The 72,089-nt window shown below is 41.6% G+C and overlaps 4 protein-coding genes and 1 long non-coding RNA gene across 5 annotated transcripts; 4 read left to right on the plus strand and 1 right to left on the minus strand.

Moving 5' to 3' along the window:
• Positions 1 to 12,816: 12,816 nt before the first annotated feature.
• On the plus strand, positions 12,817 to 28,771 carry LOC130087052 (uncharacterized). The gene is made up of 9 exons (XM_056253243.1): positions 12,817 to 12,973; positions 13,578 to 13,850; positions 14,018 to 14,163; positions 14,319 to 14,419; positions 24,387 to 24,586; positions 25,186 to 25,458; positions 25,625 to 25,770; positions 25,916 to 26,016; positions 28,561 to 28,771. The coding sequence occupies exons 1-9, from the start codon at positions 12,835 to 12,837 to the stop codon at positions 28,769 to 28,771; spliced, it is 1,590 nt and encodes a 529-aa protein (XP_056109218.1). The 5' UTR covers positions 12,817 to 12,834.
• A 4,907-nt stretch (positions 28,772 to 33,678) lies between these two features.
• On the plus strand, positions 33,679 to 34,488 carry pmaip1 (phorbol-12-myristate-13-acetate-induced protein 1). The gene is made up of 2 exons (XM_056253244.1): positions 33,679 to 33,691; positions 33,779 to 34,488. Exons 1-2 carry the CDS (start codon positions 33,679 to 33,681, stop codon positions 33,901 to 33,903), a joined length of 138 nt encoding a protein of 45 aa, XP_056109219.1. The 3' UTR covers positions 33,904 to 34,488.
• Positions 34,489 to 37,920: 3,432 nt separating this feature from the next.
• Positions 37,921 to 43,515, minus strand: golph3b (golgi phosphoprotein 3b). Its single transcript, XM_056253365.1, has 4 exons — positions 43,112 to 43,515; positions 42,561 to 42,692; positions 42,363 to 42,477; positions 37,921 to 39,839 (listed from the first exon to the last, which is right to left on the minus strand). The coding sequence occupies exons 1-4, from the start codon at positions 43,322 to 43,324 to the stop codon at positions 39,415 to 39,417; spliced, it is 885 nt and encodes a 294-aa protein (XP_056109340.1). The 5' UTR covers positions 43,325 to 43,515; the 3' UTR covers positions 37,921 to 39,414.
• isl1b (ISL LIM homeobox 1b) lies at positions 43,512 to 50,532 on the plus strand. The gene is made up of 7 exons (XM_056253245.1): positions 43,512 to 43,541; positions 45,294 to 45,348; positions 45,481 to 45,664; positions 46,546 to 46,790; positions 47,702 to 47,979; positions 50,221 to 50,349; positions 50,446 to 50,532. The coding sequence occupies exons 1-7, from the start codon at positions 43,512 to 43,514 to the stop codon at positions 50,530 to 50,532; spliced, it is 1,008 nt and encodes a 335-aa protein (XP_056109220.1).
• Positions 50,533 to 52,457: 1,925 nt separating this feature from the next.
• LOC130087049 (uncharacterized) lies at positions 52,458 to 58,177 on the plus strand. The gene is made up of 2 exons (XR_008807322.1): positions 52,458 to 52,639; positions 57,955 to 58,177. It is a non-coding gene; the product is annotated as an uncharacterized LOC130087049 (long non-coding RNA).
• Positions 58,178 to 72,089: the final 13,912 nt, after the last annotated feature.

The following is a 72,089-nucleotide window of genomic DNA, read 5'->3' on the forward strand; positions in this document are numbered from 1 at the left end:
AGGTAGACATATATGAACTGATCGATCATGTCTCGCAACACGTCATTGACCAATGCCTGGAAAACTGCTGGGGAGTTGGACAGCCCGAACGGCATGACCAAATATTCAAAGTGCCCCCTAGGGGTGTTAAAAGCAGTTTTCCATTCATCCCCCTCCCTAATGCGAACCAAATGATAAGCGTTACGCAAATCCAATTTTGTGAAAATGGAAGCTCCCTGCAACCTCTCGAAAGCTGAAGACATCAACGGCAAAGGATAGGTATTCTTTACCGTGATGTTGTTCAACCCTCGGTAATCAATGCAAGGTCGCAGAGAACCATCCTTCTTCCCCACAAAAAAGAACCCCGCCCCCGCTGGAGAAGAGGAAGGGCGAATGAACTTGGTTGCTAGAGAATCAGAAATATATTTCTCCATAGCCTCTCTCTCAGGAATAGAGAGTGAATACAACTTGCCCTTAGGCGGAGACTTACCTGGCAGTAAATCTATAGCACAGTCATAGGGACGATGCGGAGGTAGAGAAGCAGCGCGAGACTTACTGAACACCTCCTTCAGGTCCAGGTACTCCTCGGGCACGTTAGACAGATCCCCTGCTTCCTCCTGCAACACAGACACAGGCACAGACGAACAGGCAGACACGAGACAAGACTTATGGCACTCCTTGCTCCACTCCAGCACCGATCTGTGATGCCAGTCCACTCGGGGGTTGTGTTGAATAAGCCAAGGGTGTCCAAGGACGACGGGTGCCAAAGGTGAGTCCAGAACATAAAATGAAATCGTCTCAGAGTGGTTGCCAGAAGTGATGAGGGTGATGTCTTCGGTGGAGAGGGAAATAGTGGGTAGCTCTTGTCCATTAAGTGCGTGCACTGCGATTCTGTGAGTGAGGGGTTTACATGGAATCTGAAATCTTTGAGCAAAACTGTAGTCCATAAAATTACCTTCAGCCCCGGAATCCAACAGTGCGTGACAGTCGTGCTGGTGGACTGACCATCTTAGTCTTACCGGGAGAAGTGTGGAGGTAGATGTAACAGCTGATGAGGTCTTCCTGGCGGAGATCCCACCCGATAGTAGCCTCAAGTTTACTACCGGGCTGGGCCTTTTACTGGGCAGTTGTATGCAAAGTGTCCCGATCCTCCACAATAAAGACAAAGGCCCTGGGACCTCCGCCTCTCCCTCTCCTCCCGGGAAAGCCGAGCTCGACCCACCTGCATGGGCTCGGGATCGAAGTTGGGGCTGACCACGTCCCTGCCACTGGACCGGGGACTGTCGATTCCTCCGAAGGTACGGGTGGACTGAGCTCGACGTTCAACTCTGGATAATCGAGCGTCCACCCGCAGAGCCAGGTCAATCAGTCCATTCAGGGTGGTGGGTAGGTCCAGGGCGTAGATCTCCTTCTGGACGTGGTCAGCCAACCCATGCAGGAATATGTCCCACTGCGCCTCCTCGTTCCATCCGCACTCAGCCGCCAAGGTCCGAAACTCAATAGAGTAATCTGAGACCGATCCTCCCCCTTGTCTCAGCTCTGCCAGTGTTCTGGCTGCCTCTCGCCCAGCAGCAGCCCGATCAAAGACCTTCCTCATCTCGGCGGCGAGGGTCTGGAACGAGGCACAGCATGGGTTTTGGTTTTCCCACACCGCCGTTCCCCATAACGCCGCTTTCCCAGTCAGTAGCGTCAACGTGAACGCTACCTTGGCTTGTTCCGTGTTGAAAGTGCGAGGCTGTAAAGCGAAGTGCATGGAACAGCGGGTGATGAATGCTCTGCAGTGGGAGGGGTCTCCACCATAAGCCTCTGGTACAGGTAGGCGCGGTTCTGGCTGGGATGGACTCTCTGGTGGTGTGGGGGGAACGGCTGGTGTGGGCGGCGCAGTAGGAACACGCAGGCGTTGGATCTGCTGGGTGAGCTCGGACACCTGCGTCACTAAGGCTTGTACTGCGCGACCCGTGCCGCCGATCTCTCTCTCCTGAGCGTCCATACGCCGGATACTATGATGAATGAAATCTTCAATCGTTGATTGCGGTTCACTCGCTGCTCCCATTTCCTGGTCAGATCGTTCTGTCATGTCTGCTGAAATAATACAGGAAGCAAAAGCGAGTTACTCTCTTTAATGAGGATACAGGGGAAACACACAGTACAGCCGATGGTGAAAGGTGACGCAGGGACTTCGATGGTCAGGATCCGTGAGGTGCAGTGATGAGGTGACGGTGAGACGACAACCCAAATCCACACGACGACGACGATGAAGACAACGAAGAACGGGAACATCAGGCGGGAACCGGACACAGGAACACCGAACACCAAGGACATCAAGACAACGATCTGACAATGATGAGGAAACAGCGGTAAGTATAAATAGAGTGTAGATATTGCTTGCAGCTGGTGACGTGATGATGATCAGCTGGAGCGGATCAGGAATGCCAATCACTCACGCCCACACACACGTGCATTCACAAAACAACATAAACACAAGACTAGAAGAGACCAGAGAATACGTCTACCGTGACATTTCTCAGTTGGTAGCTGCATAATTTCAACCAGATATTAAAACACAATGAGAAATTGACATTCATGAATTAATGCATTAAACTTATTTTTCCGTAAAACACACAGTGCTCTTTATGATTAGAAACATGGTGAGATGGGGAAATTAGCAACCCGGCATCATTTAAGGTAGGGATGCACTGATATGAAAATTTTGGCCGATACAGATAATAACCGATAATTCTTTATATTTGAAAGCCGATAACAGTTATATTGGCCGATAAATCTAAATCAAAATTAATTATATTAATTTTGATTAATTAATTAATTAAAATAATTTTGAGCACCTGATTACAAAAACAAAAGTCTCATGTCCCAATCACACAATTATAATGATGTTTTAATTAAAATTTGATGTAGCCTATGATGATAGACTTGCATATTGGACTTAACTGTATTTTCTTTTTCAAAGTGATTTCAATCATATTTCAAGCAATTCAAAACCATCATGGCAAACAGAGCACATCTGAACTGTCTCAGCTGAAGGAAATAATCCAGTATTTATTGACTTTAATATATCATTTTCTTATCGGGCTGATAACAATAACATTAAAAATGAACATATATCGGCCGATACCGATATGGTGGCCGATATATTGTGCATCCCAACTTCAAGGTTTTAGTTAAATTCTACAAGCTTACACAACAATTAAAATGTTAAAACTGAATTACAAGTGGTCAAATTGATCAACCACATGCTAAAAGTTACTTATGGGGGTTTTATTTACAAATGTGTACATGGAGAAGACATAATTGGCAAAAGTATTAGGATTATTATTATTAATATGGGACAATTACACATATTTACACTGCACTGATTGTTCTGTCATTTCTTAATTGCTTGCTCAGTTGGTAAATCATTTTGAAGAGTCTTTATTAAACCCTAAAGTGGTGTTATTTTTTCATATCATCAGGAAACATTCCCAACCCGGCCTGTGTCCTAGCAGCATTTGTCCACGGTTCTGCACTCTTAATCCAAAGCTGCCTATAGTGGCTTTCTCTGCGGCTTCGGTTGCGTATCCTGATTGCCTTTCTCTTTGTCTCCCTGGTGATGCCTAGTAGTGTGAACACTTTGCAGAGTGATTGCCCTGCAAATCATCTGCAGCCCATCTCCAGAGGCTCACAACGAGTTTGCCAACCCTGCCTCCTACACTCTTCCACTAGCTCCTGGTTCTTGCCCTCATTGGCCTCGTCCATGCACTCTTCCCAAGAGACAGTGAGCTCCAGCAAGATCAATTGATTGGTCAAATCTGAGACTATGATCATGTCTGGACGAAGCTGCGTGGATTTTCTTCTGGTTGGGATCTTCAGCCGTTTGCCCAGATCCACTTCCAGTTGCCAGTCAGTGGCCGTAGTGAGGAGGCCAGACTTTGCTCTCGATTGTGGATGAACCTTCTCTCCGACTCTGAGAAACTGGATGGTCATCGGTTTTTGGTGGCACTTGGCTGTGGCTATTTTCTCAGCAAATGCCTTAAGGACTTGGCCATGGCTCCAGCGATAGCGCCCATCTCCAAGGGTATTTGGGCAGCTGCTAAAGAGGTGTTCTAGGGATCCTCTTCCTGAACAAAGAGGACAATATGGGGTCTCGCTTTTGCCCCAGACGTGGAGGTTTGCTGGACCAATTTAGTCCAAGCTCTTTGTTGTCCCATTCCCACCATCCTGCTAGCTCTTAATTCCTCCACGTCTGCCCACACTTCCTCTTAAACCAGATATTGACACTCTTTACCTTGAGCATTGTCAACTCTAGTTACCGGGAAATAGCCCAAGCCTGCCCGCCCTGTTGCCATGGGCCCCACCAGCGCCTTTGTGCCTCACCCATGACTCAGCCGTGCCTCAGCCACCTCCAGTGATTTTTCTGCGCTCCATTCCCTGCCTGTTCGCACCTGTATGCCAGCTGCTGCCACCTTTGGATCCCTGGACTCTCTGTACTGCCATGCTTCCCATGTGCTTGAAACCATGAACTCTTCAGCAAGGCTGCTGATTGGGAGTTGCAGGACGTTGCTGGTACCGTACAAAGCACCACTGCTCAGACTGTGGGGTAAACCAAGCCATGTTCGCATGTAGCTGCTGATCTTTCTGTCGAGGGCCTCGGCAGTTGTTATGGGCACTTTGTTCACCAGCAGGGGCCACAAGATCCGGGGCAGGATAGAATGCTGCTAAATCTAGGCCTTAAACTACCCAGGAAGACCTGAGTTGTCCATCATGTCAAGCTCTTTGCTGTTTTTTTGGATAAAGAGAGAATCTTTGAGACTGCAGTCAAAGAGCTTACAGAGGCTCTTGACTGGCTGCTCTGCAATGGCCGGAATGGTGACTCCGTCGAGTGAAAATCTGAACCTGCACACTACCTTCCCTCTCTTGAGCACTAGTGAGCTCGATTTTGCTGGTTTAAAGTTCATCCTTGCCCAGATGATGAGCTTTCTAGCCCTTGGAGAAACCATCTGCTGCCTGGGACAGATGTGTTGGTGACAGTCAGGTCATCCATGAAGGCTCATATTGGGGGCTGTCGCACTCCAGATCTCATCAAAGGGCCTCTGCACCCTACCTCTGCCGACTTCACAATCATGTTCATGGCGAGAGCGAAGAGAATGACTGAGATGGTGCAACCTGTAATTATGCCTTTCTCAAGCCGATGCCAGTCTAATGTACCTGACCCAGTGGTGGCTCTTAGCCTGAACTTGCTGTAAAAATCCAGGATAAGGTCTGTGATTCTTCTGGGAACATGATGTCGCTGGAGGGCAAGCACAATGAGATTATGAGGTATGGATCCACAACCATTAGCAGGATCCAACCACAACGCAGAGAGATCTCCTTTTCCTTCACGAGCCTCCTGATGAGTTGTGTGATGACTCCTGTGTGTTCCAAACAGCCTCGCACTCCCGGGATTCCACCCTTCTGAACAGAGGTGTCAATATAGTTGTTCTTCAGGAGGAACTCAGTTAGTCGTCGCGAAAGGATACTGAAGAATATCTTTGCCGGTTTATGCAATTGTTTCCTGCAACGTTAATGAAAGTTCATGTCAGGTAAAAAGGAAGCAAAACATTCTGCAGATGATATTTAATGTTGTGTCAGCTGGCTTTATTTCTTATACAGTATCAAGTTTAACACACTTTTGAGTTCTATACAGGCCGTTTCACGTTTCACATTTCACGAGTTCCTTTGCCCATACAATCTTTTAGCTAATAAGGTTAAGCGTATTTGGCTTGCTATGTAGAAATTTTTTCACGCACTTGCTGCGCCTACATTGAGACTTTTCTCTGCGATTCGCAGTCTTTAAATTAATATAATTTGTGCTGTCATTAATGGAAAAATCTGTTTGCTAATAGCAGCACTTGTAAATAGTACAAGTACACCATCTGTGTGGTGGCACAACTGGTAAACAGAGTGCGCTGGTGTGGCAGCGGACCGGTTTGAATCCTGTCCGTAGTGTTCCAAGATTAAACCAATTTTTATTGTGCTACAAATACATTTAGTTAAACTAAAGTACGAATAAATTGTGCATAAATATACTATTTTTTTCACTAGGGTGGTCTGGTGTCTTGTCCAGAAGAGGGTCTTTTTCCTCCTGTTGGTGATATTAAGAGCAATCAAACCCAGCAGACAAACTGATGGACCCTCATTCTCCTCTGTGACTGTAGTGATTGATGGATCACCGCGGATGTGTATTTGTGTTCCTCATCAAAGCCTCAGACTCTTAACCACTGAAACTCAATTACAAGGGGGGATTGTTTCAAATAGTTTGAAAACAAATTATTTCAGCAAATCCGTCTAGTTATGATTTAATTGTGCAGAAATTACACTCTTAAGTTTTAGAGAAAAGACACAAAAAAATTAAGAGATGATTGCCTGACCTTTTTATGATCATAACAGTTTCTTTTTAGACTCTTGGTGTGAATAGGCACGTCTCAATCCTTCCTGTCTTGGCAACCCAAATGTCACATGACTCACACATTGACCACTAACAGTTTCCATTTTGAGTTTATTTCCAAAATCAGTTTTAAAAGCAGGCTGATGAAATGCAAATCATTGCAGCCTAAACAATCTGAAACTAGAACAATCTACAGCATTAACAAAGTGTTATAATGAATGACGTAAAGAGATCAGAGATAACGTCTCGGTTACGGATGTAACCCTCGTTCCCTGAGTAGGGAACGGAGACGTTCCGTCGGATGACGACGAATGGGGTTTCGCTTAGAAAGCCAATCGACTTCGAATACTTCAAAACGAGCCAATGGCAAAGAAATGCCATGGGTCTGCGGAATTTGCATAGCGTAGCACCGCCCCACCTCGTGGGTATTTAAGGAGCACGCTGGCAGCAAACCGGCATGTTTTCTTCGCTGAGGAGCCAAGACTGAGGTCAGGCGATCCTCGCGGCACAGCGGAAGTGGCAGACAGACGGAACGTCTCCGTTCCCTACTCAGGGAACGAGGGTTACATCCGTAACCGAGACGTTCCCTTTCGTTGTCACTCCGAGTTCCGTCGGATGACGACGAATGGGGATACCAGTCTAATCACGCCACCTTCCCAGCTGTCTTCCAGTGCCCTGCGTAAATCTGAGATCCCTGTCGTGAGACTAGCACGGACGAAGGACTCCTATTTAACACAGGAATACCAAGGTACACTGGGGAGCATATCCCAGGTCTTAGGGAAGTATGCAATTACTGCCAACCCAGAGGGGGGGACTTAGAAATACACATATGACCCGAGGGATGCATATGGGGAATCACTGGGGTATCCAGCCGCAGGTGGAATATTTCAACCCCAGGGGTGGCAAGGTGGCTTGCCAAGGGAAAGACACATGCTCAGAGAGGCTTACAGTGGGATACACATGTGGGGGTAGCTCCGGGAGGTACCATGCACACGGGAGGCACCTAGCCGACGCGCAGGCAAGAGACACTGGCGCCGACGTCAGGAGTGCTGGAGGAACTCAGGGCTTTCGGAGAAGCTCACCTGAGGAGAATATCGCACGTATCCAGTCCGTAGAGTGGAATGGCGAGCAAGCGAGGACACCTGAGCGGGTCCGGTACTAGCTGGTTGAAGCGAGTACATGAGAGGACACAGGCTCCACTCGGAGATTGTAGAATCTGGCGAATGTGTTAGGTGTCGCCCAGCCTGCAGCTCTGCAGATGTCTGTTAGCGAGGCGCCATGCGCTAGAGCCCAAGAGGATGCCACACTCCGGGTGGAGTGGGCAGTCACACCAAGGGGGCACGGTCGACCTTGCTGCTGGTATGCCAAAGCAATGGCGTCCACTATCCAGTGAGACAACCTTTGCTTGGAGAGAGCCTTTCCCTTCAGCTTCCCACCATAACAGACAAAGAGCTGGTCTGAGGTCCTGAAACACTGCGTCCTGTCTACGTAGATGCGGAGCGCACGTACTGGACAGAGCAGTGCCAAGGCTGGGTCTGCCTCCTCCCGGGGCAGCGCTTGCAGGTTCACCACCTGGTCCCGAAAGGGAGTGGTAGGAACCTTGGGCACATATCCAAGCCGGGGTCTCAGGATCACGTGAGAATAGCCCGGCCCGAATTCTAGGCACGCTTCGTCAACGGAGAATGCGTGCAGGTCCCCCACCCTCTTAACGGAGGCCAATGCAGTCAGAAGCGCCGTCTTCATAGATAGGAAGTTTAGCTCGACTGACTGCAAAGGCTCAAAGGGAGCACTGCGCAGGGCAGCTAGGACCACTGCGAGGTCCCAAGAGGGTACGAGAGGAGGACGAGGAGGATTCAGTCTCCTCGCTCCTCTCAGGAACCTGATGATCAGGTCATGTTTCCCCAAAGACTTACCTTCTATAAGGTCATGCTGTGCGGCAATAGCGGCTACATAGACCTTAAGGGTGGAGGGAGACAGCCTTCGCTCCAACCCTTCTTGAAGAAAGGAAAGCACAACACTGATCGAACAACTCCGGGGCTCTTCTCGGCGAGAAGAGCACCAGCTGACGAAGAGGTTCCACTTCAACGCGTAGAGGTGTCTCGTGGACGACGCTCTAGCGGAAGTGATGGTAGCCGCCACCGCTGGTGGCAGGGTACTCAAACCTGCCTCGTCCCGTCCAGGAGCCACACGTGGAGGTTCCAAAGATCGGGACGAGGGTGCCATAGGGTGCCCCGTCCCTGAGAAAGGAGGTCCTTCCTCAGAGGAATCGGCCAAGGAGGTGCTGTCGCGAGGAGTACAAGTTCGGAGAACCAGGTCCGGGTGGGCCAGTACGGCGCGACCAGAGTGACCTGCTCCTCGTCCTCCCTGACCTTGCGCAGGAGTTGCGCAAGAAGGCTCACTGGGGGAAACGCATATTTGCGGCCCCGCGGCCAGCTGTGCGCCAGAGCATCCGTGCCGAGCGTGCCCTCGGTCAGGGAATAATACTGGGCGCAATGGGTCGAGTCGTGAGAGGCAAACAGATCTATCTGTGCGTCCCCGAACTGGTCCCAAATCAGCTGAACCGTCTGGGGATGGAGTCGCCAATCTCCGGGGAGGGGCTGAAGCCGTGACAGCTCGTCGGCTGCACAGTTCAGGGCTCCAGGGATGTAAATGGCTCGAAGCGACCTCAGATGCTTCTGACTCCAAAAGAGGAGGTGGCGGGCGAGTTGCGACATACGGCGGGAGCGCAGACCACCTTGACGGTTGATGTACGCTACAGTGGCGGTATTGTCTGTTCGGACTAGTACGTGTTGATTCTTGAGCACGGCCCGGAAGCGGCGCAGAGCAAGACGTACAGCCTGCAACTCGAGGCAATTGATGTGCCATAAGCGGTGGGGTCCTGTCCAGGAGCCCGCGGCAGCACGTCCATTGCACATGGCACCCCAGCCCGTGGTGGAGGCATCTGTCGTTACAACAACATGCCGGGAAGCTCGTTCCAGAGGCACTCCCGCCCGTAGAAAGCTGAGGTTCCCCCACGGGGTGAAGGTCTGACGGCAGGTCGGAGTAACTGGTACTCGGAGCGTGCCGTGTTGCCATGCCCACCTCGGGACTCGGTCGCGAAGCCAAAGCTGAAGCGGTCTCATATGAAGCAATCCGAGCGGCGTTGCCGCGGCTGCAGATGCCATATGCCCCAGGAGCCTCTGAAAAAGTTTCAGTGGAACCGCACTCTTGCCCTCGAACTGTCTCAGGCAAGTCAGCAGTGACTGCGCGCGCTCGCTCGTAAGCTGCGCGGACATGGCGACCGAGTCGATCTCCATACCGAGAAAAGAGATCCTCTGCACGGGGCAAAGTTTGCTCTTCTCCCAGTTGACCCGAAGGCCCAAACGGGCTACATGGCGGAGTACCAAATCCCTGTGTTCGCAAAGCTGATCTCGAGAGTGAGCTAGAATCAGCCAGTCGTCGAGATAGTTCAGAATGCGAACCCCGTGTTCCCGGAGGGGAACAAGGGCTGCCTCGACGACCTTCGTGAAGACGCGAGGGGACAGGGCTAGCCCGAATGGGAGAACTGCGTACTGATATGCCTGTCCCTCGAAAGCAAACCGTAGGAACGGTCTGTGTCGAGGGAGAATGGAGACATGAAAGTAGGCGTCCTTCAGGTCGATCGCTGCAAACCAATCCTGGTGCCGCACACATTCGAAAACGCGTTTGGCGGTGAGCATCTTGAACGGCAGCCTGTGAAGGGAGCGGTTCAATACGCGCAGGTCCAGGATTGGCCGTAACCCACCGGTTTTCTTCGGAACAATGAAGTAGGGGCTGTAAAACCCGGACCTCATTTCGGCTGGAGGGACAGTCTCGATCGCACCCTTCGCCAGCAGGGTAGCAACCTCCGCTCTCATGATAGGGGCATTGCCACCGACCATAGTGGAGCGGACTCCCCTGAAGCGGGGAGGAGACCGCGCGAACTGAATCGCGTAGCCGAGCCTGATCGTTCGTGCGACCCAGCGGGACAGGTTGGGAAGCTCTAACCAAGCTCCCAAGGACTGAACCAGCGGGGTCATGCGAACCACAGACTTCCCGTCGGTGGGGCAGCGAGGCGGTATGACTGACCCAGACGTGGACGGCATAGCGGCCCGATGTGGGGGTGCAGTCATGAACCGCGCCCTGACAGAGGAGACCAGGGAAGGACGAACGTTCCACGGGGGTCTGCTCTGCCAGGGGTCTGGCGACAGAGGGGGATGAGAGTGGCACGGTCCGGAGACGGCGCGCACTGTCATCCGGCTCTGGGACAGAGGAGGACGAGGGGTGCACGGCCCGGGGGCGGCGCACCGTGTCGTCCAAGAACTCTGTGTGCTCAGGGATGAACGTGTTATTTCTTTCTTTAACCACATTAGGGTGCTGCCCACCCGTGGGTGAGCAGCGGGGAGTGGAGAACAAAAGATTCTCCCCCGGCCCTCCACCGGGGGAAGGAGTGGTCCTGCTACCACCTCCTGAGAAACACACGTCATCCCTGAGCAGCCCGTCTCAGGAGCGCCGCTTGGCCCGGCGTTTAGCGGGGGGCGGGGCTGGAGAGGGCTGGGGCGCCTTCTTGCGACTTCCTCCGCGACCGGGCCCGGGTGGAGGCTGCTGCTTGGGCCGGGCGGGAGGGGCGGGAGTCGCAGGAGGGCGCCCTCGGCGGCGAACAGACTGAGTACTCTGCCCGGTCGGCTGGGTGGAGGCAGCAGCGGGCCGTCGGGGCAGAATATGCTTAATAGCCTCAGTCTGTTTCTGCGCAGTCGAGAACTGTTGGGCAAAGTCCTCGACTGCACCGCCGAAAAGGCCATCTTGCGATATGGGGGTGTCGAGCAGCCGGGACCGCTCGGCATCCTTCATATCGGCAAGATTAAGCCATAGATGTCTCTCCTGGACCACGGCTGTGGACATCACCAAACCCAGGGAGCGTGCGGTCACCTTCGTCGCTCGGAGAGCAAGGTCGGTGGCGGCGCGCAGCTCATTGAAGAGCCCTGGGTCCGTCCTACCCTCGTGCATGTCCCTGAGCATCTGGGCCTGGTAGACCTGCAGAATGGCCATGGCATGCAAAGAGGTGGCTGCCTGTCCCGCAGCTCTGTAGGACTTCGCCACTAACGTAGACGAATACCTACAGGCTTTGGATGGGTGCTTTGGCTCACCACGAGACGAAGCGCTCTGAGGACACAGTTGCATCGCAACAGAGCGTTCTACCGGGGGAAGCCCAGTGTACCCACGGGCAGCGGCCTCATCGAGGGGAGGAAAGGCGGATGAGATCATCGAGCGGTCACGGGAAGACATGGGAGTCTTCCAGGACTTCGAGATCTCATCATGCACGTCCGGGAAGAAAGGTATCGGGGCCTGACGCGGACGGGGGTCCGCAGCCTGACCCAAATACCAGTCATCCAGCCGCGAGCGCTCGGGACAGGGCGGAGGGTTCCACTCTAACCCAATGCTCGCGGCGGCTCGAGACAGCATGGCCGTCATCTCTGGATCTGACTCTGGCACAACTGTAGTCACACCCGAAGGCGGCAGCTGTGATGAGTCTTCACTTCCAGCAGACTCCGACCCACCTTGTGATGCTGCAATAGACATGGCATCTTCCTCTGGAGCGCCAAAGGAAACCCGCGGGACACCCGAAGATGATCTCGCCGGAATCCCCTGAGCACTCACGGGTTGCAGCATTGGAGAGGGTGCGGCTGGGCACGGACTGATAGTCGGCACTTGGTTCCAAACCGTCACCCTCAGATCACCCTGGCCACCAGCCGAAGTACTAGCTCTATTTCTAGAGTCAGTAGATCGGGGTGTGGATGAGGGGACCCTCACTCTTGCGAGATCACCGAGTCTTGACCGTAATGCTGCGATGGTCATGTTCCCACAGAGAGAACATGAGTCATCCACGAGTGCTGCTCTAGCGTGATCAATGCCCAAACACACTATGCACCACTCGTGCCCATCAGAGTCGTCAACCAGCCTACCGCAACCAGAAGTGCACGGGCGAGGCATCTTTAAAAAGACGTGCCACGTGCAAGCTCTTTTGTGAGAATAGAAACCTGATTGTGTTGAAGCGCTCGGGGAGAAACACACTCGCTGTCGAACCACAGACAGATACGCAGGAAGTGCGCGCTCGCCGAAGATCGCCGTCACACCAACACCAGAGAATCTTGCTCGTTTGAAGAACTGACAAATTCAGGAATGGCTTGTGGAACGAAGGATCACCTTGGCTCCGAAGCGAAAACATGCCGGTTTGCTGCCAGCGTGCTCCTTAAATACCCACGAGGTGGGGCGGTGCTACGCTATGCAAATTCCGCAGACCCATGGCATTTCTTTGCCATTGGCTCGTTTTGAAGTATTCGAAGTCGATTGGCTTTCTAAGCGAAACCCCATTCGTCGTCATCCGACGGAACTCGGAGTGACAACGAAAGGGAACTGAAGTTATATATGATGATGTGATGTTGATGACTGAGACTGTGGAAATGGACCGAGGAGAAAGAGTGGAGATGATGGTGGATATCTATGACAGTGCAGATACTGTGAGACATCATGATCTGAGGACAAACACAGAGAGACATCAGCCACTTCAACACACTGGTAACGTAATTCATCTGATACACATTATAACAGAGAGAAAGGTATTGTAGTATCTCTTGTGTTTGTCTCAGTTGGTTTAGTTTAAACAGTCTTAACATTCTCTAAACTCAATTTTCACAACTGTTTTATGGGACATCATGTCTGCAAAATGTTAGCCTACTTAAAACAAAAACATTCACCCAAAACATTTCATTAAGGTCAAAATGTTTTTTCACCATCACAAACATGCCTTGTCATAAATGATTTTTTAGAAATGACACGTATATCTGACAGATTTTGATAACTGAATGATTCACACGATGAAAGACTGTTTAGATGTGTTGAATATGACAATTTTAATTAGAAGCAACTCGTCAGTTTTGATCAGCAGGCCATGTGCATTAAGATATTATACTTTTTTGCACAAAAACAGTTGTACTAAAACAGGTGGAATTTGCTTAAATAAAAAAGAAATCCAAATTTGGTTGAACAAGAAATGATTTGTTCAGAGATCTGAACTCATTTGAGAATTGAGCCAAAGCGATTGAGCAAAACTGTAAGAGTAAAGTTCATAAGAATTTAGTAGAAGTGTGAAGACTAATTTAATCTTGTCTGTCGTCTTCAGGAAATGTCTCATTGAAGAACAGAAAGCACAGAGCAGTTGAAGTGTGTTTGTGTCTGCTGTGTGTTCTTCTGCTGACTGCTGTAATGATGCTCTGTGTGTATTTCAAAACCGAGAGAAACCAGTTACTAACCCACATTAATAATCTGACTGAAGAAAGACAGCAGATACTTACCAAATATGAGCAGATACTGAACCACAGTAATAATCTGACTGAGGAAAGAGAGCAGGTAAAAAACAAGAATGATGAACTCCAACGTGTCCTTTATGAACAAGGTAATTTTGTGATTTCCTCACTAAATCATTAAAAAAATACTCTTTTTTTCTATCATTCCACTCCCAAAAAAATAAGGATTGACTTAAACATCAAGTGTCTGTTCATAAATTTCAACACAGACAAAGCTAAACTGTGTAAACTAATATCTAAACTGGTGTATTAATAGATCAGCGTGCTGACAACTTTAAATGGATTTACTTCAACTTCAGTTTTTATTATATTTCATCTGAGATGAAGAGATGGAGTGACAGCAGACGAGACTGTCAACAGAGAGGAGCAGATCTAGTGATCATAAACAGCGAAGAGGAACAAGTGAGTGAGAAAGAAAACAATTTTGTGTTTGTTTGTGCACATTGACACACATGGGTCGGTCTGTTTTAACAGATGAGAGAAAGATGCATTACTGTTATTGTAATTTTTACTACTATATATATTATACAATATATTACTATGTTCTATCATAACAGGAGTTTTTGCAGAAGGTTGCAGGATATGATCAGTTTTGGATTGGTCTGAGTAAAACAGAGGGAGTGTGGAAATGGATCGATGGCACCACAATAGCAAAAGGGTGAGAGATCACTGAAATTAACTGATCATTAGCCAGAATTTCTCTACTGTAAATATGATTTCATACTCATTACTGACTCTTCTGTAAATCAAACAGTCTTCTTCATTGTTTCAGGTATTGGAGACATCAGCATCAGTATTTATATAGTGATTATTGTGTTATAATGACTTCATCTGGTTGGTTAGATAAGGCATGTTATTATTCAATAAAATGGATCTGCAAGAGAACAATTTTAAAACCACTCATTACATAAAATATAAGAACACAGAGAAATAAACCCATCGTGTGTTTGGAAATCAGTGGTTCTGCTTTGTAATTCTAATTATATCATTGAACAGTACAAGTTATTTTGAAATGAAATATCTTTATGTTATTCATCAGATGTTTAAATATGCAGCTTAATTGGAAATACGAGATCTATGTAATATATTTAAATCTTTATGAGATGAAGATGAATAGATCCACTCCATTAAAGTCTGTTGCTCATGAGAAAGGGTCAGTGGTACGTGTCTCGTCCTGAATAGGGTGTAGCAGATAAGGAAAAGGCTTGACACTCACTGTCCAGGACAGATTTCCAAACTTAAATAGTATTTATTACAAAAAAATAAGAATTTAAAAAAAAAATCACAATCTCAAGTAAACAAAGGATTGAGAAGATACAAAGCGGATTCTGTTTCACATGGAGTCAGGCCGTGATGTCATAGACTGTCACTTCCGGTTTTTGGCCACGCCCTCTGGTGAAGTCACAGGTCCGTTATCCCCAGAGGCCTTACATCTCCCGCTTCAACCCCTAGGGGTGTCAACTCAAATAACATTGGATGAAATATTTAATTATTTAACAGAAAAAAGAATCCTCATTTTAGCTACTACAGAGGGAGCTAAAACTAGATCTAATGTGTTGTTTATCTATTCGATTTCATGTATGTGTATAGCAGATACAGCTAAAACAGTGGATCAGCACAATAAAATACAGATTTTATGTAAAGCTATTTATGTCCTGTAATTTGAATCACATGTTGTGCTGCAGAAATAGTGTGAGCAACACTATCAACTGATCTCTTGAGTAAACTAATGTTTCATTAACACAGCAAAGCACTGAGCTAACGGCCTCTTGAAAAGCAAAACAACAGACGTTAAAGGAGAGATGAGCCATTTATTTCACAATAGATTCTCTGACAAATAAACATCATAATATCACATTCACCGATGGACAGGTCCTGCAGAAGCAAAAGCCAACAGAACACATTTGATGCAACACAATCAATCTGTAAATAACATTATACCACGGGCTGTTTAAATACTCGATTCTGATTGGCTGGAAGGTGTGCAGTAAAACCGTTTAATGCACAGGTAGTTCCAGTCAGTTTGATTACAGTTCGTAAATTAATCCGCTACTATAAACATATAGTAACAGAGTTACACTTGCAAAACAGTGAGAGAGCGACACATATGAAAACGTTTATTTAGGTAGGCTCGCCATAGAGACAAAGAGTTGCGACGCTCTTTGATGTCGCCGCGATGGCTGTCACCTGGTAAGCCCCAATAGTTCCAAAACATACGCTGGCTGACATGTTCTTCTATGCAAGGGGGTAATCCATCAGCCGGAAACTGAAGTCTCCCCGGGGGCCGCCATTGGCTAACAAGCCTTCACCTGCTGTTTGCATTCCATTGACTCCCATTCATTTTGGCGTCACTTTGACAGCGAATAACATTACATCTGAGGCGTTTAAAGACTCCATTTGTCCATTATTTATTTCTAAAGAAACTCGACAATGTATAAAAGGCTCCATTACCTTGTATCTTACGTTATGGCCCCGTAGAAGCAGTTTTTGTAAAAATAGGCTAACGATTCCGTCATAACACACGACTCTCTGTCGCACAGTACAGAAATTACCGTATAGGCAGAAGTAGAAGCTCGCACACAATCGGGGGGACGTGGAGGCATAAAGTCAAGGGAGAAGCCCATAAAGAGTCATAAAGTTGCTCCTGCTGCTAGCTCATGAACAGCTAATACTTACGATCTCAGGCTCTGCAAGATTCGGAAGGGAATGATTCAGATTCCTCTTGGCACAGCTACTAGAAGACGTACAACTGTCAGTCAGGTTGCTCACGTCACATCTACGTCTTCAAGCTCAGTTTGAGCATGCGCAGTTCGCTTGGCAATCAGGAAGTGAGTGCTTCTAATTGATTTCACTTTTCTCCGTTGAAGTCTATGGGGTTGCTGTGTCCATTTCTTTTACTGTCTATGCTTCTATGGGACAGACAGCAGCGATTGCATTATTAACCAGTAAACATAAAATAAAACACTCACCCAATACTTTTTCAGCTGTTACTGCATTATTGCATTTTGTTAATGTCAGTTTTGCATTTGGAGAGGCAGGGTGAAAACGAAATACTGTATATTACTTAGATAAGTTTTAGGCTTTTTTTAAGGGAAAAGACAGAGCTAAGATCGAAGACGACAAAGATGAGGTCAATACGAAAAAGACAACTAAATGGGCAGTTAACACTTTCAGTGACTTTTTGCGCCAAAGACAGAACAATTGTGATTTGGAGACCTACTCTGCTTCTCTTTTAAATGAGACATTGCGGGAGTTTTATGCCTCTGTTCAGTCCGCTGGACGCGAATACAGCATTGCAAGTTAGATGTGTCTCAGAGCAGGTATAACCGTCACATTACAAAATACAACATCATAAGGGATAAAGACTTCAAGTCAAGCAATGCCGTCTTTAAATCAGTTTTAAAGCGCTACAGGAAAAATGGAAAAGATACCAGCGTTCATCAGATTTTAGCAACGAGGGGACTGTAGACTTAAATAAGAGACGCTCACAGGTAAATCGCGCACGCATCTCTCTCTCTCTCCCTACTCTTTCAGTTCTCTGTCTCTCTCTTTTAATAATGAATTTAAATAAATGTGATAATTCATTCAAATAAAAGCAATCCGATGGCTCCACTTTATTTAAAGCGGACGGAGTGCTAGAACTAACTAGCCGTAACTTAAGAAAATAACCTTCATTTTTACACGTCTGTTAAAAAATTACACTGTAAACATCAGTTACAGCTTTAACTTCTTTTTAACTTGGCAAATAACCGAGGTATAAGCGGGCTAATCCACGGCTAGCCATGCATTAAAGGATTTTAATGCACGAGAGGCAATATTCTTTAATAAAAATCCTTTAATACATGGATAGCCGTGGATTATCCCTTACATAGACCTTATGCACCAGAGAAACGAGGGCGCCGCCATCTTTAGAATATTGTCTTTGAACTTCCGTTTTTGCGGTCGCTCTGTATATTTCTATGGCATCGCTGTCCAGGAGTAATTAGCTGGTGAAGTTGATTTACTTATTGTAGAGTTAACGAAAGTTATCATGAGTATTGTAATGTTTATGATAAGCATTGTAAACACTGTAAAAAATGATCGTGATTTTAACGGTAAAAGACTGTAAAAATGCTACAGTGCAAAACTGTTAATTGGTTAACAGAAAGTTTCCTTACTATATACGGTAAATAACTGTGATAGATCTAACGGTACATTTAATGTAATTTTACTGTAAAATACCGTTAAATTTACAGTTTTTGAAAGTGAAAAGAACAACTAATTTTATAATTTACAGTGAAAAACCGTAAATTGACATTCCCACAATTCCCTGCATGACACTTCCCATTTGATTTATTATTGTTGAAATAACTATGTTTCTTCTTAGGTTTCTTAGTTCTTTTCTAATCAGTTATGTACATTAGGGTTTTATGTTACATTTAATGTTGTTAAATTAATGTTTATTGCATTTTTTAAATTTCATGTGTGTTACCATGATGGTGTTTAATGTTTGTGCGAATGACACTGTGCAGCTTCTATATAGTAGTATAACTTTCTTGTGGAAGACTGCTTGTGATGAGCTTTGATTTACCATGTGACTCATCACTGCTGTGATGATTGTTGGTTGTCAGTGTATTACAATGGTACAAAACAGATATTAATACTTCAATAGGTTGGTAAATTATCATTATATCAGTGATGAATTACGGTTTATTACTGTAAATTTTAAGTTAAGTCTGTAAAACCAAAAACGTTGATACCGTATTTTTGACGGTAAAGTTCTGGTAACCACATGCTGCCGTTTTTTTTCCGTAAAAACAACGGGATTTTTTTTATAGTGAAGCATATGTCTTAACAAATGGACCTTGGGAATTTTTTTAACATTCATTCATAACTACGCAAGATCGCTGTGAAAATACAGACCGGAAGTCAAAAGACAACGAGCGCAGCGCTGAAAAGGGGCGTGGCTACATAAGGTCTATAGTATATGCATGTGCCGTGTGTCCACATTTAACACCATAGTTGAAATGCATCTTTTTAATTCAGTCCTTGCCCGTGTTGTTGTACTCGAGACCGGTCTAAAGATCATTTTTAGAAGTTCTTGGTCTTCTCCCGGTCTCGACAGCATTTGCACTCGGTTTTATCTCAAGACCAGTCAAGGCCAGGATATCACTAAATCACTGGTGCGTTGTTGGATTTATTTGTTAACATCATCAATGTAATTTCATGTAAAACTTACTGCTTAAAATGCAATCAATAACTTATTTCCAATGTGATTATCTTTTGTTACTGTGCTGTCAGGTTCAAAATCAACGCAGGATTGTCAAAAAAAAAAAAAAAGCCCAAAATTAATACGAACAAACTCAAAATTCAAAGATCGCAAAAAAGTACTTGTATGAGATTTTTATATTACAAAATATAATAAAGCAATATCACAAGAGCACAAGAGATGTTTTACGCATATATGAGCACGATTGCAAATGTGATATTGATATTATACAAACATTCAATAAACAAGAATAAACAATAAACAAGAATAATAATAAGTATAAGAATAATAAGTGACTTGAATTTTAGACAATTTTAGACAAGTATTTGCTATTTCAGCAACTCATTTAGTGTTTTGATGTCAGTTTCACATTTAAAAATAAACCTATCATTTTATTTTCCATCATAATTTATATTCAAAATGTTAATTTTAAAACATTAAGATCAACAATATTTATGCAGGTGTAATTGTACAAATCCAGATGCAACTCTGCAACAAAAAGATTATTTTTATTGTTAGTGATTTGATTGGTAATAACTCTATAGTGTCTTATTATTATAATTGTATTTATTGATTATAAGATATTTCTCAGACAGTAGATACATTTGAGGAGTGTCTAGTCTTGTCTCGGTCATAAGCCCACAAAGCCTTGGTCTTGTTTCGGTCTCAACACACTCTGTTGAGGGTATATAATATATTAATATAATACATGTCAGAAGTGAATCTTAAGAATAGGTTACACAGAACTGCGTGCAGGAACATGGTATCACACCAGGAGCTGTTCGACTTCTCCGATTCAGCGGATTATCCAAGATGGATCAGATGGTTTGAGTACTTTCGTCTAGCATCACAGGATTGAGTGAAAGACCTGAGGAATACCAAATCAACTCCTTGTTCTATGCCATAGGAGACGATGCAGACAATATCTTGGGCATATTACCGCTAGGTGAGTCAGAGAGAAAGAAATATGAATGTGTGGTGGAAGTATTTAGACATCAACTGTGTCGGCAAACAAAATGATGGTGAAAATGCAGAGACTTTTATAACAGCAGTACACAAGCTGACAGAACACTGCAACTTCAAGACATTAAAAGAGGAATCAATCCGAGACCAGGACCGGAGAGTTGGGTGAAGCAGAGACACGGGGCTGTCGGAACGTTTACAACTGGATCCAGAGCTAACATTAGCTGAAGCTATCCAAAAAGTAAGGCGAAATAAAACAGCAAGCAGTGTTACATGGATCTGACTAAACGTCCACTCACAGCATAAATATGGATGCGATCAGAAGTAAAGTCTCAAACAGCAAAACAGTCCCATATGGGGGTGGTTGATTATGATTTCACTTTTCTAACTTTAGCTAGTGTGTAATGTTGCTGTTTGAGCATAAACAACATCTGCAAAGTTACAACTCTCAAAGTTCAAAGCAAAGGGAGATATTTTCAAGAAATTGCTTTTCAAAGACTACAACAAACTGCTGGTAGGGACTACATGGCATTCCTCTCGGTTTAGTGACATCAACAACCCTACAATTTACATAAACCCTGGCCCGGGAAAGCATTTATAGATTATCATGACAGAATATGCTAATCAATGACTAGAAGATAACTAAAGATACCTAAATTCATCAACTAACCTTTCAGAAATGTCCTGTTGCATTCTACATGTTGTCACTTCTTCTTGAGTCTCTCCATCATTGTCTGACTCCGATTTGAACATTAAAGGCTAAAGGTTTTTGAATTGTTCAGTGCATGTCTGTGTGAGGTAAAAGGACACCGGCTCTTGAAGCTCCGCCCTCTGTGCCGGGAGCAGCAGATCATTTGCATTTAAAGGGACAGACACAAAAACGGCGCGTTTTTGCTCAAAAAGTGACCATTTTAACAGTGACCATTTTAACATGTATAAAAATATCTGTGGGGTATTTTGAGCTAAAACTTCAGATACACACTCTGGGGACATCAAAGACTTATTCTACATCTTGTGAAAAGGGAATTATACCACCCCTTTAAGAGACAAAACAAGCCAGAAAGACATCATGATGGAAAAGGGAAACAAAAATCAGCACAAAATGACTGGTAGATGCGGAACGGGACAGACTTGGGAGGATTGTCCTGCGAAAGATGCAGAGTCTCGAAAATGTAAGAAAAAAGCCCATTTCGCAGCTGTATGTCGGATGTGCAAATTGGACTATGTTTCACAACAGGACAGAGGATTCTCTGAGGGCGAGGATTGTGCTTTTCTCGGTGAGGCTTCGACAGGGACCGTAACGGAGTGGACAGAGACGGTCACTGTAAATTGAACTCCTATCAAATTTGAACTTGACACAGGAGCAGCTGTGACTGCCGTTCCAGAGAACATTTTCAAAGCAAACAAGTTTGGTGAGTTAAAAACACCTCCAAGTACTGCACGGCCCAGGGCATTATATTCTGGATGTAAAAGGATGTTTTCAGTGTGTACTGATAGTGCAAAAGGACACAGCAGCATTCAAGATGTGTATGTTGTAAACAAACTCACAAAATCTCTTCTGGGTCTTCCTGCTATAGAGGCCCTGAATCTCGTTCATCAAACTGAAACAGTCACACAACATGACATAAACTACATTGATCAGTTTCAATCAGTGTTCAGTGGTCTAGAATTGCTGAATGACCCATATCACATTGAGTTGAATACTCAACTCAAGTGACACCGTGTAGATTTTGTACATGTGTGGACTTGCCAAACCTAAACAAATGGGTCAAGAGAGAGCACCACATTCTTCCGGCTGTCGATCAATCTTTAGCCATGCTGTCAGACGCCACAATCTTCACAAAACCTGATCAGGCTTTTGGCAGATTTCCCTGACCCAAGAGTCGAGACCACTCACCACATTCATTAATCCATTCAGGAGATACTTTTTCAATAGACTTTCATTTGGAATTGGCAAATGTCTCAACTCCTGGAGGATTTCAGTGGTGTTAAACATCACGCAGATGCCATTCTTGTCTTTGGCCCAAACAAACTTGAACACGACCAGCATCTGAAAAATGTCTTGAAGAAACTCACACTGAATGAAAAATGTGAGTTTGCTAAGACTGAAATGCTTTTCGTTGGTCACAAGATCACAGAAAGAGGCCTAGATGCAGACCCAAGCAATGTCGGGGCTATTCTACACATGCCAGAACCAAAGGCAGATGTAAGCAAAGTATTAGGGATGGCAAACTACCTCGCTAAATTTCTACCACAACTACCACCCCACTGAAGGAACTGCTAACCCCTAACCCAGACAAAGAAACGTATAGGTGTGGGATGAGCCACATAGACAAACATTTCACAGATTGAAAGAGACATTGAGTTTACCAAAAGTGCTGTAAGCATGTTCACCTGAAAGACAGGCAGAAGTTTGTGCAGATGCGTCATCCTACTGCATGTTGTCACAGGATACTGAGAAGCGCTATGTGCAGATTGAAAAAGAAGCACTAGCAGTGATGTGGACGTGTGAGAGACTGGTGTCATATCTACAAGGTCTGTATTTTATAATTCTCACTGACCATAAACCTTTCAAACCACTGCTGGGAAGCAGAGGACTGGACGAACTCCCACCCAGGATTCTCAGATTTCGCCCTCACTTGTTTCGATTTAGTTTTGACATCCAGGAAAAAATGTAATCACAGCAGACACACTTTTACGCGCACCTCTGGATGTGGGTCCAAGCAGAGGATGTAACCTGCAAAAAGGTAAAAGAACACTGTCTTGCCGGATGGCCAGAAAAACACACAGTGAGCAAAGAGCTGATGCCACATGTGAGAGCAGAACTGACTGTTCCTGATGACATCTGATGAAAGGTGACCGACTTATCATTTCGGTGACATTGCAGAAAGAGATTCTGAAAAAAATACAAGACGGGCACCAGGGGATGACAGTGCCATGCCAGAGCACAACACTCAGTCTGGTGGCCGGCTATTTCATCACATATTCGTCAGGTGGTTGAGCACTGCCACACATGCAATCACCACAAAATAGTTCACTGTGAACCACTCTTACCTACATCTCTTCCAGCACGTCCTTGGCAAAAAGTCGGGATGGATCTTTTTGAAGGGCAAAAGAAAACGTTCCTGCTCATTGTGGACTATTTTCCAGAAGCTGCACATCTGAACGTCACATCTTCTAAGGTCACAGTCAGAGCAGTCAAAGATGTTTTTGCTCATAGTGGCATTCTGGAGGAGATCGTTTCCCACAACGGGCCACAGTTCGTATCACATAAATTCCAACAGTTTGCACATGAATGCAATCTCAAACACACTACGAGCAGCCCTTATTATCCTCAAGCGAACGCAGAGGCTGAAAGAGCTGTAAGCACAATTAAAGGATTGTGGAGTAAAGAAACAGACTAAAACAAAGCCTTGCTGACTTACAGAGCAACTCCTTTGGAGCACAGGTTTTCCCCTTCACATCTGCTTAAGGGCAGATGTATCCGGACCACTTTACCTTAACTACCGAGAAAACTGGATCCTGAGTTGCCGGATTTGCAAGAACTCAGGGGAAAATATGAGGAAACAAGTAAACTTCAGGCGATTAACTACAACTGTCGACATAAATCACATTTCTTACCTCCACTGAAGAGAGATCAACAAGTGTGGATTACCACAGAGCGGATCTATGGATCTGTTCGCAGACCTGCTCAGACTCCAAGATCATACACTGTATAATACCTCAGGGCTCAGTGCTGGGCCCTGAGGTACTCATTGATTGTACTGCCACTCTTATAGCAGTGACACACAGCTGTGATGTCCCCACAGTACCTGGACATTTTTCAATTTGCCTTTTGGACAGATTGACCTGAATGAAATAACACCATTTTCAGCACAGTTTAGTGAAAGTTGAACCAACAGCTAAGCTCAACAACAATAACACCATTGAGGTCAAAAGTTTGGGGTCTGTAATTAAATAAAACATTTAAAATATTTTATAACTCACTCCATTTTTTTTCGTTGTCTAGAGACAGGACCAGTCTGTTTGCCAACCAAGGGAAGACAAGGGGGATTGTTTGAGGAAACATGTTTGAAAACAATAATTTTTGCAAATCCATCTGATGATGCTTTAATGGTGCCCGAAATCACAAAATTCAGCTTTAGAGAAAAGACAGAAAATTAGGAGATGATTGCCTGACCTCTTATGATCATAAATGTTCTGTTTTTGGACTCTTGGCGTGAATAGGCACTTCTCAATCCTTCCTGTCTTGGCAACTTGAAGGTCACATGATTTACACCTTGATCACTAACAGTTTCATTGTGTTTTTTTCTGACTTATTTATTTCCGTTCATTTTCCGACAGGCTGATGACATGCAAAGCATTGTAGCCTAACAATCTGAAGCTAGAACAACAGCAGCATTAACTATTGACACAGTGTTATAATGAATGACGTTAAGAGATCAGAGATAACTGAAGTTATATATGATGATGTGATGTTGATGAGTGAGACTGTGGAAATGGACAGAGGAGAAAGAGTGGAGATGATGGTGGATATCTATGACAGTGCAGATACTGTGAGACATCATGATCTGAGGACAAACACAGAGAGACATCAGCCACTTCAACACACTGGTAACGTAATTCATCTGATACACATTATAACAGAGAGACAGAGGTATCTCTTGCGATTTTCTCAGATGCTTTAGTTTATTTTTTAAACAGTCTTTACATTCTCTAAACTCAATTGTCACTGTTTTATGGTACATCATGTCTGTAGTAACTCGCCCAAAACATTTCATTATTTATTTTTTGTCATCAAGTGAGATGCTAAACATGCCATGTCGTAAATATTTTTAGAAATGACTCGTATGTCTGACAGATTTTGATAACTGAATGGCTCACACGATGAAAGATTGTTTAGATGTGTTGAATATGACAATTTTACAGAGAAGGAACTCGTCAGTTTTGATCAGGCCATGTGCATTAAGATATCGTGTAGTACTTACTCTTGCACCAAAACACTTGTGCAAAACACGTACAATTTGCTTAAATAAAAAAGTAGTTCAAATTTGGTTGAACAAGAAATGAATTGTTCAGAGATCTGAACTTATTGTTTTGAGAGATCTTGTTTGAGAATTGAGCCAGAGCGATTGAGCAAAACTGTAAGAGTAAAGTTCATAAGAATTTAGTAGAAGTGTGAAGACTAATTTAATCTTGTCTGTCGTCTTCAGGAAGTGTGTCAGTGAAGAACAGAAAGCACAGAGCAGTTGAAGTGTGTTTGTGTGTGCTGTGTGTTCTTCTGCTGACTGCTGTAATGATGCTCTGTGTGTATTTCACCACCGAGAGAAACCAGTTACTAACCCACATTAATAATCTGACTGAAGAAAGACAGCAGATACTTACCAAATATGAGCAGATACTGAACCACAGTAATAATCTGACTGAGGAAAGAGAACAGATAAAAAACAAGAATGATGAACTCCAACGTGGCATTTGCGAACAAGGTAATTTTGTGTTTTTCCTCATTAAATCATTAAAATGTATCTTTGTTTCTATCATTTCACTCCAATAAAAATAAGCATTGACTTAAACATCAAGTGTCTGTTCATAAATTTCAACACAAACAAAGCTAAACTGTGCAAACTAATATCTAAACTGGTGTATTAATAGATCAGCGTGCTGACAACTTTAAATGGATTTACTGCAACTTCAGTTTTTATTATATTTCATCTGAGATGAAGAGATGGAGTGACAGCAGACGAGACTGTCAACAGAGAGGAGCAGATCTAGTGATCATAAACAGCGAAGAGGAACAAGTGAGTGAGAAAGAAAACAATTTTGTGTTTGTTTGTGCACATTGACACACATGGGTCGGTCTGTTTTAGTGAGAGAAAGGTGTATTGCTGTCATTGTTATTATTACATATATTATACAATATATTACTATGTTCTATCATAACAGGAGTTTTTGCAGAAGGTTGCAGGATATGATCAGTTTTGGATTGGTCTGGGTAAAACAGAGGGAGTGTGGAAATGGATCGATGGCACCACAATAGTAAAAGGGTGAGAGATCACTGAAATTAACTGATCATTAGCCAGAATTTCTCTATTGTAAATATGATATCATACTCATAACTGACTCTACTGGAAATCAAACAGTCTTCTTCATTGTTGTTTCAGGTATTGGAGACATCAGAATCAGCCTTTATATTATTATTGTGCTCTAATGACTTCATCAGGTTGGGAAGATAAGCCATGTTATAATTTTAAAAAATGGATCTGCAAGAGAACAATTTTAAAACCACTCATTACATAAAATAGATAAGAACACAGAGAAATAAACCCATCGTGTGTTTGGAAATCAGTGGTTCTGCTTTGTAATTCTAATTATATCATTGAACAGTACAAGTTATTTTGAAATGAAATATCTTTATGTTATTCATCAGATGTTTAAATATGCAGCTTAATTGGAAATTCGAGATAATATATCTAAATTATAATAGAGATGAAGATAAATGGATCCACTCCATTAAAGTCTGTTGCTCATGAGAAAGGGTCATTAGTCAAATCCACTTTGGTGGCTGAACAAAGAAAAAAGGCTTGACACTCACTGTCCAAGATATATTTCCAAACTGAAATAATATTTATTACAAAAAAAAAAAGTATAAACAAAATAAACAAAAATCACAATCTCAAGTAAATAAAGGATTGAGAAGATATAAAGCGGATTGAATCGATCTGCTTCACATGGAGTCAGGCCGTGATGTCAACGATGGACCCTCATTCTCCTCTGTGACTGTAGTGATTGATGGATCACCGCGGATGTGTATTTGTGTTCCTCATCAAAGCCTCAGACTCTTAACCACTGAAACTCAATTACAGAAGCTTTCATCTACTTTCTTTTCCACAAACAGTGAAATCAACGATATCATGCATCCCCAAAACTTACTTGATGCAGAGGGATGCATAATGTGACAAACTTAGTAAATAAATAAAGCTAACATTATATAAAACTAGATCTAATGTGTTCAACTATTAGATTTCATGTATGTGTATCAGATGCTACAGTTCAGCTAAAACTATGCAGTGGATCAGCACAATAAAATACAGATTGGGTAAATCAGCTCTGATTTGCCTTTTGTACAGATTGACCTGAATGAAACCCATTTTGAAACACCATTTTCAGCACAGTCTAGTGAAGGTTGAACTAAAATTACTTTATTTGAAATATATTACAATAGAAAACAGTTATTTTTGATTATATAAACGCAGCTTTTGGTGACCATAAGAGACTTTAAAAATCTTATCGGCCCAGATCTTCAAATGGTGGTGAACACTAAAAATAACCAATAGGACAAGATGGATAAAAAATAATAATTTATTGGATACTCAGTTTTGTTGTGTTGTATGTAATGCAATGGCATTAATACATTTTTAAGTGTCCAGATAGTTTCTGGGCCATCTGTACATCTATGTACTAGCTTGTACAACTTTATAAATTTTTATTGCAGCACTTCGAATGTAGCACTTCCTGTTTGAGCTGTAGAATTCCTAATTAGAAGACTTCCTTTGATTAAAAGCCTCTGCCAAATGAATAAATGTGTAAATGTAAGTGTTCCTAATGGCCACAGACTGTAACCACACCTAGGCAAACTGCCACACCCTTATGAGAGCTTGCAATGAATATGCATTATAACAGTTTGACTTTGGACCATGCTTAAGTATTCATACGTGCTGTTGATATTGTAGCACAGCTAAAGCTATTGCACTAGATGCTTGGTCAATGAGTAGATGCTGTTTTGCATTGCGGCCATTTTGCCACTCCACCCTAAAGGTGCAATCACATTAGCGAATTTCAGCTTAATTTGGCGTGCAAAAATAAGACCATTGTCTATTGTCAGTGTAGCGATGTATAAAGCAAAGCTCACACAGAAGTCACTTTCAAACCAAGCAGCTTTCTGGTGGACAGTGCAGTGAATTCATGTGACCAACCTGCACAAGTGAAATTGGTGTGGGGTAGGCCTACTTTTTCACCCTCAAGTGAAACTCCAGACATTTCGCAGGGCAACGGCAAATAAAGGTTCCTTAAAGATGTGGCCAAATTCAGTGAAATTCCATAGCAAAAAGGTCAACTGTCTATTGTCAATAATGTAGCAATGTATGAAACAGAACTCACAAAAAAAGTCACGTTCAAATCAGTCACTTTTCTGTTGGTCAGCACGGTGAATTCACGTGACCAAACAAGAACTTTATTGTCCTCACGCAAAACTCCTGATCGCACACGCTCCTTTTGGAATGACTGGATTTCGCCTGCGAAATTTCTCTGAGCAACGGTAAAAGTGACCTCACTTTTAGAGAAAAGGGAAAGACCCATTCAAGACAGAAACCATTATAAATCAAGGCAACATAGCAGGTCAGGCAAAAATAACTCTTGAGGAAACGTGTGTGGCTTTACTGGGCCAGAACAATGGGACGAGAGGGCGGCTCAAGTATGGCTACAGTAGAGGGAAGCTAGCGATGACCCCCAAGGAGCTTGTGGAAGACTCGTGGCTTCCTGTCCTGGCTCATGCCTCCCGCACTCCCTCCAGTGTGACGGGGGTTCTCTAGTGCACAGGACGGGGTCACAGGGCCAGAGAAGGTTGGGGGTCCGACAAGGGAAAGGTTCCTGTCCAGGGAAATCCTGTCTTTCAACAGCATCACATCGAGGTTCAGGACCCTCGCTGTGCCTCCGGGCCCCTTAGGGACTGTTAGCTCAAAACTGCAGCTCTGCCGATTGTCTGACAAAGCAGGCCACACTTCCTCAGCGCCTTATGATTGAACCCGAGGTCACGGAGAACGTACGCCAGAGGAGTTTCCAAATTGCAGAAGCAGGCCAAAGATCATCAACACCTTCAGCATTAGCGGCGTCTTCAGACACCTGAGGTTCTTCCTGCATGAGAAGCGATACTAGAGACTGGATATAGTGGGTTGTACAGGCACGTCGGCGGTATGCATGATGCGATCGCACCGGATCTATGGGTGTGAGACCAGGAGGGCTCATCCTCCCTGATGCACAAAGCATCCCTTCATGAGCAGCTCTATTCTCTCCTTTGTGAGACTGGTTTTAGAGCAGTCTCAAGCTCTCGCTCTCTCAGGCCTGTCACTGGAGCTAAATGACTTCCCTGTCATCAGCTGAGCCCACAGCCGGTTCAGCTGCAGGCATTCAGGCGAGCCGAGCTGACAGCTCTCTCCTGATCACAGAGGCTCATAGAGCCACATCTTAAATGGTATGCAGTAAATTAAATGAGGCTGAGCGACATTATGTGGCCTAAATGGGAAAACATTACCTGTCTGTCAAAACAAGAATGCAACCTTGTCTGCAAACAATGACAAACTGAATATGCACAAAGTGTGTGTGTGTGTGTGTGTGTGTGTGTGTGTGTGTGTGTGTGTGTGTGTGTGTGTGTGTGTGTGTGTGTGTGTGTGTGAGATGGTGGGTATGAACCATGTTATTGGGGGTCCATGGAAATACAGATTGTGGACTGATGTTTAAACTTTTTTTTTTTGCAAATAATAATAAATAAATACATATTAATAACATAAATTAATACTTTTATGCAGCAAAGATGCATTCAATTGATCAAAAATGACAGAAAAGACTTTCACATTGTTAAAAAAAATTTTTTTCAAATAAATGCTGGTCTTTTGAACTATTAATCAAATTCACTCATCATCCATTCATGCTAAGTATCCTGAAAAACTGAATCATGATTTCAACAACAAAATATTAAGAGGCACAGCTGTTTTTATATAACGTTGATAATAAATGTTTCTTGAGCATCAAATCAGCATATTAGAATGATTTCTGAAGGATCATGTGACACTGAAGACTGGAGTAATGATCACAGGAATAAATTACATTTTAGAATATATTTAAATAGAAAAGAGTTATTTGAAATTGTAATAATATTTAACAACAGTATACTTTTTACTGTATTGTTATCAAATTAATGCAGTCTTGGTGAGCATTAGTGAATTCTTAAAATGTAAAAAAGATCAAACCAAAACCAAATATAGTTTTTTAAATTAGTTATAATTTATGGTAAAAAAAAAAAAAAAAAAAAAAAAAAACCTGACTGTATCAGAAGGGGTGGCTTAGAGTCAGAAAAGCTTGACAAACCCTCTATTAAAGGACCAAAAGAGGCAAACAGTCATCATACTTCAATACAAATGGCATCAGGCATGTTCTTTGAAACAAGAACTTAATAGTCCGCAACTAATGACACACTTTGAAAAGCAATAGTGATCAATATTTTGTTGATGGTAAAAGAAACCACCCAAATGTGTGTACTGAGAAAGAACCTGCTATAAAAGGTCCTTTTGCTGCTTTTCAACAGTTGGATACTGTTGGTGTAAAGCATCTCTCGTCTGCAAAAACAACTAGATGCCACACACAGACAAACACACAACTTCTTCCAGACAGGTGTTCATCTGGTGTCAAATCCAACAGCGACATGCATCATTACATCAGTGCTTGACTAGAACAACTGCTTCATTTAGATCTAAATGCTTCTCTTTTTACAACATTTTTAGCACTTTATAAATCTGTGCTAAAAGATTGTAGCTAGTTAAGTTTGCTGCTGGTTCAGGATGTACAAACCTGGACCAGACAATTCTGTCATCGTTTACTCACCCTTACACAAAAGAAGGTAGGCTATTAAAAAAAAAATAAAAAAAAAATCTGTTTGTTTTTTTTGTCCATGCAATAAAAGTCAATGGGGTCCAGTGTTGTTCGGACCCCAGCAGGATTCAGGATAATGCAGGTTTGGAAAGACACGAGGGTGAGTAAATGACAGATTTGTCATTGCTTGTGATCTATCCCTTTAAACTTGATTTCCCACCATGGGTTGTTAACGCATGACTTCGGTAAGAAAATAAAGATCGAGATGCAAATATAATCCAGGGTCTAAATTGCAAATCAAGTATCAATTTACCGTATTGTTCAGATTCTCAGTGATTCAACATTATAGTTTGTGAAAAGTAACTTCCCGACCGTCTATGTTCCCGACACTTTTTGTCTTCCATGACTGAGATAATATATTATGAAACAGCGCCACCTGCTGGTCCACCTAAACTGTAACGGCGTATGCCGTTTATGATATAGGCTACACTGTTGAACTGTAGTAGGGCATTTGTAAGCTTAGCTTTCTCTGTCCGTGTTCTAGACATTTTTATACTTTTCCCCAGTATTATTGCTGTCTGATTCCTAGTATGAATGACAGCTACTGGTCTTATCGCGCATTCAAGTTAGCCTATTTTTACCCTTACTATTACTTATTATTACTCTTTTTTACAGTCTATGATTATTACTCTGATTCGCATCAGTCCTTCTAGCCCGTGTTTGACTTTTACTTTTATTTGCCCATCTCTACTATTTCTTGGCCCTTCTCTGTTTTAAAGAACACATTTATTAATTGGAGTCCATACTGCCACATCTTTATAAAAGCTTATTTCTTTTGCAATATAATGGCTCACTTGTAATTTAAACAATGATACTAGAATGAAATTATGCATTCATGTGTAGAATAAATTATGTAATAAATAATTCAAAGAAGTAGATTATTTAAGTAAATAAATAAACATGTATTTTATTCGTTTTAATATATATATTTTTTACAGTCTATGGTTTTAATCATGGTTTTAATCGATGTTGATGACCGGAGTGACGTTATCTCACCTGCCCTGCTCTATGCTTCCCCCATTGGGCGAATCTGGAACTGCCTGTTCACGTCATGAAGAACCGCTGCTCAACTGCTGGACACTCTTGAACAATGACCTTTAGTTTTACAGCAATCTTGTGTTCAGGTTAATAATTTTGTAGTATTTTAGTAGGGTAATAAGAGCATAAACAAAAGAATGCCGTGTCAATAATTATACAGGCCCCATTTTATTTTTATGTAATTAAATTAAAGATAATAAACCTGATGGCCTAATTTGTCGTAAAAAACAATTTCACCACTATTAATTAGGGTGGTTTGCATCAAGTGACAGTAAACATAGGCCACAGGTTTTTATGATTCTCTCATTCCTCAACTTAGGCTAAATGTTATCACATGTCACGTGATAGTGACGTGAGAAGTCTCAGAAAAACAAAATACTGCCACTGCCACATTCCTAATAGAAATGAACTCAATGAACTATTTGTTGGCTTCTTTTTATTATAATAACAATAAGATAAGTTAATGTAAATGACAACTCACCTCAACCAATCAGCGTCCAGAAGGGAGGGAGGCAAGCCTGAACAAGTGAAACTAAAAGCAGTTAAGATGGATGAAATATTCTCGTCATGGAATTTCTACTTTTTTACAACTCACGAGGGAAACTCCATTTCAATCACAATGGTGTTCGCAATTTTGGAAATTTAGGAGTTGTATATGTTTTTATAGGCTATATAGCTAAATGTAATTTCATCTGAACATAATAGGCCGAGATGAACATTAGACCTACATTAGATTTTGACTGTCGAAACAGTTTTGAGGTTAAATTAGCCTAATTTTGTGTCTCTGGAAAACAACAACGATCCCTGACATTGTATTTGTAAAATATGTATATATTTATTAATGATGGATGTTTTTAGATTTGTGGAGTAAAAATATTGTTTTTATTTTGAAGATAAAAAATAGTAAAAAAAACTAAGATGTTATTAAGCGTTATTCTTTTTCAGGGGTTATTCTTCAACAATTCCATGAGTTTGATGTATATTTCAGATATATTTGCTATTCATTAAAACCTAATTGAGTTCAATCGTTCAGTTTAAATTCATAATCTTGCAATATGACATATCTTCAATTTAAAAAAATGTGCAATATGTAAATAGTCATATAAATCATAGAATAAATACGTTTTTGAAGAATATTTATGGTATTCTGCAAGCTTTGTCATTGGTTATTCAATTATTTAACTAAATTGTCTCAACACATTTTAAAATGGAATAGTTTATTTAGTATTTTACACAAATTACACTTTAAAAAAACATTAACAAGAATATTAAAAGTCATATTCTGTAAAAGTTTAGCTGTCTCGATAATTAGATGGCCTCTTTTCATAATTTACATTTTGTGCTATGACATCTAAATTAGCAAATGTTTCTTTTTATTTCCCTTAATAGCCTACATTAAGTGATGCATTAGCATAACGTAGGCCATGTATAGGCTATATCTAAATAGGCCTATGTTACAATTTATAGGCTAAATAAACATTGTTCTTAAACTTCCCCATCTTCCCTATTTAATAGTCCATATAAGGTCATGTTATCGTGTTATTGTGGTTCAGTGATGATTTCTTCTAAACAAGGCTATAGGCTATACAGATTCAGTAGAAGTTACTCTCACTGTTATCGTTCTCACAATGTACACAGTGTACAGTAGGCTACTGCTTATGTAAGTGAGGTGGTCATTTTATCAGTTCAATGGGTCAGCCTTCATCTGATGAAGAACAGGTAGCAGCTAGATGCAATGTAAGAACAGGTAGATGCAATGTAAAAACACGGAAACTGGACATGCAAATACCACGTCAACGGGAATTCTAGGTCACGTTGTTTACGCGTCACTATTTAAGCGAGACGCTTCTAACAATAATTCAGAGAAGTGCGATCACTGCAGTCAGCCGCTCCTGGAGGAACGAGCGCTTGATCATTCATCTAGTCTGAGTCTCTGAACACCGCTGAAAACACACTCACGGTCTGAAATGGCGAAGAAAGGTAAGACATGTTTAAAACGAGTATTCTTTTCAAAACACATATGATTACAACTTGAAACGTAACGAGTTTCACTTCTTGCCCATACAGAGCAAGCCGCTGTCGTCGAGTGCGCGCAACAGTTGCGCAAAATTGGAGATCTCTTAGATTGGAAATACAAGTTCCTGGAGCTCATTATCGCTCTCCAGAGAATGCAGAACGACGGAAAAAGCTGAAAAAGAAGGAATCCGAACAAACGTACACCTGACATCTGAAGAGGATTCATTTCTGAAGACGAGGTGCGTCGTACTTCCAAAAACCACAACAACAAAAAGTTGAACAGGAATGGACTTCCGGGACGAAGACATGGAGAGGATGGCCCTCGAGGACATCGAAACACCGTGGACCATTTCTGTGCTATTCTGAGACCATATCTGTCTCTTGACTGTTTTCTCTGAGGGGGTTTGTCCTGAAGGAGTTTTCATTCATCGGGTCGAATCGCTGAGCTCGTTTACTACTGGACTTCTTTTCCTAACAATTCTGAATTTAGTAAACAATAGGCTACTCAATGATGTGTACAAATAGAGAAAGTGCGAAATGGATGTCCTGATTTATAGCCTACACTTGCTTTTAGGCCTATAAAGTGTAGCTATTTCATACTGGAAGGAACTGACTTCATTTATCCATGATAAATTACCTCGAGACCAGATTTTAAAAAAAAGAAAGAAAAAAAAAGTGGCTCAGGAAAGGTCTATTTCTGAGGAAAAAGTTTAGTTATGCCACTTGCTTGATATTTTATATCTAGGCCTAATGCAGACATTTTTTAAAATATACAGTGCTTCCTAAAAAACAGTTGGACATTTTTATTCTGAGGTCCTGCAATTGTATTTGGCTTATTCTTTGGTGAATAACTCCCAGTGTGTGATACACACGTTATTATAACGAAATGCAAAGATTTTTAAAGCACTTGTAACGGTACAATTTCGGGGTGTCTTGTGAAACATTGGCATTTAGCTATATCTAACTTTTTAGACAAAACTAATTTTTTTATGATATTGGCTATTTGTAATATGTAAATCTATAATTTGACCGGTAACATGACGTTACTTATCATGTGATAGCAGAGAAAATCTACATACAGTATGCTAAGCCACTTCCTGTAAGCAAATTAAATGTTTACTTTCTGTTTCTGACTAATGTTTTATGGTGTTTTCTGAAACTGATGAAATATAACAAAGACTACAAAATAAACAGCTTGCATGTGTACGATTGGTTCCTGAAATTTATTTATACGATTTTTTAAATCACAGGAAAATGTAACTATGCCTATTTAATGAGGTGGTGATTTTGAATGAATTTTTAGTGCTGCCAAATCGATTAATCTCGATTAATTGCATCTAACATAAAAAATTGTGTTTACATAATATATATGTGTATATATTATTATTATATATAGCCTAAATGTCTGCGTGTGCATGTCTACATATATAGGCTACTGTATGTAATGTGTGTATACAGTATACGCACACACACACACACACACACACACACACACACACACACACACACACACACACACACACACACACACACACACAGATAAATACATAATATATATAAATAAATACATACACAAACACTATGTAAACATTTTGTTAGATGCGATTAATGATTTGACAGCATACGACGTAAACTGTAAGCTCCACCCCTTAAAGGTGCCATATGTAAAAATTGAGGTAAAAATGTCCAAAAAATGAGCTACACGTATCAAAAGAATGAGAAGAAATAAATGCAATGATGTCATTAAAAAAATGGCAAGTTATAGTGCTGCCGAGATATAAACCTGAATTAGCATGCTAAATAAATTATAGCCCCGGCCCGGCCGGTGTCATAATACCAGTTTCGGCCATGGGAGGCGGTATGCGGGCAACATAACCACCAGCCAAACTGCAGTACACGAATAACTCGCACGGCTTGTGGGCGTATTTGAACCTGATGTCAATCGCTTATAATTTAGTGTTGAGATGTTGTTCATTGAGTCTCTAATCTCTAAAAATCTCCAAATGAACTGCGGTCTTACTATCGTGTCAATTGATTTGATTAATATGCGCGAGGGAGAGAGAGAGCAGGAGGACTGCGCTCGTGTTGTTGAAGACGTGAGAGTGCGCGCGCGCGGCCGGGGCGCTCTCTCTCTCTCTCTCTCTGCTCGTTATAAGCCCTGTCAAGCGCAGCAGTCATTCTATTCTACATCACTCACCGATCAAAATAGGCTTTGGCGGGACAAAGCGGATGATTTGACGGTTTTAGAAGATTAACAACCCGAAACTAAAAAACAGACTAGAGTAGGCCAACTTTCTGGAGGTATACTGCCCCCATCTGGTATGGAATATGTGGATTTTGAATTGATTTTTTGACACAGGGCACCTTTAACATAAGTCACTGGGGCCAATAGACTTTTTTTTTTTTTTTTTTTTTTTAAATTGTATCAAAATACAGTAGATACAGATGTTTCACATATACTGTACTAAATGATTACAAATCATCATCAGATATGAAAAGCATTAAAGATAACATTCATATCAATGAAATTAAAGAACACTCAATCACACATTAGAAACTGGGGCCAATAGACCAATTTTCAGTTGGTAAACATGGTGACGTTTTTCTGTGGGCGGAGCTTAGGTGGTGGCAGAACGATATCCTCTGGCCGCTTCACTAACGTAAAGTCTGCAAGTTTTGTTAGCTTGTTTTTAACAATGACTGGAGAAAATCCGATTTTATTTTAATGTGCAAGGTCGCTCACTGTCCAGGACCGCGATTGTTATTTGCAAAAGTTAATTTTAACGGACGGAACCGGCCGACCCTTACACTCATTGATTGAGGATCTGACAGGATTAACGTTAACGCTACCTCCGGTTGAGTGGCCTGACTTCTACACCTACCTGATAGAGAAACAGAGGGCATGTAAATCTTTAGATGCCTATAACTATGTGCTGAATGGTCAAGTACAAGACTTGTGTGTACGATCCGTAGTTCTGCCGAGCCAGCGCGATGAAGACGACAATGTAAAGAGTGACATTACGGTGCAATTTTAATGAGGTAAATATTTTCTAGAAATAAAAAATCGCAGATAAAGCATATTCATTTTTCATTGATTCTTGCACCCAACAACACAACAAGATGACATTTAATAATAAGAAGAATAATTTAAGATCCTTATTTTGTAGCCGAATCTGTGCTGGTTTGTATTTGCCGCCTCCAGTTTTCCCTTTGTTCTGCCACCAGCTAGCGCCGTGACGCAACTGTGACGTCGGCTGGAAATTGGTCTATAATCGTACAAATTCATATAAATAGCCACCAATTCGCCAAAATGTAAAACTTACCAATTGCCATGAGATTGTGTTGGCGACTTGTATGAGCCATTTTAAAAGTGAATCAAAAATATGCTGAGCAACCAGTGAGTAAAGTCTGCTCACAAACAAACGGCCATTTATAGTGAACCAAGAACATACAGCATAAGGTATGCGTTTCCCGAAGACAACTATGGTCACAGGTTCCAATGTTACCAACACAATTCAATAGAACTTGAGACCATAGTTGGCTAACGATGATTTAGGGAAACTCACCCCAGAGTAGTGCGATGAACAAATCTTTTCAGTGAATCAAAACATTGAGCACAACCAGTGTTCGAGTTAATTTGATTCCTGAAAGACTGACTCTAATAAACCAGTTCTTTGAAAAAAAAAAAAAAATGTTACTGGTTTAAATAAGTGAAAGTAATACTGAACCAAACCGATCGGTTTCTGAATCAACATACATTTACTGACCTGGTTGAACTTGTTCAATCTCGTCTGAACTGCATGATGCGTTTGGAGGAAAACCCGTCAAGCGTAAGCATTCATGAGGTTATGTCTCGTGTGCTCTGGTATGCATCATCATGGCATGGTAATCCCCTGTACATGTTCAGTGCATTCTACATACAACACACCAGATTTGACTGCATCATTCCACCAGAACCATACAGTCACAGCCAGGGGCGTAGAATTTAGTAGGGACGATAGGGACGTGTCCCTACCAATATCCAGTGACACTGATATATCCCTAGCAATAATTTCAATCAAAACTTAAAATATATTTATATATTGATGTCCCCGTCCCCACCAATTTCAAAATCAAACATACGCCACTGGTCACAGCACTAAAACTAAGTGCAATCTACATAACTTAAAGAACGAGGACAGCTAATATTCATATCCCTTTCAGGCACTTAAAGATATTCCTTTATTATATGATACAAAGCAGATGTACAAATCAGGGCATCCATTTCACACCATCTCTATTTTATTTTATTTTTTACAGCTCATTACGTATTTTTTACTAACAGAAAATAAACATGTCAAACACCTGCTTCTTTCACTGGAAGGGCATATCCATTCCCCGTTCATTACCAGTCCTCTTTCAGGACAGAAGACAACCAAAAACATGACAATTGACTCCGGCAAATATTCTGCTAACAGCTAAAGGAAGGAACAAAATAAAAATGATTAAAAACATAGTATAAAAATTGGAAATATAGCAAGAGATATTATGACATGAATGAAACCATACATATGAGACGAGACGGCTACATCAATGCAGTGATCACTATGGACAGGCCTCGGGAATGAAAGCCTTCCTTGGTGTCGGGGCTCTGCTAGTGTTTGACTGGCATTTGCATGAAATGGATGAAAGTTATGAGGCAACTTAAAGCCAGATGCTTGACTTGGGATCTACGCGAGCTCAATGCTTCCTTGACCTGTTGGTGGTGTATTACAGTACAAGACCCATCGTAAGATTGAATTAATACAGCTGTGAATCTTGGGGTGAATAGATGAACTGGATTTCCTGATCAGCTAAACAAAAAAAGGCTGTGAGTAAAAGAACAATCACTATCAGGTTTTAGTCACTTTATACACAGGCTGATGAGAATTGCCAGCAAATTGTCTTTGAATTTAAACCAATATTATTAGCACACATTTGAACATTTTATTCTTCGAGCATTCAGAAAGAGTGGATTTCTGGAAAGAAGACTTGCAAGGAAGAAGGGTCATGTTATCTTTAAAGCACCGGAGAAAAACTGATGCTTGCGTTTCAGTCTTTTTAAATGTGGAAAGGTTTATTTTCTGTTAATTCAAGACCCAATTCAGGCATCAGAAGCTCAAGGAACATTCCCTGCTGAATATGGAAAAGCAACTGAAACAGGACCTTTTCATGAAACCATGACAAGGATCATCAAGCCCGTGTATTCGGAAGTAGTGGCTCCTTATTCAAAGATACATGGAGATTGAGATTACTGTAGAATTATACCAGGATCTGGATTAGGATTAGAGTCACGGCCTAGTTTAGTACAGGGAAACAGACCCTTTACAAAACACCTCCTTCAATGCGCTCGTTTTCGTTCTTACATGAACTTTATGATCTAAGTGCATGAACTACAAGAAGCCTCACAGTGAATTGCAATCATGTAGCAACTATTGGCCATTAGACGTAGACAGGGCAACACCTTTGTGAAGGTCAGAGTCAGATCTGTGACAATGAGAAAAAGCCGTCCCTTTCCAAGTGTCATCATCATCATCATCTCCTTCAAAAATTGTATTTCCATCATCACCATCACCAATATCAGTCCGAATCAACCAAGCTTGGGGCCAGTGGTCTGAGTCCATTGCCATGAGCACAAAGTTGAGTCCCTTTCTCTCTACTCTGGAGGTTCATTTGGTGAAAGCGGCCACCACCGCCCACAGCAGCTCGTTGGCGCCCGACTTGGCAGCCTCGGCCTCCGGCTCGAGATCCAGGAGCAGCCGCACCCTCTTCATGGCCAGATCGTACTGGTCGTCCAGCAGAGGAGCGAAGGCGTTCTCTAGAACATCAGAGGAATGTGCCAGGAACAGCAGAGCCAGCAGACGCTTATCCATCCGTTGGGGCTCGTTGACCCATTTCTCCAGGACGGCCTCCTGGACTTTGCGCACCAGCCGCTGTTTGATGTTGTTGTTGGTGAGCGGGTGGGTGGTCATGTCGAAAAGCAGGAAGTTTTGCTTCTCCGTGGTGAGGACGCCCTTCTCCACCAAGTTCTTAGCCAGACGCTCTCGGACATTTCGCAACTGGTAGTGCAGCTTCAACGGGTTCCAAGTTTCACCTAAAGAATGTAAAAAGGGCCTTTGAAATTGACTAGAATTGGAATTATCCATTTCTAGCACTTTTTGATGTTTGTAGCATATTTGAATCAACAAAGCTTAAAATCAACATGACATCTAAAATAGCCCACTATATCAAAAAGTAATCTTTCATTTTGGATGGTGCCACAAATTCCTCTTATTTTTCCAATACATAATTAACCGGTTAACCAACATTAAGAATTTTTTAGATAAATACAATCGGTTAAACGGTTCAAACGCAATTTATCAAGATATTTTGAAAACGTTTGCCGCATGGTTAAAAAAAAAACCTCTACGCATATAAAATTGAGCTTTTGAGAGAATAAAAAAACCTAAAAAAGTTTTTTTATTACATTAATGCAAAATACCTGTACTGTATTTTGTACTGTTTACAAATATTAAAAACACTATAAACATAGATATATTATAGGCTATTTTAGTTTCCCTCACTCCATATTAAATCCTTTAAATTTAACGGTATCTAGAACAGAACAAAAATGGCAAACAAACTGAGCAGTGTAACTTGTTATATGTTTGGTTTGACTATTTTATTTTGATTATGAACAGCAGGGCTCGACATTAAGGCTTGTCCGGGACAAGTGGATTTTTTGTAGGGCAAGTGGAAGAGAAAATTAGTTGTCCCACTGGACAAGTTAAATTTCAAACAAAATAAAATGCCATGTTACTTCACTACGGCGCTGTAGCGCTAGAGTGTAATGCAGCCCTTACAAATGCTATTGCGGTAGAAGAAAACACAGCGCGAAATATGACGGAGTGCAAACGAATCCGAACTAGCTAGGTGTGTGAAAGTTTCACAAAACTTCAAACGAAGAATGCTGTCGTGTGCAATACATGCAAGGCGGAACTTGCTTTTCACGGGAGCACAACATGCATGTTAAAGCACTTAAAGAGGAAACACCCCGGCACAAGAGGAGCCGGTGAGAGGTGAATGTTCTCCAGCTGGAGCTAAATAACTAGCAGTAAATCTCTTTATTAGAGAATGCAATACAACTAATAATATTAACAATAATAATATAATTACAGTAATGTGGTGCTTTATTTTTGCATTGAATAAAGCTTGATCGAGCTTAGGAGTCAGGGCTGTTTTTATTATTGTAACACTATTAGGTATTACGGTCTTATCACTTGCCTGTATTTTGTTCCATATTCATGAAGACTTACAAAAAGTGATGTTATGAAGAATATCATGTCAATTACTTTTATTTTATACTTATAATAATTGTTTGCAGATAAAGTTTGTCTGTAATGCAGCTGATTAGATTTTTTTTTTTTTTTTTTTGAAAGATAACAGAATACTTAGAGAGCATTTGTGTGTGATTTGAGTTGGACCGAAATCTGAAAACTTAAAGAGAATGTCCTGTTTAGTTGGCTAAACAGTTTAGTTAGTTCATTAAAACAACCATTTCAAAAGCTGAAGTGATTTTCTTTTTTTATATTATAGTTAGAATATGTATAACTCAGTGTTTTAAGTAACTGAAAAAGCTGAATAATCGTTCCAAATGTACTGATTAGTTGGCGAAAATAATCGCTGATTAATCGATTAACGGTTCTAATAATCGTTAGATTAATCGATTATCAAAATAATCGTTTGTTGCAGCCCTAGTTTCAACAATTCAAGCGGAAACAACTTAAAAAACTCCCTTATAATAATGCAGATAAGAGTAAGACATCATTAGAAACTGTTTACATTTAATTCTGAATACTTACAGTAAATTAAAGAAATCAAACAGGATGCGCTTTGTGTCGTCTCATCATATAGGCTCCTACTTGTCACAGCTTTTTATTTTATTTTGTTAATCTGTTAATATTTAAGTGAAATCTATTTTGCGTATTTATTCCTTTAATAAATATGCTTTTATTCTGTTTTTCTGTGTTCACAGAACCGCTGCAGGTGCATGATGTGACGATGAATCCTCATGTTCTGTTGTTTATTCTGCTATTTGCGCATGTAAAACTAAACCCTGGAAAACAAATTTTGTTATTTTTAATGGGTCACACACACTTAACCACTCTAATTAAACTTAATTCTAATTTAACAAACTTATCGTTTAACGAGTTTCGGTTGTCGGTTAGGGGAAAACAAACTAAATGAATATCCCTAACCGCACTTCTTTTTTTAAAATTCTATTTCATGAAATGAATCAGATCACAGAAGTAATATTGTTTGCAATGTTTCACACTGACTTTAAGGCAAAAAAACTAACAAAAAAAAATGTAAGTATGTCATCACTTACATGTCCTTCCAAATGTTTATGAAGAATATTGCAACTTTTTTGACTAAACAACAAAAATCAGAGGGGATTGAAACAACACTGAATCCCACTGACTTTCATTTTATGGAAAAAAAAAATCCCAATGAAACATTTAAAAAAATATATTTGTGTTTCACAGAAGAAAGCAAGTCAAACAGGTTTGGAACTGTGAATGTACCCGTAAAAATAAGTAACATACTTGTACATGCGTCAAATATATTCACAACTCACCACTTAACAACTCAACCCAGCTCTGGACTGTCTCTGGAGGTTGAGTCTCTTTAATATGTTTCAATGCCTCATCCAGCAACATGTCTCCAGTGGGGGCATCAGATTTACACAAAACCTGATGAACAATCAAGTATAAATTGTCAAAATGAAGTGTAAATAGCATTAAAAAAATAATTTAAAACACACACACACACACACCTTTCTGGACAGAAGGCTTTTCCTCCTCATTCCAGATGCCTCCAGCTGCAGGCGTCCTCTTATGGCCAGCTCAATAAGCATACACCCTCTCAGACCAGAAGATATGCAATCATTCCAGAATGACGTGTAACCCTAAGACAGAAGTTATTCAATTATTATTCTAAGAACAACATCGGCAGATATATCACACATAAAAATACATAAAAGGTCCAGACGGCATTAATTTTACATGACATCAACAAGAATTGCCTATCATGTTGCAACTGTTATGTGCAGGGTAAGTTAGTTATAAAGAGTTAACAGTTACATAATTCACATTTACGACAGAACACTTAGAGACCTAACGTTATGCTTTCTAACTATATTTTACTCGAAAAGCACGACTGGGACCCTTCTAACAGGCTAAATGTTGAAGGTCTCCAGAAACAGCTGTTCTTAAGACACTTAATCTGTGTCGTTTAACAGGATTTATCTAACTTAGTCATCATCATGTTAACTAGCCGCTTCCTGGCGACCATTTGACTAACAAAGCCACATAAGTCAGGTCGAACCTCTCGATCCTTCAGTCCGAGCAATAACACCTCTTCCATCAAAGTCAGCCGTGTTTCTTTGGAGTCGCCCTTGTCTTCTTCCTCCTCCTCTCCGCGGCGGGACTCGTCCTCATCCTCTCCGGGGATTTTCTCCTTATCCGCGGCGGCGGCGTTACGCGAGGCCTCGGTCCGTCTCTGCACCAGGCCCGAGCTTCTCTGCGTTAGCGAAGTCATTGTTTTGCAGAAGCCTAAAAACACCAGTGTGTTTAACAGTCTTTTAATTATACATCCGACAGGTAATGTCTATATTCACGCTGTTCCGTGCCCCTATAACTGTTTCATTAATATGCTTTCTGTTGACGTGGATGTTTACATGCATCCGGGACGTTCCACCTCTTCCACTCTTATTTCCTTATTCAATATGGCGGACGTTGATGACGCAATGACGCATGTAATGTGACGTCTGCGTGTAGGTTTGCGCGAAGACGCTCGCTGATCCTATATCTGTGGGTGACAAATTCATATTTTTAGATAGGCTATTAGACACTTTTTATAGTAGTTTTCTTTGTGTTATGACAAAATAAATGAAACAGTTTTCCGACTATCATGGAACCCATTTTTGTATTGCCACCCCTGTAAATAAAAAAAGCCTAGGCTTATAGAAATCAATGCAATCTTAGTTTTAAGTCTCGAATTCAGATAAACACAGAATGTTCCCTTAACGTTAACATAACTCTTCCTTATGATTATTTTTGGGAAACAAAATAATAACGTTCTGGGACGTTAGTTAGGCCTAGCCAACAACCTGAAATAACCAACATTTTCTAATGGGTTCATTTTAGGCTCCATTTTCATAATTTAACGTTGAAAGTTGCATGTGTTTCTTTCTTTTTGTGTGACAACCTAATACACATGATCATTTTAGGCTGCTACACCTATGATCAGATAAATAAGTTGGCTAAATCAAACTTTATTTTATTTTATTAATGTATATCTATTCCAGAATGGAACCAGGATACAATAGGGCAAACAAATAAATCTTTATCTATTGGTATCCAGGAAAGGTAATTCAAACCATCTGGGGAGCCGTATGAAATGTTTAAAGGCCCACTGAAGTGCCTTGACACCAGCAGCATTATTTAATGTGTTGACCTAATTCCACTGAAACAGGAAGACAAGGCGGGACATATCAAACAGCTCCTCCTTTTTTAAATAACCAATAGTGTTTCGTTTATATCACAGCTCGACCAGAGCCGTTGAGCTCGGTAAAGCCGCAGTTTCTCTAACCGTTTCCCCTCCTAATCTCCTCCATATCAATTAAAGCATTCTGTGCAAAATTCAAATGGGTCACGATATGTTTTCTGGTCTGCGCCGACTCGATCATATGATCCGCTCTGTGTCTCTGGACCGGAGCTGACTGTGTACTGCAGCGCTTCACATGACACTAACGTGAAACCAGACTTCATTCACCCCAATGGAAAGCATTTACACTGTCTGAATCGTTTCCTAACCCCTATAGTGTGCCATTCACTAAAACAATAAATGTGTGATGCAGCTTCAGGTCTATTTATAATGAAGGGGGCAGGACACTTTAGATTCTAGAGAGCATTTGATTTGACAGAATATCTGATGAGAAGCTGAGGTGCAGAGTGATGTCATCGAAATCATTGATCCATATTGAAGTGAGAGACTGTAAGTTTTGAACACTATATCTTCGACTAACATATTCATACTATAAGCCCCCCAAAAAACTTCAATTTTGATTTAATGGGGACTTTAAGAAGTGAAATTTGGAAATACAAATATAATGCTTACAACACTGCTAATATTATTACAAAAAACAAATTTGTAAGATATGAATATAACTTAAATAGCCAAATCATTCTATTCAAATCTATCATCGGTTTTATTTAATATGTGTTTCAGTTATATAAAACCCATGAAATATAATTACGATGTAGGCCTATGCAATTATTCTCTATACTTATTTATTTGTTAATATATAGCCTAAAACATGTGTTGTACCTGTTGTGGGCGTGTCTAAGTGTTAGAGGGCGGGGATTCCAGTGGCGGGTGAGCACCTGATTGGTGCTCCTGCACCTACGTCACATCAAATAAATAAAGAGGAGCGAGCCAGACTTAGTGGCCCTGTAGATGTGTAGTTCATTCTCTTTAGTGTTTAATAGCCTAGGCTATCATTTAGAAGATAACGGCGTTGTTACATTTGCTTCCTGACATGATGGGAGATCAACAGAACAGTAAGTTGTCATCCAAAAGTTCAACTTAATTATAGGCCAGCGTAAGGTGAGATGCGTATTTGTATTTTGAAACGTCACCACAATTAAACGATGAGAAATATAAATAATGTGGCTCATTCTTGGTTATTAAAGGAAATGAGCTGATTTCATCCTGCGTGGGTTGTGGGCATCTGATCCTGGATCGCTTCATCCTGCGGGTTTCTCCTGATCTGGAGTGGCACGCGCAGTGTCTGCGGTGCGCGCAGTGCCATCAGTATCTGGACGAGTCCCGCACCTGCTTCATCAGAGACGGGAAAACCTTCTGTAAAGACCACAGGTACTAAAAAGATAAGTTTTGCTCAGGTCTACTTATTACAGCTTCTGTCCCACTTTTCTTTAACTATCTTTAAATTAATCAGTTGATAAAATCCACTTGTTGTGTAGAGGACATACGATTTTACGTGTGGTGTAGGCTATGTAAAAAAACTGGCTGTGGCACTTAAAAAAAAAAAAAAAATATATATATATATATATATATATATATATATATGATAAATAAGTTATGACAACATATATTTTTTTTACATTGCTTTACTCATTGAAAAAGGTTTAGCAATTTTCTATTAAAAAAAAAGATATATAGGCTATATAGCCTACAAGATTCAACAAATTTTTTAAAGTCAGTTTAATGTAATTTTAGTTGAAATGACTTAAACGTCCGAGTTGATTGATATTTAAATTTTAAGGCAGCAACTTTTTTACAGTAAACATGTTGACCCTTCTCTTACACCTTATCCTACCCTTACCCTTAAACCACCCATATACAAACATAACCTTACTTGTATCGCACCTCAATAGCAGCAAAGGTGTGTTGTAACATGAACACAAAACATGCAAAACATGACAAGTAGCCTACATTGTCTTACAATAAAAAAAAAAAAAGTAAGTATAAAGACATGCACCTAATATAAAGTGTGACCCAGTTTTCTAACTAAATAAGGTACAGTGAATTGAAAGGATTAAAAAAAAAACTTTTACAAAAACTTTTTAAACTTTTAAAAAGTGTTGGATGAAAAATTCCAAAACATGTAAATATTTCATTCAGCAATTTTGATAGTATTACACATACATACATTTACATATACATTTGTAAAATATATATACAATGTATAGTAAAGTGTTATTTTATATGATAACCCCCCCTATATTCTCTGTCAGATTATGCAGCAGTAAATGTGCCAGATGCCACAAAGCCTTCGTCAGAGAGGAGTATGTCATGCGAACACCAGTGAATATTTATCACATGCAGTGTTTTCGATGCGAGAGCTGCAATCGTCCGTTACTCCCTGGAGATGAGTATGTTCTGCGGGACGGTCAACTGCTCTGTACGGACCATCATGAGTGTTTTAAACAATTAAAGTGTGCATCAAATAACCAACAGAAGGAGACTGCTGATCCATCCGGTAAGTCTACAGAGTTTCTGCTCAAGCTTCCCAATCCCAGCCAGCATTTAAATGTTTATTACCAGGTGAATCTATACCTCAAGGTTGAATCACTGTTGAATTTCGTTTTGCAATTGAATCAATGTTGATCCCAGCTGACAAAAAAATAAATATTTAGCTAACATTCCAATTAAAGGAATAGTTCACTGATATAAAATTCTGTTATCATTTACTCCTATTGTTCCAAATCTGTATGAGTTTGAACACAAAAGAAGATATTTTGAAGAATGTCTGTAACCAAAGAGTTAACGGTAGCCATTGACTCCCATAGTATTTTTTTTCCCTACTATGGAAGTCAACGGCTACAGACAGTCAATAATGACATTCTTCAAAATATCTTCCTTTGTGTTCAGCAGAAGAAAAAACATCATACAGGTTTGAAACAACTTGAGGGTGAGTAATTGATAACAGAATTACAATTTTTAAGTGAACTATTCATTTAAGGAAACATTCCATTTTACAATTATATAAACATTAGGGGAATGATACTTTTGAAAGTTCTAAAAACATTCTGAAACAACATTTAAAACATGCTAGAACTAAAATGCTTTAGATAAAAACCCTTTCATGATTGATATATAAATAATATTTTTAAGCTAACTTCATTAAAGACCTTTGAACGAACATTTTATTAATGTCACTGGAAGAACGTCATAACTTTGTGAGAACCGGGCCAGAACGTTCCCTGGTAGCTGCATGGGCTACTGTGATTTTGTTTCACTGTTTAAAAAAAAAAAAAAAAAAAAATTTATACATTTTTTGTTAACCTTTTTACAGCCATTTAGCATTAGATGTTATGTCATGTTATGTTGAAACGGCAGTGACGATTGTGATGTTGGTAAAACGTCTCATTATATATGTGTGTATCACAGAGGACATGAAGTCCTCAGCATCCTGGTCCTCGAGGTCAGAGAGAGCCACTCGCGTGAGGACGGTTCTCAGCGAGTCCCAGCTCCGCATGCTCCAGACCTGTTACAGTGCCAATCCCAGACCCGACGCCCTCATGAAAGAGCAGCTCGTGGAAATGACGGGCCTCAGTCCTCGGGTCATTCGCGTCTGGTTCCAGAACAAGAGATGCAAAGATAAGAAAAGAAGTGTGATGATGAGACACACACAGACGCAGCTCGAGGGCTGTCTGGCGAGTGAGCAGGTACTACACACAGGCCCGGTTCTAGGATTGCGTGGGGCAGAATTATCTCGCAATGCTCGCTCAGACTTGGTTCAAATCATGACTCATAGTTTTTTTTATTGATTTCAAAAGCATGATTCAATAAAATGCATTTAAAATTATTTAAAAAAAAATCTTTCTCAATGTGTCTTGAGCAAGAAAAAGAAACTGTTTAGGATTGTTTATTGCACCAAAGGTAATGTGAAAGGCAATATTAAATATATGTACAGCTGAAGTCACAAGTTTACCCTTGCAGAATGTTTATCATCTTCAAAAAAGAGGGATTTCTCAATAGACTGTGTGTTGCTACCTGGATGACCGAAAGCTGATGTTCAAGACAACACACTACATTGGGCCCTATCTTGCACTCGGCGCAAATGACTTTGTACACTGACGCATGTATCATTCCTATTTTGCACCCGTGCAAAGCGGACTTTTCCCTCCACAGACGCACGTCGGTTAACTAAGAAATACACTTGCGCTCCACGGGGCGGTTCAGCGCAAAGAGGAGGCGTGTTCCGGCGCAAACTTTTTCTCATGCTATTTTGCTGTTCTATAAAACAATTGCGCCACTGACCAGAAAAAACTAGTCTAAAGTCAGTGGCGCGTTGCGCGTTGTTCATAATGCTATTTTAAGGGCGCATGCTTGGCCATAATCAATGTAGCGTGTGCACAACGCGCATACACGTTGATTCTCTCATCTAAGCAGCAGTTTTCATTTTTGCAAATCATACATTATTACGATAGATAGATAGATAGATAGATAGATAGATAGATAGATAGATAGATAGATAGATAGATAGATAGATAGATAGATAGATAGATAGATAGATAGACAATTTATTATAAAAGCATGTAGCTTACACATTTACCCAAATTATCATACGCCTGTTTAACAGAAGTTAATTTGGGTGGGTTTCTCCATCCCCAATGTCACTTCTCTGTGTTTTACGGCCCTGACGAGAACGTTGCTCTCCTCGGCTGTGACCCGCTCCTGGCGCGCGCCTGGCAAATCCGCCGTTATAATAGGAATCCGCTTTAGAACAAGCGCGCCTGCTCTTAAAGGGAATGTGAGATGACGCTCTGATTGGTTTATTTCACGTTACGCCCAAACCACACCTATGAATAATGAAGCTACTTCAGACCAACCCCTTTTAGATTTGCGCCAGGCGCAAGAGGCATTTATCCCGCCGGGAAAATAGCAACAGCGCCGGGATCCGCCCACAAAGTTACTTGCGCTTTACGCTTTGACACTTGCGTTTCAGATCGTTAAAATAGGGCCCTAAAACTTTTGGATAATTGGTGGAAATTGTTGTTATTTTGATTAAAGATCATAATTAAGAGCAACCATCAAGTAAAAAAAACAAACAGGTGTGGATCATCCATGTAACGACACACAGAGAATCAAGTGTAAACTTTTGAACATGGGTCACTTTGTCTTGACTATGCATTAACTAATTTTATGTGAAATATCTTATTCAAGGCAGTACTAAATATAAAAATAAAATGTCATTTTTATGATCCCAGGAGCCAAGGAAACGAGGACAAATATTGTGAAATATTATTACAATTTAAAATAGCTGTTTTTTGTTTTAATATATTTTAAAACATAATTTATTCCTGTGATCAGAGCTGTATTTTCAGCATCATTACTCCAGTCTTCAGTGTCACATGATCCTTCAGAAATCATTATAATATGATGATTTGATGCTCAACAAACATTTAGTATTATATGTTTTCACAAAAAATATTAAGCACCACAACTGTTTTCAACATTGATAATAAGATAATAATTTAGCATTAAATCATCATATTAGAAAGATTTCATCATGTGACACTGAAGACTGGAGTAATGATGCTGAAAATTCAGCTTTAATCACAGGAATAAATTACATTTTAAAATACTTTGAAATAGAAAACAGCTATTTTAAATTGTAATAATATTTCACAATGTTACTGTTTTTACTGTATTTTTCACCAAATAAATGCAGCCTTGGTGAGCAGAATAGACTTCTTTCAAAAACATTTAAAAAAATTGACCGGTAGTGTGTACACTGACAAATTTTAATGCATTTGTCAGTGTATTTTTTTATGTATTTTTTTTTTCTGGAATCAAGAGCGATGAGAGATCCTGTAACAGAGAACTCCCCTAAGGTCTACCAATGCCTAGACAGTTTGCAGTCAGAAACTGAAGTGGTGTTTGTCGTTTGGTCTTGATGAAAGGTTTCAGAGGATCTAATGCTGGCCAGTCCCGAGAGCCAGGACAGTGACATGACGATAAGCCCCCCATGGAAACTACTGACCGACTTTATTCTGCAAAAGAATGCTGAAGACAGATCATACCAGCAATTGGTAAATATCAGGATACACAAAAGATGACTTACTAACATTGCGTAATGGATACATCATTTTTGCACTATTGTTCAATTGTTTGGATTTGGTTTTCAGCTTTCCTTATCAAAGGAAGGTCTTTGTTCGGCTGGAGGTGAAGTTGTGTCAATATCGGCTCGCATCCAGACACACCCAACAGCCTGACAGACATCAGCGAGTAAACAGAGTATTCCTGCAAGACCGGAGGCTGCAGTTTCAGGACCTCAGTCCTAGGACCCATTTATACACTCGTTTTTTTTTAACGTATAGTACTAGCAGTTTATACTATTTTAGAGCATTTACTGTTCAATTCTGTATTTGTATTAATACTTTTCAGGAATGGTTTGTTTTAATATATTTTTTAATATATTTTGTTTCCCTGACCAAAATTTAATCTTAATGATGTCAGACTATGATGGTCAGTCCATTGTCAGAAAGAGAGACATTTCTTTCTGAAAACCAATCATCCATTAAGAAACAGTCTTAAACAGCAAAAATTTAAACCGGCCGAAATCTGAATGCCTCTAAAAGTCCTAAATATGTTTTGTTCTTGAGTGAGGGACGTTTCCATATTTAGGACTGTTCCTCTTTGCTGTGTGGGTTCATTTGAAGGACCTCTTTCTTATGTAGGAGCGGTGTTTTGAACTGAATATAATCAAATCAATGCATCTACTATTTCACCCCATTTCTCTGCTGTTGAGCATGTGAGTGAATTGAAAAGATCTTGTTTGGAGATGCTGCTTTATACCATTGGTCTGGGCTCTCAACCTTTTGTGTTCTAGATCAAATAATGAAAGAGGTCCTGCACTTCAACGGGGCAATTCATCCTCACAGAAAGAGATGAATTAATGGATCAAATCTCTGCTTTTTGCTCTCACAGCTTTCATCTTTGCCCCCACCTATTTATTGTTAACTTACAAAACTGAGTGAGAAATATCAAGCCTCAACCGTAATTATCCACGTCTTTGAGAAGCTTTTATTAAAATGGTAATTTAGCAAATGTGCGGAAACACGGAAAGTACAAAGTGGTATTATACTAGATGTTGAAACATTGATCAACCATTTACTTTTGTTTGTAACATTTTATTATATTTTAATATTTATTAAATATATGTCATTTGTTTTGTTTTGTTTGTAAACTATACTTTGTTTGCATTATAAGTCTCTTTTGTTTATTATGAATAATATAAACGAGTTTTCATTAGATTGTCATTTGTACTTTTTCATTTTGTCTAAAGTTTGGAAATAGCAATGGCTATTATTTCATTGTGAATTTTAAAAATATTCCATCACAGGCCTGGAAAAAATTAGTTTCTTTGTTTTGTTTTTTTGCTAAAAAGACAAATTTGAGCAGTCGTTCATTACTATTTGCTTATTTCACCTGCCAAAGAGGAAGCAGTGAGACAGATATTTAATGAAAAGCAATTAAAAATGGGTTGATGTTAAAATGCAACTTCCATTACAGACACAGAAAATCATGAAATACATTAAGGTGCATTGGCCATCGTAAATAGAAATTTCATCAGAGATCACACAAGATATTTTTCTTTGAGCAAGTGATTTCTATGATAGTGTTAAGTCGCGCTATAGATCGAACCAATGGCGCCATCCGATCAGCGGCGAAGGTCTCGCGCATGTTCCATCCTTTCCATGCTAATGGGATTTCTGATTAAATGCAATACACTTTCTCATATGTATTAACGCGTTAATTTCATCTGACTCCAAATATGAAAAGGTTTTCAATAATGTCTGTGCATCATTAAATGTGAGCGAGTGTTTGACTATTCCTTTTAACCATTAGCTAAATGAACAATGTCAAAGTCAATTAGAATAATCAAATGTAACAATTTATTATGTCGGGTAAAGTATCATGCCAATTTCACAATCAGTTCAAAGATAATCAATACAATAACATCAAATGCTCTAGAATAAGAGAAAGATGCAAACCCAACATTTTAAGAAATACATGAGGCTGAGTTTTGGGTGACTAAACCTCACGGGCTCTCTGAATTACAGAAAAGGCCTCGAGTTTCTCACTGCAGTCCATTAAATAGCCAGAATGTTTTCACATGGAAAACCTGCTAATTTGCATTAAAGGGGTGATGAACTGAGAAATCAAATTTTCCTTGAGCTTTTGACTTCTAAGAGGTCATCATATTATAAGAATATCCTGTAAGTTTCAGAACTGAAAACGTCCTTGTTAGTCCAATAAATGCTTTTATTGACACCAGGCTCAGCAAACGACTCGTTTTTCAAAGTGGGGAACTATGACGTCAAAGAGGATAAAACACCACCCCGGCAGAAGAAGATCAACGCCTACTTCAACACGGCCGGTTTAGCCCCGCCCACCGATTCGCGTATTACCAAGGGGGTAATCCATCGACCGGAAGTTGAAGCCGGCCGGGTGCCGCCATGTTGTAGCAGAACTTCACTTGCGTTAGCATTTCCATTGACTCCCATTCATTTTTGCGTCACTTTGACAGCGAATAACTTTACATCTGAGGCGTTTAAAGACTCCATTTGTCCATTATTTATTTCTAAAGAAACACGACAATGTATAAAGGGCTCCATTACCTTCTATGTTACACTATGGCCCCGTAGAAACAGATTTAGTAAAAATAGGCTAACGATTGCGTCATAACCACTCGACTCTCTGTCGCGCTGTACAGAAGTTACCGTACAGACAGGAGGAGAAGCTCGCAGGCGATCGGGGGGACGTCCCGTCAAGGGAGAAGCCCATAGATAATGAGTCCATAAAAGCAACGGAATTCTTACTCCTGCTCACTCACGCCAAAGAACTCTTTGCTCAAGTTCCCCGTCTCTGCAAGATTAACGTTGGCAGTTTTCACGCACAGCTACTAGAAGATTAACGTCTGTCAGACAGGTTGCTCACGTCATCAAGCTTAGTTTGAGTCGGTCTGAGTCTGCGCGTCAGGAACGGAAGTTCTCAAAAATCGCTAAAAGTGGGCTTCAACTGTCTCAACTGAGTTCCAATGAGATCGCTCTGTCCATTTCTTTTACTGTCTATGCGTATTACACGCATAGCTAAATAACATAGGCCTACCCCGTGATAACAAACCGGATCGAGCTACCGAGCAATAAACATGCCGTTTACAAAATATTGTGCAGTGCCTGGTTGTGGAAGAAGACAGTCGCTGCATAAGCTTCATCTGGATTCTAATAGGAATGCTTGGTAGTGATGGCAAGATGAGGCTTCCTGAACCACTGAGACCTCGCAGCCTAGAAAGTAAAAGAAATGGACACAGCGACCCCATAGACTTCAACAGAGAAAAGTGAAGTCAAATAGAAGCACTCACTTCCTGATTGCCAAGCGCACTGCGCAGGCTCAAACTGAGCTTGAAGACGTAGTTGTGACGTGACTGTTGTACGTCTTCTAGTAGCTGTGCCAAAAGGAATCTGAATCATTCCCTTCTGAATCTTGCAGAGCCGGAGATCGTGAGTATTAGCTGTTCATGAGCTCGCAGCAGGAGCAACTTTGACTCTCTATGGGCTTCTCCCTTGACTTTATGCCTCCACGTCCCCCAATTGCGAGTGAGCTTCTACATCTGTCTTTACGTTCATTTCTCTTCTATGCGACAGAGAGTCGCGTGTTATGACGCAATCGTTAGCCTATTTTTACAAAAACTGCTTTTACGGGGCCACAACGTAAGATACAAGGTAATGGAGCATTTTATACATTGTCGTGTTTCTTTAGAAATAAATAATGGACAAATGGAGTCTTTAAACGCCTCAGCTGTAAAGTTATTCGCTGTCAAAGTGACGTAAAAATGAATGGGAGTCAATGGAATGCTAACAGCAGGTGAAGGCTTGTTAGCCAATGGCGGCGCCCGGGGAGACTTCAGTTTCCGGCTGGTGGATTACCCCCTTGCTCGCAGCCCATTGCTTCAACCAAAGGTTCATTACTCGAAGCTTCATTCAGCATTGCTCACTAGTGACACCTAGCATTCTGAACCAATGACCCGTCCCCCTCCCGCAATGTTTTATTTATTTATCTTCTTCTAAATATAAGTTAATGTCTCTGTAACCTTTCATTTGCAATAATAAAGAGATCTGTGCAGACATTTGTCCATTGCCTGGGTATGAAATAAAACGTGTATTTCTCTGTCTGCATTTACTTGTACAGAGACAACTGTCACACACACAGTTAATTAATTATTCCAAAAAATATTGGATAGGGACAGTATGAACAACAAAAGTGACTGTGTTGAGTGCAGTGCTTATGGTGGAGGGACTCGAGGAAGTGTAATAAAGTAAACTGCAGTAAACACCACAGTTTGGGGTGGATGGAGGAAGGATTGCAATAGATTTTTATTGAGAAAATGAATTTTTTGAAGTGTGTTGGGGTTTAGACAATTGACCCTTCGCTAAGCCCCGCCCTCCGTAGTTACTGTTGCTACGCCTGTCAAGCTTTCGCGCCTGGCACGTCTATTACAGTGTATATGCACCAGTGTCAGACATTCCCAATGAGATAATTAGTCATTTTTGGCAAACATTTGTTGAGAGAGCAAGACAAAAGGGACTGCAGTATGCATTCGAGGGATATATATCCACGACAAAATATGCAACCGATAAGAGAATAATTTCTTAAAAATTGAAGCTAAAGCCTATATTCCCAGCGCAAACAGCAACCGCCTCATACGCTGATCATTCAAATGGGAAACACACAAATTGAGGAACAGCTATGTTCGTGCACAGCAGGGTAAGTGAAATGTGAAAATAATCTAATAATTATAAATCAAACAGTTTATCCAGATTTATCCATAAATCTTGTGGAATAACACTAACACCGGGAGTAATGCTGCGTTCCAGGCAGGTTTTTGAGCAGGTAAATCACGACTTCAAACCACGACTCACGACTTTGTAGCGTTCCATCCAGTCACGCCAAACTACCTGTGCGCAATATATACTTATTGTTTCAGAGACACTTAAAATTGTAATACATAATCGTGTGTGTATTTTTATCATTATTATATAATTATTAATTTGACTGAAACGTTATATTGGCCTAAAGTGCATTCTCACCGTGTGTTTGTGTGTGTGTGTGTGGGGGGGGGGGGGGGGGGGGGGCTGCCATTGTTGTTTTGTATGGTTCCGCGGGCTATGTGACGTCAGAACTCGTAACTGGGAGTACATCGATCTAGTACGAGTTCACGGGTGGGAAGTCACGGGTTTGACTGCCGTTCCAGTGCACTTTCACGGGTATAAGGTTGGAAAAACACGGGTTACAGGTTGCCTAGAACGCGGCATTAGTGTTAGTGTAAAGTTAACGTTACTCATGCTGCGTTCCAGGCAGGTTTTTGAGCACGTAAATCACGACTTCAAACCACGACTCACGACTTTGTAGCATTCCAGGCCAGTCACGACAAACTACCTGAGCGCAATATACATACTTATTTTTTCAGACACATAACATTGTATTACATAATCGTGTGTGTATATACATACTTATTGTTTCAGACACATAACATTGTAATACATAATCGTGTGTTTATTATTATCATTATTATTATATTATTATTAATTTGACTGCAACGTTATATTGTCCTAAAGTGTATTCTAACTGTGTACCGCCTGCAGAAACACTGCATCCGTAGGGGCTGCCATTGTTGTTTTGTATGGTTTTGCGGGCTATGTGACGTCAGAACTCGTAACTGGGAGTACATCGATCTAGTACGAGTTCACGGGTGGGAAGTCACGGGTTTGACTGCCGTTCCAGTGCACTTTCACGGGTATAAGGTTGGAAAAACACGGGTTACAGGTTGCCTGGAACGCGGCATCAGTCAGGGGTAGTAGGCTGTCGATTTAATGCTTAAATATATTTTAAAGTATGTCTGTGACCCTCCGTCTTGTCTTTAATCGTCTTATTTTACGTTGAAATATATGCATTATGAACAAAGAGCCGTCATTATTTCTAACTTCCAAGTAATAGGTGTTTTTGTTAATCCTGTCGACATAGTTGTGAACGGGGTCTCCCACACTGCTTGATCCACGCCCATCATTTCTCCCCTTGGCTTTTAGATTTTTCAGGAAGGAAAACAATTCCAAACTTTTAGGATACCGGGTATCAGATTGCACAATTCATACGCACACAGCGCTCCTCGCTCGAAAGCTTGCCAGACCTCCCGCGCCTAGTTACGGTTGCTAAGACACGATTGGCCAGTGGCGGTTTTCGGGCGTGGCTTAGCGAAGGGTCAATTCCTCTTCTTGGACAAAACCTCACCAGCCTTGGAAAAATATCCTTTCACAAGGAACAGAGGATGCAGGGGAACATAAAATGTCAGTGCCAGTGGGTATAAATGAAGATATTGATGCTTCTGTTGAGCCCAGACAGGGGAGGATCTCCTCTTTCTTGCTGGCTCCATTACCATGAAAAAGGAAGATGTCATAAAAAGCAAACAAATCCAAAAGGGCAATCCAAATTAAAAAGCAGTCCAGTCCAGATCCAAAAATCTAAACTACCAAAAATCCAAAGCAATCCAAATAATCTTATCTAATTAATATAACAAGACTATAATATAGCTACTATAATTATAATAATAACAATTATTCATTATTATTAATAACTATTCTAACCTGATATAATGTAATAATATACAGCCCTAACACATATGACACAATAACGACGATGAGAGTTCTCTAACTCTGACCCTCTGACACGCTACAAGTGCTTACTACTCCTGCAACACCCACAAGGTGGCGCGAGTTTCGAACCCCCTTTATCCAGAAACGACACTCAGTTCTCTGTGACTTCACATTTTATGATGCAGGTGTGTAAACGCGTTTTGCACCATATTCACTGCAGCAACTGTAGCAAAAATGTGAGCGTACGAGTTTCTTAATTTTTGATTTGTAGAATAGGATGTGTGTGCCTGCAATGAAGAATTTGAGAAGGTGTAACTGTTGTGTTGTGTTTGTGGAAGATACAAAAAAGTCTACAAGTTTGCAACTTTTAAAATATTTCTCTCTGTGACTTCACATTTACTGATACACATGTGTGGCTATTCTATACAACTACAAATTCCACTGTCACAGGCGTTCAGTTGTTTTGCACCAAAAATACCTTTATAGACATGTTCTTGCTAACTAATCAAATACTTGAACAGACTACTGATCTATCTGTAAAACACAATCAGAAAGAGCTCAATTTTAAGTTCACAATTCACATATACTTAATTTTTAGTAAGCAGGAATAATTTCCGACTTTAAACAAATACCCATTTAAATGCTTAGGATGTTTGCATTGTAAGACTGTTCAGGGAGACTTTAGATTTAAAGACGGTGTCTCGTTATGCAATGTTTTCTCAGTCAAATCATACAATTTCCTATTGATTCAATAGAACGCGTGAGCTCACTAGGGAATCACAATATGGCGGCGCGGTGGCTTTACTGTTTATGACGTCATGAGCTATCCAGTCATATAGATCAGTGGGTGCACGGTGCAACACACTTATGTGAGTAAAAAATGTATTTAAAAAATAATAATAATCTGATAGGCTAGTAATGCATTGTTACAGATCGTTTGATATCTAATAATTATGTGTACGTGTGTATCAGTCTAATCGTTAGCCTACTGACGAGTGAGTTGAAACTCATTATAATATTCAAAACTGTTATCCACTCACAGCAGTGGGCGTTTACTTCCAAGTCTTCAATGTGAGACGCCCATAAAAACCGAGCGTTTTTGAGCTAGGCTCAAAACTAGGGTTGAAAATAGCCTATTACTTATTCATTTTGATGTTTTTGAATGTAAAAACCAAGCGAACGTTATAAGTTGACCTCAGACAACAATATAACATTTTTTAAAAAGCCAGTTCATGACCCCTTTAAGAAGATACACCTCTTTTGAGGGTAGGGGAGAAAGACCATTTGCCTAGTCCACCTTCCTTTGTGTCAGTTATCTTCTAAACTTCTAGAAAAGCCTTATTAGCTTTTGTTTTACTTATTTAGTAATGAGACAGTTGTACCAGTCACCCTGAGACCTTTAAAATTATACTAAACACATTTCTTAATGATCATCATTCACATTAAAACCATATATATCCGTGTGTGAATTTTAGTTGTCTCTGAGAGAACGAATGGTGCGGATAAGGTGAAACTTTTGTCTCAAAGGGGGAGGTCAAATGTTAATTTCCAGCTTCAACCACCTATTTCAGCCTTACAATAGATATATTTATTTATTTTTACATTTATTTTAGTTTGTCTACATGTCATGATTTCCACTCGGGGCAAATGAAATTGCACGTTTATAACATTTTTTTTTTAACTATGAGACATGGGTAATATAATTAGATCAGTGCAATCTCTATTTCGCCACATTACTTGGTTGTTAGACTCGATGTAGGTGAATTGAAAAGATCTTGTATGCTTTATACTGCTGCTCGGCTCTAAACCCCATACAGACACCTTTGTGCTCTAGATCAAATAATGAAAGAAGTGCTGCACTTCAGCGGGGCAATTCATCATCACAGAAAGAGATGAATTAATGGATCAAATCTGTTTTTTTGCTCTCAAAGCTTTCATCTTTGCCCTGATCTTTTTCTTCTCATCAAGTTACAAAAAAGAGTGAGAAATATGAGACCTCTAACATACTTATTTACTAAATTTGAAATGACTATTCTTTGTTTATAGTTCACCCAAACATGAAAATTCTGTCATCATATACTCCCTCATATTGTTCCAAATCTGTATGGCGTTCTTTCTTCTGTGGAACATAAAAGAAGATATTTGAAAGATATTCTGAAGCATCTCTCAGTGCATTTTTTGTCCATCATACACAATAATCTCTCCATTCCCTTCTTCAGGGAACGGGGGTTACATTAGTAACCCAGTCATTCCCATTCAGTCAGCAAGTTCAACGTATACAATATGAGGCACGGTCTGGGGGAGGATTTAACCTACAGGCACCTCTCAGTAACATGATAACCAGGTTGTGCTTTCCAAGTGATATGTCATCAATTGCATTGTGATGTGCTGCGATGGTGGCAACCTAGACATTGAAGGTGGAGGGGGACAGCCTACGGGCATTTCCGGGGGTATTCCCGCCGCCAAGAACATCACTCAGTGAACAGACTCCACTTTAAAGCATAAGTGCGTCTGGTAGAGGGGGCTCTAGCTTGAGATATAGTGTCCACCAACGGCCGTGGTAGGCCACTTAAGTCCTCCACATCCCACCCAGAGACCACACGTAGAGGTTCCAGAGGGTCTGGACGCAAGTGCCATAGGGTGCCCTGTTCCTGAGAAAGCAGGTCGTCCTTCAGGGGAATCCGCCAGGGAGGGGCCGTCATGAGGAGCATCAGGTCCGAAAACCAGGTCTGAGTGGACCAGTAGGGCACAACCATCAAGATCTGCTCCTCGTCTTTGCGTAGGCCCCAGTACCAGCTGTGTGACAATGCATCCATGCCGAGGGACCCCATGAGCTGTCATGAGAGCACGTCGGCCGCATGATTGAGCTTGCCCGAGATGTGAACAGTACCCTGCCTTGCCGGTTGATTTACACAGTTGCAGTGTTGTCTGTACTGATCAACACGTGCTTTCCTTGAAGAAACTGTCTAAACCAAGGGCGAACAGCACTGCCAGCAACTCCGGGCAGATGGTATGCCAGTGCAGTCAGGGCCCCGTCCAGGAGCCTGAAGCTGCATGCCTGTTGCACACAGCGCATCTGTTTTAACAACAACATTTCTGGACACCTGTTCTAAGGGCACTTTGAGAGTTTAGCCTCTCCAGGCCTCTCTGAAGGCGAAGTCCCAAGGATGGGCAACTGCACAGCTAGCTTTACTGGCTGCCAGGTAGTAGGCCTCACTAGGCCTCCCTAAAGGTGAGTTCCCAAATACGGGCACTCGGTAGCCAGCCATCTTGTTATCAAGTAGTAGGCCTCACCAGGCCTCCTTGTAAGTGGTTTCCCAGCGACGCTGGGTTCTGGCAGCTAGTGGCCGCTTGCTATCAGTTCAGCTGGCCTTGGCAGGCAGCTTCTGAAGGCGAGCTTGCGCCCTAGCATGACTAATGGTCATCCTCTGCTACTGGTTCCCTCCCAGAACCTCTTTTATCCTGCCTACAGCCTGGTTTGCCTATCAGGCAGACCATGTGCTCCCCTCACTGAGGGTCACTATGAGTACCCGACCTCCTGAGTCTGGTCAGACGGTCGTAGGCCTCTCGTGAGGCCTCCCAGTTAGATCAGCCCTTAGGCCTTTTCAGGCCTCCTCAGTGTTTTGAAACACAAACTTTGGGTAGATCTGTGGATCGAGCAGAGAAACTCCCCTCGCTGGCAAGGGTTGTAAGCGTTATGCTGAGTCATGCTCTCCGGGATACCCCGTCTCTGGGATCTGGGCTGAGTGGTTAAAGATGTGGTAGCATTAGATCTGGACGGGAAAGATAGCTCTGGGAGTTGGAAGGGGTGTGTCGCGATTCTGCCTTCTCGTGGATCTGAGTGTCCCGATTTCGATTTCATATAGCATATCGTTACAGCCCTAGTAGCAACCTGATACAACTATAAAATAGCAAGGTGACCAGTAAAACTACAGCAGACGACTAAACCTGAAAAAAACTTACTTTAAGATGCATCTTCATGAACTGGCTGAAGGTGGAGTCTTTGGACGCTGAAAGGAGCTGGTTGCTGGCAAACAGAAGTTGCACTGCATAGTTATATTTTGTTCTCCCTTCTCTTTCTTTAATGTGAAATGCTGTTTGAATTTCCAAGATAGAAACGTATTCTTGCCCTGGCTCTGTTGGTATGGCACTACGGCTCCATCTCCACCTCTAGCTCCCCCTGCTCCTCTTCCGACTCCGTTGTGACTGATCACACAAACCGCGCATATTTTCGTTTTCACATTGGGGCTTCTGGGAAATGCCTAGTTACCTTAATTTATTTAGAGAGTGAATAAATTTGTGAAACAGAGAAGTATCGTAATGTAATCCATTGATTTCAACAATGTAACTGTATTCTAAATATTAACTATTTAAATTGTAACTGTAACGGAATACAGTTACTCATAATTTGTATTTTGAATACGTAACGCCGGTACATGTATTCCGTTACTCCCCAACACTGCCAATAAGAGACGATTAACATAGCCTCTTCCCTCTATCAAATGCGTCATTAAATGTGTACAAATCTATAAAAGTGATACAAGATCACATAAAGACCAGATACACACTGGTTCACAAACCGTTGAAATTTAAAATAATTTCAAAACAGCTTTGACGCGTAACGAAGCCCGTTTACTAAAATCACGTGATCTTAGCAGTGATACACGCTCCGAATCACTGATGTGAGACGAATGATTCACCCTGGTGTCAGAGCTTCACGAAGCACGTCTCATAGAGGGTTAAACCACTCTCTTCTCTCTCTCTTTCTCTCTCTCTCGACCCCTTCCTCTTGGTTTCACTTTCAGATTGAAACCCAGATACTTTGGTTCCCTTTCGAAGGGAATTCAACAATACGTCAATTGACGCTATGGGGAACGCCTCAGGCGTGACAGGTGTCTGAAATCAAATATCAACTCACAACAATCATGTTGACCGGCGACAGCCCGTGCATCATCAGCTCGAATGATGAGCACGCAACCTGGATGTATAAAAAGGGCGCCTTGAAACCGTGACAACATCCTTTTCGTACTTCAGGGACTGTTTTGTCTGTTTATTGTGTATCAACAATGAAGCGCGTAGAAAAGGGGAGAAATTCCTTCCGCAAGTGTGCCGACCCGTGTCCCAGATAAAAAAGCTAACACCGGAGGACTCAGCGGCCACGCCGTCCTCGAGCCCCCGGGCCCGAACGGAGCGAGTCCCGTGTGTAGGAAGCCACGCGTGTCGCAGTTCTCTTTATCCAGCGGGCGGCACGATCTGTGCGTTTTCTGCCTGGGAGAAGAGCACACGCGGGAAGCTGTGAGAGTTTTCCTATCAGAACTCTCCGCTCTCTTCTGTCCCACTTCTCGAGGGAAGTGGGCGCGGCATCTGAACCCTGCAGTTTCGGTCCCGCTCGGGCTGAGGCTCGGCGGCGTTTGAGCTCGTGGGGCTCTCAGATGGACCTGGGCAGATCATATGGAGAGGGGTGTTAACCTTGCGGATGATCTGCCAGCTGACGAGGGTGAGTTACAGGTCAATGTAAAAGAGGTTCTTTCTCTTTCTGATGGGTCTGTAACTGGTTCTCTTCGGGCCGGCAGGAGTTGGCTGCTGATGATATTAGCATGGTTGTCTCCTAACCACCATCGCTCCCAGTCACCTCTTACATCAGGCCTGGGGTGGGGGCTATGATGAGTTAAAGAATTCTCTTATGGCCCACTTAAGCTTGGTCGATAGGAGCGCTTTCCCTTGGCTTGTGAAACAGTAGAACTTAGGCTACTGAGATTCTGAGTCCTGGTGTGCTTCATTCCGCACGCTGCAGGTTTTATGTTGAGTGAAAATGTTCTTTTTGCATAAATACATTTTTTTTTCTCTTCTTTTTCAGAACTCATCTCCTGTACAGAGCCGGGGACATGTTTGGTGAGCATAATGTTTTGTAAGGTGAGCCGGGCTCCCACATACTGTGGTCGCCAGGTTACAGGCCTCACCAGGCCTTCCTGGTTTTGAGCTCCCACATACTGTGGTCGCCAGGTTACAGGCCTCACAAGGCCTTCCTGGTTATGAGCTCCCACATACTGTGGTCGCCAGGTTACAGGCCTCACCGGGCCTTCCTGGTTATGAGCTCCCACATACTGTGGTCGCCAGGTTACAGGCCTTCCTGGTTATTGAGCTCCCACATATGGTGGTCGCCAGGTTACAGGCCTCACCAGGCCTTCCTGGTTATTGAGCTCCCACATACTGTGGTCGCCAGGTTACAGGCCTCACCAGGCCTTCCTGGTTATGAGCTCCCACATACTGTGGTCGCCAGGTTACAGGCCTCACCGGGCCTTCCTGGTTATTGAGCTCCCACATACTGTGGTCGCCAGGTAACAGGCCTCACCGGGCCTTCCTGGTTATGAGCTCCCACATACTGTGGTCGCCAGGTTACAGGCCTCACCGGGCCTTCCTGGTTATTGAGCTCCCACATACTGTGGTCGCCAGGTTACAGGCCTCACCGGGCCTTCTTGGTTATGAGCTCCCACATACTGTGGTCGCCAGGTTACAGGCCTTCCTGGTTATTGAGCTCCCACATATGGTGGTCGCCAGGTTACAGGCCTCACCAGGCCTTCCTGGTTATTGAGCTCCCACATACGGTGGTCGCCAGGTTACAGGCCTCACCAGGCCTTCCTGGTTATGAGCTCCCACATACTGTGGTCACCAGATTGCAGGCCTCACCAGATCTTCCTGGGTATGAGCTCCCACATACTGTGGTCATCAGGTTACAGGCCTCACCGGGGCTTCCTGGTTACGAGCTCCCACATACTGTGGTCGCCAGGTTACAGGCCTCACCAGGCCTTCCTGTGGCACTACCCATAGCTGGAACAAGCCACCATAACAGGATTCTCAGACTTAAGAGTCTGAATGCCAGCTGAACACTGCCCCAGACACCAAGCCGGGCAGACCTAGAAGTGCCTGTGTTACCCACCACAGACTCCGAACGAGCTTTCCGTGGAGTTTACAACGAACCTGTGACAGAGGAAGACACCAGCTTCAAGAAACTTCTCCTCCAAAACCAGGTAGTCACCATATTTTTGCCTGCCCCCACGCAATGCTCACTCAATGATGCGTGACCTATGCAGAAAGCCTTTAACACAGAAGGCCTCCTCAAGAAGGGTTCCTAAGATCCCATTGACTCTGAACTGCAAAAAACCCAGAAGGGATGCAGCATTACCACACTGCAAGACTCTGCTACAAAGGTCCTAGTCAACCTAGGACATAAAACTTATAAAGTAGACGAAAATGTGTGCTTAAAAAGAAGCAAGATTCTGCATTAGTAAAATTTGAATTCTACTGATTTAAAGGGGTCATATAATTGTACATGCACTTTTACAAGTTGATTGCACTGAAATGTGTGTTGGCAGTGTCTGTACACAACCATCCTATAATGATAAAAATCCATCCAGTGTTTTTATTTTAATCTCCTTATATGTTTTCCCCTGCCTCAAATCGAGCCGTTCGACCTTGTGACGTCACACGGTCGGACGCCCCTCCCACGATTGTTGATTGACAGCAGTGTTTCAACACAGACCCGCCCTGAGCGAGCCGTCATTGTTTACACTGGAGCAGAATGGCGTCTTGCGATTGTGGTGTTCTCTTCTTGGGTGTAATAACGAACACAGCAGTCATTTTGATGTTCCTAAATCCGAACCGCTGAAGACGCAGTGGCTGTGTTTTGTTTACGATGGGAATATTCCCCACGATCAACGTCAATGCGTTCATGTTTGCGCGAATCATTTCTCACAAGACTGCTTTATAAACGAGGATCAGTATAAAGCTGGTTTTGCTGCTCCTGAAAAAGGAATCGGTACCAACTATACGTGTCCCTGCTGCACCTCCAGAAGAAGTGAGTGTAATGTTTTACTAACCTTTAATTATTAATCTTTGCAAATCGCTTGCACACTTCACGATGAATGTGGCTAATGTTTACACTCAGGGTACATTACGGCATGTTTTCTATGTAACCGACGTTCTCAATATAATTCATAATCCCACATTTATAATGAACAACGCGGTATGGTTATTGTGTTATTAAAAACTGTGAACGCAGAGGGGCTCATTATCATTTAAAGGCATATGCACTGAAACGGCGTGCTGAAAACAGAGCTGTTTTTGAGCAGGTAAAATAAGTGTTTTCTTAAAATACTAATGAGAATTTTTAATAAAAGTATATTACAACGTTTTCATTTAGACCCTAAAGATTCATATTAACTTGTACAAAAATGGCATTATATGACCCCTTTAAAGAAAATCTTGAATGCAGGTGTAAGTCTCACAAGCCAAAAGACTATGCACTGCTTTCTGAAACATACAGACATGGCGCCACCTACTGTATGAAATATGCACTGCTGTACATTAGTTTCCATGACAATGACTTGTTACAGGAAATACTAACTCCAAATAGGGCAGTTGTCACCCTGACACCAGATAGTAAGCAAACCACCTGAGCTGGGTAAACTAGCATGACCTAGAGCCCCTCCGTTTAAACTACTGTCATCCTAAAAGTGTGCATTTGATCATTCCGATCCAAATTACACAACATGCGATACACATTTTGATCACTAGTTGCTGGCTTGTCTAAATGCAGATAAAACGATAGCTGGAATTGACATCTCTACTATGAAAAAAAAAGAGGTAACTTCAGCATTAAAGTGTAAGTCTGGTTGACAAAGGAATCTCATCTCAGCAGCATGTTAACTGTACTGGTTATTATCATTCTGCTTTGGTGGAAGGAATCCAAATTTCAGTATTGTTTAATCTGTTTCTGACGAAGAAATCCCAGGACAGTGTTATACACGTAGACTTGGGTGACGCCCCCTTTCTAAAATGTAAAGGCCTTACATGTTATTGTTAGATTGATGTAATTAATCTAAATTTTAACTTCATCTACAAGCAGAGAGCTACCTAGCAATCAAAACTGTTTCATTCGCTGAAAAGTCAGTATTTATGCACGAGATGGACGTAACTATGTATGCTTAGACAAGCCAAGCGTTGACTTACATAAATCTATTTCCTTCCTCTTTAAGCAAGTAGAAGTTGTTTAGAGTGAAGAGAAGAGTTAGGCCTGCCCTACATGAGTAAAATTTGCAAATGCCAAACCACATTTGAATTTTACTGAATGCAACATCAAGTTTTTGAAAGACTTAAAGTATAGGCGCCATGTTTTAACTCGTTCAACACACAAACCTTGTTTAAAATGTGCCTACCTTCTTCATGAACTGTTAGAGTGCTCTGACATGCATTGGTTCCCATGACAACGACTTGTCACAGGAAGTGCTAACTCGTGGCGTTATCTTGTAAACAAACCAGCTTAGGTGGCTAAGCTAACCTAATTTAGCGTCCATTCAGCTCAAGCTAAGCTAAATAATAACTTCTACAGTTAATGTTTAGCATCATTTACTTGAAGCCTTTTCCTACAGCTTGTGTGTATGCAGTGCAAATTTTTCTAAAATACTTTTCCTTTAACCCCATTTAGGATTTCTATTTTTTTTACTTTCTCATTCCTTACTTTCAATTCTTCTCAGCTGAATTTCACCTTCACTAGTTTAGGCGTATTCCTTGCTGAGCGCTGTCGGCTAAATTTGCAGTTACCCTGTCAATTAAACCTAAATTTAATTACACGTAAACTGTGTAGCTAGAGAAGAATTCTTATAGTAATGAGAATTTTCATCAGCACATTGACTAAACTTTTTGAAACTTAATTCCTGCTGTTTTGATCATTTTACTTTGATAATAGCAGTCAGCTATTCACTTGTCTATTCTTTCATCTATATTCTTTATTTACATTTCCCCTTTTGTTTTCTAATGTGGTTCCATTTCCCATAGGGCTTGGAAAGGAACCAGAGATCACACCTTTATGTGTGATTTTGTTTATTTTAAACAAGTGCACTCATTTTTATGACCCTGCAACACAAGTAATTTCAACGATTACTAGGAAATAACTATAGTCCTGAGGATTGATAATAAGCATAATCTGAATAGTAAAGCTGTCCTTTTTCCTCCTTCACTTCGTCAAGCCGTCGTGAACCACCAGTTAAGTGCAGAGAAATAATTTAGTCATAAGAACCATCTCAAGTCATTTATTTAATCTCGGCTATGCCCTTTTCAGGAAATACTCTTAGAACCACACAAGTCTTAGCCTCCTAACACCCACAGCTAAGATGATAAGAATACAAGACACACTTCACTAATGAACCCCCTTGCTTTATGCTACATACCTAGCAAACCCATTAAACCTTAGCTCTGAACTCTTTAGGGTCATGCATTAGTCTCTCACCACAAATGTGCCAAAATGTCACAGATCCTCTGCTTAACCTGACTTTAACCAGACAGGAGACCGAAAGTACTGAAAAGCCATCGTGAGGAACACTGTTCCACCCATGACTGCTGACATCCTACAGCACCAGAGCCAAACGTAACTGCACCATGAGAGAAGAGGACCAACGACCCATGACCCAAGCCAGAGTTACAGCCACACCAGGCTGACCAATATTATCATCTCCTTACCCCAACTTATGGGTATGAAACAGAAGGTAAACAACCTCACATAACAGATCACAACGTCCCACCAGGAGCGGACTTGTGCTCAAAGCCTTACAGACCTGCTAGAGACTGAGGTTCAAACCAGATTCAATGCAGCTGGACTGAACATGCCCAGCCAAGCACAGAACTGTCAACAAACCAGGTACCAGCCAAGCCCCTTGGTAGAAGCCATAGAGGACAGCACCATCAACCTGCAAACACCACAGGATGACCAACGGCTGTCAACGACAACATCCTCCTCCACACCCATCAGACACAGGTGTCAATCGGAGGCTCCATAAGAACAGCCTCAGAGTTACAGGAGCTGCTGACACACGCAAAATAGCTCCCTGAACAGGACTCACCCGAGGAGTCCTGTAAGATACAAGCTGCCGACTTCGTGCCCACCCCAGCTTAGGCAAGCTCACGTCGGCACCACCATAAGGACAGAACAACACTTCAATCCTTCAGACTTCTCGTGACTGAGAGTCTAACAACCATCTTCCGACCTCCTGCCACTAGCACCAGGTCGGCCTGAAATCCGCTCTATGCTACATCGAGCCCTAACCACTTCCTGCAACCACAAGGAAACACCTGCCCCAAAACTAATGGACTTCAGAATGACAGGTGACACCCTGTCAAGGCACCTGCTGCCTCAACACCTGCTGCAGAGACCTGGATTTGGCTACTGTCTACATCACCTGCCGTGGAACGACCACCACTCCAGAAGACACAAACATCCAGAGGCCCCCATGGCCTTCCAGCCTTCTATGACATAGGTTTGTCTGATCTCTCTGGACTTTCAACGTCACTCGTGGTTGTCCTTGAGAGGGACGACAACGATCGAAAGGGGGGAATCTGTAGGGTCTGGACCAATCAGACACACACTAATTATTCATATTCATTATATCTAATGAATATAAAGGTCTGTGAAACTCCCCCAAAACTAACATCACAAATTAAGTTACTATGTCGGCCGGGTGTCCTGTTACAGAGCACCTTAAGACTGATAGCAGACTTTTACGACCTCAAAGGAATGTGGAAACATGTGCAAGAGAGAGAGAATGGGAAGATAGAAACAGACTTTAAGACAGACTTCGCTGCATTCATTTATGGATGAACTTATCTATAAATTAAAATGCATCTCCGGACATTGTGTGTGATAATTTACTGTCTTGTGTAGTGTCTTTTCGATACTATTAGTATTATTGTTATATATATATACACTCACCTAAAGGATTATTAGGAACACCTGTTCAATTTCTCATTAATGCAATTATCTAATCAACCAATTACATGGCAATTGCTTCAATGCATTTAGGGGTGTGGTCCTGGTCAAGACAATCTCCCGAACTCCAAACTGAATGTCAGAATGGGAAAGAAAGGTGATTTAAGCAATTTTAAGGCGTGCAAGGTTGTTGGTGCCAGACGGGCCGGTCTGAGTATTTCACAATCTGCTCAGTTACTTGGATTTTCACGCAAAACCATTTCTAGGGTTTACAAAGAAAGGTGTGAAAAAAGAAAAACATCCAGTATGCGGCAGTCCTGTGGGTGAAAATGCCTTGTTGATGCTAGAGGTCAGAGGAGAATGGGCCGACTGATTCAAGCTGATAGAAGAGCAACTTTGACTGAAATAACCACTCGTTACAACCGAGGTATGCAGCAAAGCATTTGTGAAGCCACAACACGCACAACCTTGAGGTGGATGGGCTACAACAGCAGAAGACCCCACCGGGTACCACTCATCTCCACAACAAATAGTAAAAAGAGGCTACAATTTGCAAGAGCTCACCAAAATTGGACAGTTGAAGACTGGAAAAATTTTGCCTGGTCTGATGAGTCTCGATTTCTGTTGAGACATTCAAATAGAGTCAGAATTTGGCGTAAACAGAATGAGAACATGGATCCATCATACCTTGTTACCACTGTGCAGGCTGGTGGTGGTGGTGTAATGGTGTGGGGGATGTTTTCTTGGCACACTTTAGGCCCCTTAGTGCCAATTGGGCATCGTTTAAATGCCACGGCCTACCTGAGCATTGTTTCTGACCATGTCCATCCCTTTATGGCCACCATGTACCCATCCTCTGATGGCTACTTCCAGCAGGATAATGCACCATGTCACAAAGCTCGAATCATTTCAAATTGGTTTCTTGAACATGACAATGAGTTCACTGTACTAAAATGGCCCCCACAGTCACCAGATCTCAACCCAATAGAGCATCTTTGGGATGTGGTGGAACGGGAGCTTCGTGCCCTGGATGTGCATCCCACAAATCTCCATCAACTGCAAGATGCTATCCTATCAATATGGGCCAACATTTCTAAAGAATGCTTTCAGCACCTTGTTGAATCAATGCCACGTAGAATCAAGGCAGTTCTGAAGGCGAAAGGGGGTCAAATACAATATTAGTATGGTGTTCCTAATAATCCTTTAGGTGAGTGTATATATATATATATATATACTGTGTATTTTATAATAAGAGCCAGACTGCAATGTTACCTCCCCTATAACATGTTTGGTCTTTATAAACTGATACTTTGAAGATCTAAATGATTGTGTATATGATATGTTTATAGCTGCGATAGCTAAGAATCTTTCCTAGTTTGCTCATCGGCAAGCCAACCAGCTCTACATGCAAATGAGCACGTTTTGGAACAAAGATCCATAAATCAAATTTTCCCGCTTGGAATCTCACCTTCTTATTGTACAAGCCAACCCTAAAAGGTGTGGTCTCTTTCCGGCTTTAAATAGCCGCTCCACAAACTCTGCCCCCTCTTCCTTTTTTCCATCCGACCACAACACTGTTCCTGAGGATACAGGGGGAATCCCTTCCCCCTTCACTGGGGGCCCTAGGCCCCAGCAGGACGTGAGGACTGCCTGCCATGCTTTCACGCTCACAAAGGGAGGCAGACTGTCTTTTCTTCAATCCAGAAACTGCAACCTTATCAACTGAAAAGGACAACCTCAGGAGTGTTGGTACAACGACTTCTCCTAAGGCAGAAGAAGTCCGTCGCAACTCACACCCTTTACTCTGCGTGTCCTCCCCGGACCAGGGCTGGCAGGCCACAGTCTGCACTCCAGCCATGAAAACAGAGTCAAACCAACCATGCAAGTTCCTCATATCTTCTTCATCCAACGAAGAAGAAAATGATTGAGACTTCAACATTTGACACTCGCAGAATCATCAACAACTTAAATTTTCAACAACTTTGATAATAGTGTACGCTACCCAGGCATGCAAGTATACTTTTGATTTGATGCTTTGAAAATGAAATGCTGATGTTTCTTCTCATAGTTACATGGAACTTCTCAATAGTTCCGTTTCCGGTTTCGTCCTATCACTCACCTATTTATGTATTTATGTGTGTACGTTGTTTAGTTTATGTATATGTATGATTTAGTTAATAAAACTTGTACATAATATGTATTTGGTTCTGATTTGCTGCAATACGGAGTCCCTTTACGATTTTAATTTGGCTACATGCTCAAAGCGCTGTACAAGCTAAGAAATAATTATTCTTCTGTGGCCATGGGAGGTACCTTTTTCTTAGAATAAATGAATAATCAAAGAGTTCGTTGGATGAACTGATTAATTGATTGTAATATTAATTCAGCCACATCAAGTTAATCCAATTAACTGACCCAAATATTCATAATTAATAATAACAAGTTATTATTGATTATTAATATTCCAAAGAGCTGATTCGTTACATAGGGTATTACAATTTCATTATCAATTACGCTTGTCTGAAGTATAAAATCATTGGTTACCCGTAAGCCAATCACATAACGTTTGGTCGAACTTCCACTGTAAACACAAGTATGATGCGAAAACGAAACCATAGAGCGAAATACCAGAGTGAACATGGCTGTGAACGACTTTTGCAGATTATGTGAAGTAATCCACGGTACAATCAGGGCCTCTAAACTAATATTTGACAGTAGAGAGAAACAAGAAAATATTTGCAGCCAACTGTCAAAGTTAGGATTAGTTCTGTTAAGCACAGCTCTTTGTTCATCTCGAGTCTGTCGGAAATGCTGCAATTTAATTGCAAGATTACAGCATGACATGGCAATATTTAAGAACTGGAAAAGAAAGGAGACACTGACCTGTCAAAATGGTGCCAGTTCGAGCTCGACAGATAAAAGAGAACGAGATACACCCTCTAAAACAATTCAAAATGTTTAACAAACACTCTTCTTGTTCGGGCTTCAGTTTGCAAATGCGGGGAATATACTCCACAACAGAGCGAATTGCATCCCGTGTGTCCATATCCGCGGTCGTTTTTGATTTCCCTAACCCAAAATACAATCTTAAAGGGCATATTGCAGGTTAGAGGACCCAACGAGTCAATGTATAGAAAAACAATGTAGTAACTAGATTTTCTTTAAAATATACTTATAAATACGCTACATTGCCTTCTGGAGTCGTTTTTGTGAGAAAATTTTACTTCCGCATCTGAAAATGGGCGTGACTTAACGGGCGGGAGAGCGGTCGATTCAAACCATTCAAACAACAGGAAAACAATGGATCGCAATGACATTTCGGACTTACTCGTATGACGGACCACGGACCACAGCCATACAA

Source organism: Rhinichthys klamathensis, unplaced genomic scaffold, assembly GCF_029890125.1.
Source record: "Rhinichthys klamathensis goyatoka isolate OS25496 unplaced genomic scaffold, OSU_Roscu_1.1 h1tg000104l_1, whole genome shotgun sequence".
NCBI classification, from domain to species: domain Eukaryota; kingdom Metazoa; phylum Chordata; class Actinopteri; order Cypriniformes; family Leuciscidae; genus Rhinichthys; species Rhinichthys klamathensis.

Coding starts and splice junctions, on each gene's coding strand:
- LOC130087052 (XM_056253243.1), top strand. CDS start 12,835: ATGTTGATGACTGAGACTGTGGAAATGGACCGAGGAGAAAGAGTGGAG. Junction 14,164..14,318: donor TAAACAGCGAAGAGGAACAA/GTGAGTGAGAAA, acceptor CTATCATAACAG/GAGTTTTTGCAGAAGGTTGC. Junction 25,459..25,624: donor ACGTGGCATTTGCGAACAAG/GTAATTTTGTGT, acceptor GTGTATTAATAG/ATCAGCGTGCTGACAACTTT.
- golph3b (XM_056253365.1), bottom strand. CDS start 43,324: ATGACTTCGCTAACGCAGAGAAGCTCGGGCCTGGTGCAGAGACGGACC. Junction 42,478..42,560: donor AAAGCCTTCTGTCCAGAAAG/GTGTGTGTGTGT, acceptor ATTGTTCATCAG/GTTTTGTGTAAATCTGATGC. Junction 39,840..42,362: donor CTGGGTTGAGTTGTTAAGTG/GTGAGTTGTGAA, acceptor TACATTCTTTAG/GTGAAACTTGGAACCCGTTG.
- isl1b (XM_056253245.1), top strand. CDS start 43,512: ATGGCGGACGTTGATGACGCAATGACGCAT. Junction 45,349..45,480: donor GATGGGAGATCAACAGAACA/GTAAGTTGTCAT, acceptor TGGTTATTAAAG/GAAATGAGCTGATTTCATCC. Junction 46,791..47,701: donor GGAGACTGCTGATCCATCCG/GTAAGTCTACAG, acceptor TGTGTATCACAG/AGGACATGAAGTCCTCAGCA.